The 72,089-nt window shown below is 39.0% G+C and overlaps 3 protein-coding genes across 4 annotated transcripts in view; 1 reads left to right on the plus strand and 2 right to left on the minus strand.

The window, feature by feature from the left end:
* LOC127116597 (uncharacterized) overlaps positions 1 to 1,964 on the minus strand; it is a 3,635-nt gene extending 1,671 nt beyond the window's left edge. The window contains exons 1-2 of the mRNA XM_051047388.1: positions 1,512 to 1,964; positions 1,377 to 1,414 (exon numbers count right to left, since the gene is read on the minus strand). Of these exons, the coding sequence (XP_050903345.1) occupies positions 1,377 to 1,414; positions 1,512 to 1,859 (386 nt within the window). The 5' untranslated portion in view covers positions 1,860 to 1,964. The remainder of the gene's footprint in view (positions 1 to 1,376; positions 1,415 to 1,511) is intronic.
* Positions 1,965 to 15,260: 13,296 nt separating this feature from the next.
* Positions 15,261 to 19,265, minus strand: LOC127116613 (protein CfxQ homolog). 2 transcript variants are annotated; one of them, XM_051047389.1, is made up of 7 exons: positions 18,903 to 19,257; positions 17,643 to 17,753; positions 17,429 to 17,527; positions 16,798 to 16,908; positions 16,405 to 16,708; positions 16,151 to 16,290; positions 15,261 to 16,046 (listed from the first exon to the last, which is right to left on the minus strand). In XM_051047389.1, the coding sequence occupies exons 1-7, from the start codon at positions 19,041 to 19,043 to the stop codon at positions 15,510 to 15,512; spliced, it is 1,443 nt and encodes a 480-aa protein (XP_050903346.1). In that variant the 5' UTR covers positions 19,044 to 19,257; the 3' UTR covers positions 15,261 to 15,509. The 2 variants fall into 2 exon arrangements, with proteins under 2 accessions (XP_050903346.1, XP_050903347.1); XM_051047390.1 differs by lacking the exon at positions 16,798 to 16,908 and having other exon boundaries at positions 18,903 to 19,265.
* Positions 19,266 to 24,110: 4,845 nt separating this feature from the next.
* Positions 24,111 to 26,605, plus strand: LOC127092341 (uncharacterized). The gene is made up of 4 exons (XM_051031196.1): positions 24,111 to 24,117; positions 24,467 to 25,432; positions 25,509 to 26,444; positions 26,559 to 26,605. The coding sequence occupies exons 1-4, from the start codon at positions 24,111 to 24,113 to the stop codon at positions 26,603 to 26,605; spliced, it is 1,956 nt and encodes a 651-aa protein (XP_050887153.1).
* Positions 26,606 to 72,089: the final 45,484 nt, after the last annotated feature.

A 72,089-nucleotide genomic window follows, 5' to 3' on the forward strand; every position in this document is an offset into this window, starting at 1 on the left:
GACCACAACACTACTCAGTGACAATTAACCAAATTTCCTCATTGGCGAGAACCCTCCACCGGTCATGACCATTCGTAGGCAGCCCTTTTCGAGAAATCAGTTCTCTCAATGAAAGCACCAATCTTATGACCTGCATAAGTGTCTAAAAACCATTCTATAAAACTTCAAATGTATAGCTTTGTTCGTTTGAGAACTTAAATCTCCCAACAATTCTCATGATTGATTTCCCATAATTCTTCATAACCCTTCCTCGTAGAATCCCATCAATTGTATCACTTCCTCATCCCCACCCAAATTTCTTCACCACCTAACTACTCTAGCATGTTTGGATTCAAGACTCAATCACATTTTTTAGTCTTTCCAACAAAAGAAATGGATAGCTTATACATGAACTTAGAGCTCTTTCAAATTGAAATATGAAAACACAATGAAAGTGTTAGGAAGAGTTTATCTGAAATTATCTTATGACATAGATATTTGTATTCGTATCTAGAGGAGTTAATAAAAACAGAAAATGTTATGATCATAAGTTGTTAACAACGCATTATCTTAACATTTCTAAAATAATAGATACAATGTATAGAATTTATCTTCATTTTCGCTTGAATAGTTCCGAACCAACTAAGAGCCTATTTGGATTGGGTTACTAGAACCTATCTACTAACATAAACACACTTGTGTGACTCTTTGAGATAGCTTGTGGAAACAACTTACAACATGTCTATAAGTTGTTTTCAGCTGATTTCCATAACCTCGGTTATTGTTCTGGTCGGCCAAGACTGCGCCACTGCGGCTAGGAGGTATTGTTCGCTTTGGGTATGTAAGAACACTCAGGCTTTGTCCTTTAGAAAATGTGTCTCACTGGGTTGAGGTGTATGAGTGTTATAAACTACCCTTAGCCTCGATTCTCAAGCAATGAGGGAATATTTTGGCCAACCTGGAATAGTTGCCCTTGTCGAGGCTAAGGGACATGGTAAGAACTTCAAGTTTTCACATACGGCGTCAATATTCCGGTTGACCTCAAGACTGTGCCACTGTGGCTACGAGATATTGTCCGCGTGCATAAGAACTCTCACGACTTTGTCTTTTAGAAAAGACGCCACGTTGGGTTGAGGTGTATGGGTGTCATATAAACTACCCTTATCCTCGACTCCAAACAATGTGCGACTGTTTTGTCCAGCCCGGAACAGTTATGAAAATAGCTTATAGCTAATATGAAAACAGATTGAAATTAGTTTACCTTTTTGTTATAGAAATAGCTTATATATAAGCACTTAGATTGTATCCAAACAGACCCTAAGACTCTAAGTTGCTGTTGAAAACTATCAAATCCAAAAAGCAATAAGAGGATAAAGTTCAAGATAGACAATACATACTCTTCATCAGCTATATGAATTGTTGAAATCAAATCAACCTACAACAACAGCAAGATAGAGCATCAAGAAACCATTCTAAGTAACTAAATAAAACCCAATTGAGAGAGAACAAAAAAGACACAAACTTTAAGTAACCTGAAGAAAAGGGCGCAAAAGGGACCAAGGGAATTTCCTCTTATAGCTAACAACGGCAGTTTGCAACACACCAGTAGCACCATCAATCCCTTTCTTGAAACGTAGGAAATCCGCCATGGAATTGTTCTTAAGAAACTGTTCCGGCGACCCATTGTCTTGTTGAGTGGATGAAGCAGAAGAAAAAGAGGGTTTGAGTCTGAGAGTTGTATTTGAAAAGGGAGGTTTTGGGAATCCAACAAGAAAGGAAGGGAAAGTTGCGTTTCTGAAGAGAGTGGAATTGGAAGTGGAAGGAGTATCAGAGAGGAATGAAGATGAAGAAGATAGAGTTGAAATTGAATTTAACATCATTGCTTTTGCTCTATGCTCTGCAATCTGATGCAGGTACAATGTGTGTGAGAGAGAGAGGGGTGCTTGTGTGGATAGCCAGAAAAAAAGGGATATTTTTGAAATTCACCACTAGGGAAAACCGATCTTGCAACATCTAGTAACTTACATTTACCGTTATTTTGTACGGACATCTGCATACCGCAAATTTTTTTACAAACAAGTCTATGCAAATTGATGGGATATTCTATCTTTTAAAATTTAATCTAGAGATACATCTCTGTCTCTATGTGTATAATAGATTAATTTGAAGATGTACCTTCATAAATATCTTTAATATTCATTCAAGTTTTTTTATCTATTCAAGTTTCTATCATTTGAGCTCTTTCTGATCCGTTTAAGTTTTTCACCCATGCAAACTTCTCTTTCTCATCCATTTGATTTGGTGAGATTTTCAAAAAATTTACTCTTTTTTTTTGTGTGTGTTTGAATGTGTTTTTAGGTAACATAATTGGTTTAAGCTACAATAGATTGTAGTGAAATCGAAATAGGTAGCTTAAATGGATATGTATTGCCATTTTGTTGGATGTTAAGACAACATGGGGGTATCTGTCATGGCTAAAAATTGTGACTTCATTCGGAGATGCATCTCTGGATTATGTCTGAACTATTTTCGGAGATGTATCTCCAGATTTGTATCTGGTTGATTTTTGGATGAATTTATGACGTGGATTTGTGGTTTTAACACAAGTGTAATGGCTGAAAACAAACATGGAAGAATTGGGCTTTATCGTGTGTCCCAAATCGCGTCTGTACGATGTGAGAGAGTCGCAGCCAGGACCACGAGTCGATGATAACTTGTTTGATGGTTCACAACGTCGAGGTTCGCAACTATCTGGTTCCACTTCTCATAGTTTCCTATCTCATACCTCTACTTCATAGGGCCACGAGCCCCTAGATGACGGAGCAACACCTGAAACCGTTGAAGCCCATGAGGAACTCGTTGTTGATTCCCCTATAGAGAGTTATCCATGAGGCATATTTAACAGCTCCTTACTTCATCTTTATCGAGACCATGCTGCTAGGAATGTCTAAGAATGATAGGCATATTTATTTTCTTTTGTATTACATATGTTTTATACTAATTAAATCGCAATTGATGGTGATATATTTTTTGACATGAGCGTTTATGTTTTAAATGAGTAAAAATCATGGGAGAAAGATATTGGATTTGGAATATCCCGATGCTGATTGGTTTAGAAATGATATTTATTATTCTGGTTTTTTCGGTTTATGTGTTGTTGCGTACATGACCATAAACCATGGCATGCATGCGACATTTGCAGAGAGATGGCATTCAGAGACGTCATCTTTCCACCTTCCTATTGTCGAGATGACCATCACCCTGGATGATGCCTCATGCCTCTTACATCTTCCCATAAGGGGAAATTACGGGATGACGGAAGGCTCGGTTGAGAGGAAGCCAACGAGATGCTGGATACACACTTGGGGGCTGACCTAACTAAGGTCGCAAATGAGGTAGCTGACTCCCGAGGTGTTCATGCTAGATTTAAATTCTTTGAAGAACTCTATAAAGACCACCTGCATATGGTTGTGGATGTCGACAATGATGATATGCAGGTTGAGTACCATTGACAATATGCATTGGGGTGTTACCTCTTGTTCCTGATTGACACATCCATTTTTATGGACAAAAGTGCAACCTATGGCGATGTGGTCTGCCTTAAATACTTCATCGACTATATGAAAATTCATGAGTACAACTGGGGGGCGCCTGTTTGATCTACATGTACTCGAAGTTGGACAAGGGTTGTCTTTAGAAAACAAAGTAGATGACAGGAAGTTGCACGCTGCTTACGGTAATTTACTATTACTAATATTATCATAATTATTATGTTACACTTGTTATTAATATTTTATTGGACTATTTTTAGAGATGGATCATCTCCCACCTTCTTTGCATCATCGGGTGGGAACTTGTGCCTACCTACACTGAGGATCGGCCACATGCTTCCGCCTTTGTGTCGTACATAGGGAATTATGTGATTGAGTCATTTTAGGTGTATCTTGATTGTCATGTAATATATGGCATTGCTTTCTTCCTATACGGCGGTCACCTCCAAACGCGTCCGCTAGACCTCATCTCATTATACTCCGGAAGAATGGCATGTGGGTTAGGTTTGATGTATTAGTATCTATCCGAGTGAGTGATGCACCATTTTGGGTATCTGTAGATTATCCTGAGACACCTCTTCGAGTCCGCTCCTCCCACCGTTCGCCGTAGAGATCTCGGTGGATAATTAAGGATTTCGAGAGTCACTTGGTACTAGAGGAGTATCATAGGGTGCCAACTCATGTACAATGGGCTTATGTTGACGACTACATGACATGGTTTTATAGGATGTCACACCCTATCATGATACCAGACGCTCCTGGAAGACCATCTAGGCTTTCTAATTATGAGATACTAGAGGCTAGGGATGACCACACCCAGGACATGAGTAATATCTCTCAGCATATTATAGATATGATGAGATCGGACGTAGAGGCGGGACTTTTTTAGGAAGGAAAACCCCAATTGCCCCCTCGTAAAAGGCATTATTAGAGAGGCATAGAATGCCTTGCAATACAGGCGGAGAAGCCCAGGGTTAGACATACACAGTAGAATTCAACATCATTTGATTCTATGATCACTTTTTTATTTAGGTCATAACATCTATATGAATTACTATTTGTTGCATACCCAATGAATACACATTCATAAGATGTACAGCGAGTTTGACTCGCTTCAAATCCAGAATTCTGACATAAACTAGACAACTCCACGTTCTAAAGTAAGACAACTTTGGTTAAATTTTACTTAATATCTCATAAGGAGAGATATTATTGTTAAATTTGGGAACACTCTTCAGGACATAGAAAACAGTCAATAAAATATCCTTCCACCAGTGAGATGTAACACCACAATTCAACATAATAGCAACGACTAGTTCAATAAGAGTTTTTTTTTCTGCTTTACTATTCATTTAAGGAGAATATGATGCATTCGTTTCATGTTCAATTCCATGTTGTTTATCGAATTTATAAAATAAACAGGAATCTTATTCGGTTCCCCTATCAATATGAAGTCTCTTAATCTAATTACTAAATTAATTTTCAATTTCATTCACATAATCCTTAAACATATCAATCCCTTTACTTTCATTCTTACTAAATTGATTTTTTAATTTAATTCATAAAAATCTTAAAAGTATAAATTTCACAAAAATATCATTTTTAGTGATTTTGTACAAATATACCCCAATAAACTAACTAAACTCTGCCTTATTCAGAAGAAAACTAGAAACAAGATTCTTTATAATCTCACAAGTATGCATGACATCCTTCAAGATTAAATTCTTTTCATAGGTGGACTTTGTAACACCTCGTTTTTCTAATTTGTTTATTCAATTGAACTTACATACATTTAATTGTTTAAATCAACTTATATATGTTTTTGGATGGTGTTTAGATGGTTAGTATTTGTATATGATGTTTTGGGTTGGTGGAGCATAGTTCTGGTTATTTAACTAAATAATAGAATTAAAAATATTAGTGAATAATGAGGATTATTATTATTAGAATAAAATTATATTCAAAAGGGGTGTTTAGGTAAATAGGGGAATAAGTGAGGGCATGGTGGGAATCATTAATTAATGAGGATTAAGTTTCTAATAAAAAAAAGGAGTTACTAAAAATTGGGGTTAGTACGTAAAAATAGAATTTGAAAAAGAATAGGCTAGGAGAACAAGGGCTTAGGAAGAACCTCCATTATTAGATCTTGCATGTGTTTTTGCTAGAAATCCAAGGTAATTTGGGGATTACTCTAAATATGATGTTTAATGCATGGTTTGGTAGGGGAAAGTCCTTAATCCCATTAGGTTTTTCCCTAATTTATTCTTTTGATGAATGATTGATAAATATGAATTAATTTCTATGATAACATGAATTATATGTTGTATTATACGAATTTCGTGTACTAATTTACAATGAAGATTATGTGTTATTGTTAGTAAAGATGATATGAGAGGTGTTTATATGTGTGTTGTGATTTTGATGGACAGGACATATAAAAAACATGATTAATCGAAGAAAATGCATGTTAATTGATAGATAGATGATGTACTGATGTTAGATATTATTTTCCCTAATATTGTTGATTGATTTGAGGACTGGGAAGGGAAAATCGGAGTTCTTAATTGAAATTCATGGAAAAAAAGCAGTTTCTGACTTCTGGTTCAGGGTGACGGGCATCACCCTGATGCAGACCAGGTCGTCACGACCTTTGAGGCGCTGACGGGCGTCAACTACCTGACGGGTAGACCATTATGGTCCCTAGGCCTAGTTTAATGGACGATCGTCATAGGGATGACGAGTGAGGTGGTGTGGGTGGCTGACGGGTGTCACCCAAGTGATGGGAAACTTGTCATACTGCCAAAATGAGCGTCATTTTCTCAGTTGCATGGAACTGAGTTGTCAGTTCTAAATTTTGAGGTTGTGTTGTGATCATATTACTGTTTGGCAATTGCTTTGAAGTAATTTGGTGTTGTTTATTATTTATTATGGAATTAAGCAATTGTTGTGTGTTGAGAATGATGTTGTGCATAATTGTGGTTAATGCATGGTGACAATTTTGGTGATATTGCTTGTTGTTGAAAATCATGCATCATGGTATACATACTTCGGTCCAGTTTTGGTATGCTCTGGTCCAATGGTGTTGATTTATATGTGAGTAGCTAGTTCCATATGGGAATCGGTGAAGCGTTACTAAATGTGTCAGTAGCGAATTGGTTATGGTTCCGATGAGGGGATCTAGGAGTGAGATGGACTTATGTTGTCCATAATGGTACCGCATGGATGTAAAGTTGCGGTGTTGAGTAAATTGCATTTTGCATATATAATTGAATGATTATGTTGATATTGGTGGTTGAGAATACTTATGTGGTTGATGTGAATGAATTATGTTGGAATGGTGTGAGCGAAGATATATGATTGTTGATAGTTGCTTAGGCTACCCTTGCATACTTTTGCACCATTATATATTTCGAGCATATTTTCACCCCTTTGTTGTTAATGTGGTTATGTGCTCCTTCTTAGGGTACATACGAGCAAGTGAATGAATAGCTACTAGAAGTTGAAGGATGAAGTTGAGGTTATTCTTATTGTCATATTTTATGTAATATTTAGGTTTTATTGCTCTTATATGTAACATTGTTATGTTTTTATTATTTATTTTGATTTTGAGGTTGTTGATGCGAGCATTACACTTGTAACTCATTCTGATATGCATCGTTCATATTGAGGCATTTTGTCATACCCAAGTTTATGCTTAAAAGAAAGTGTTATGAGAGTTAATCACTTGTTGGGTTACTTTATTTGATTTATTTTCCGTTGTGATGAGTCTATGTAAAGGTAAGCGTGTGATGATAGATGTTTAAATTATTATATGTTTTATCTAACTCGTGTTACGAAATAGCTTTGTTTTGTGTTTGCGTGACACCCTGTGTGTATAGTTGTTTCAAATTCAAATTATTTCACGTTGGGGTGTTAGGGTGTTACATAATGGTATCAGAGCAGGTCGGTCAATTCGTCCAGGTTTTTGTAATATTGTTTGTTTCTTAGTATGCGACAAGTGTATGAACATTGTCGATGCATTATTTCTTATAATGTCTATTTCCTGGTGTGTAGAATGGTTGGAAGAAACGACTAAGCGATCGATGATGCTTTGGAGGTGGTGGCTCTGGGGCTGTAGGGTTAGCAGAATCAAGTAGGCGATGTGTTCTGTGGATTGGGAAAATTGTAGAGAATAAATTTTCCGACTTTCAAGGGAAGATTTGATCCAATGGGTGCATAGGCATGGCTCAGAGAGATTGAAAATATTTTTCGAGTAATGGCTTGCACTGAAGTTCAGAAGCTGCGGTTTGATACTCACATGTTGTTATAAGTGGTCGAAGACTGGTGGGATAATGCATGTTAGAGACTAAGGGTTGTTGGTACTGAGACTACTTGGACTGTGTTCAGAGCTTATTTCCTAGAGAAGTACTTTCCTAAGGATATATACAGTAAGAAGGAGATCAAATTCCTCGAGCTCAAGCAGGTGGAATATGACAGTCGTTGAGTATGCTGCTAAGTTCGAAGAACTTGTGAAGTTTTATCTACACTACAATTCTGAGGGTATTGAGGGGTCGAAGTGTATCAAGTTTGAAAGCAGATTGCGTTATGATATCAAGCAAGATATTGGTTATCAAGAGATTCATTGATTTTCTATGTTGGTGAATAAATGTAGGATATATGACGAGGACAATAAAGCATGTTATACTCACTATAAGATTATTAATGAGAGGAAATAGAATAATCAGTATCGCAGAAAACTGTATAGTGCTCCAGCTGACAAAGGGAAGCATATGGTTTCAAATGATAAAAAGCCAAGTGAGTGAGAGACTCTCGATTTTATCAAGTATGGTGAGTCGGGCCACCGTGCTAATGAATTCAAGAATAAAGTTATGAGGTGTTTCAAATGTGGAAAGACAGGTCACTGTATTGTAGATTACAAGAGTGATGGGCCGACTTGTTAAAACTGCAGCAAATAAGGTCATATTAGTACTAATTGTCATAAACCAAATAAGGTTCAATCTGGAGGGAAAGTTTTTGCTTTGACTGGGTCAGAGACTACTAGCTCAGATAGATTTATTCGAGATACGTGTTTTATTAATGGTGTTCCGTTGATTGTTATTACTAATATGGGTGCAACGTGTTTTCTTGTTTCACTTGATTATGCTGAGAAGTTGGGTTTAAAGTCGTATTTTATGGTTGGGAATATGGTTATTGATACCTCGGCTAATGATTCGGTGACAACGTCGTGGGTATGTTTAAATTTTCTATTGAAAATCTATGGCAAGAGTTTTGGGATGGGCCTAGTATGTCTACCATCGAATAAACTCGACGTTATCCTTGGAATGAACTTGTTAGAGTTCAACCGTGTTCATATCAACTGTTTCGATAAGCCATTGTCATTTTTAGATTTTGATGCAAGTGATGAGTTGTTCATGTTCGCCAAGCAAATGGATGAGTTCATGAAGGATGAGGTTGAGGTGTTTATAATATTAGCTTTTATGAAGGCTTAAGACAAAGCTGCAATTGGTAACTTGCCTATGGTGTGCAATTTTCCTGAAGTGTTTACAGATGATATCAGTGATCTTCCACTGCAGCGCAAGTTTGAGTTCTCCATATACTTAATACCTGGTACTAGTCATGTGTCTATGGCTCCTGATAGAATGTTTGCTTCAGAGTTCTGTGAGCTGAGGAAGAAATTGGAAGAGTTGCTTGAGAAGAAGTTTGTTCGGTCGAGTGTTTCACAGTGGGGAGCGTCGGTGTTGCTAGTCAAGAAGAAAAATGATATCATGAGATTGTATGTTGATTATCGACAACTGAGTAAAGTTACAATCAAGAAAAAATATTATTTTCCGAGAATTGATTATTTGAAGGCCCAGTTTGTTGGTACGCGTGTATTCAATAAGATCGATTTGTGTTCGGGTTATCATCATGTTCGTGTGAAGACATAAGATATTCCGAAGATTGTATTCATAACGAGGTATTATCACCATGAGTATTCAGTGATGTTGTTTGGGGTGTCTAATGCACCTGGAGTATTTATGGAGTACATGAATAGAATATTCCATTCGTACTTAGATCAATTTATGGTGTGTTCATTGATGATATTCTGATATATTCCAAGTCTGATGAAAAGCATGTGGAGCACCCGAGAGTTATGTTGTAGACCTTGTAGGAGAAGAACTTATATGCAAAGTTATCAAAGTGTGAGTTCTGGTTACGAGAAGTGAGTTTCCTTGGTCATGTTATTTCTAGTGGTGTATTATTATTGATCCGTCAAAGATAAATGTTATGTTGCAGTGGGAAACTCTGAAGTCGGTTATAGAAACCAGAAGTTTTCTTGGTTTGACTGGTTATTACAGGAGGTTTATTAAAGGATTTTTGAAGTTGGTATTACCTTTAACTCAGTTGACTCGAAAGGGTCAGACTTGTGTTTGTGCATTGTGAGGAGAGTTTTAAAGAACTCAAGAGGAAGTAGACGTCTGTTTCATATTTGATTTTTCCGAATCCACGTGAGTCCTTTATTGTGTATTATGATGCTTCGAAGATGGGCCTGGAAAGTGTGTTGATGCATAATAGTCAGGTTGTTGCTTATGCTTTTAGACAGTTGAAAGTTCATGAGAGGAATTATCCTACGCATGATCTAGAGTTGGCAGTCGTGGTGTTTGTGTTGAAGATGGGGAGGCATGAAATGAGCAAGTGCAGTGTTATCCATAATTGAGTCAGAATACATTGTTATGAGTAGTTGTTGGGCGCAAATTATCTAGATGAAATAGTAACTCGGTGATTACAGTGTTAATCTTGGAGTTGTCCTGATGAATGCAACAATGCTAGCGCCATAAACCTCACCAAAAAACACGTTATTTCACTCTCAGGCCAAACACATTGAGGTTAGGCACACTTTATTTGGCATCATGTTGAAAAGGGGGAATGTGTACTTGAGTTTGTCACCTCATATAATCAAATCGCAAACATTTTTATTAAGCCTTTTCTTAAGGAAAATATCTTTTTTATAAGAATTGAATTAGGAATCTTTAATCAATCATGCATAGATTAATATGCAAATTGTTTCTTCTCCTTCTTCTTCTTCCATTTCTCTAAATGTTTATATGTGATCTATTGTTGTATTATTTTCTTGCCTTTTTAATCACGTCAAATAGGGATAAGTATATTCTTAGGGGGTATAGTATACTCTCTACTCATGGAGGGTTTAATCACTCCAAAATTTACCCGATTGTTTTCTCTTTTACCATCTCCCTGAGAGATTCGTTGTTATCATCGGAAAGGGGGAGAACGTGGATTTATGTGCTTGCAGGTATGGAGCTAATGATCTTGATGTTGTTTATCATTTTAGTGTTTTGATGATGACAACACTGATGCTTGTTGAATTCGGTGGCGATATCTTCCAAATCTTTGATGATGGTGATTAACTTGAAGATATCTCAAGCTTTATCAAGTAGAATATTCAAGGTTCCAGTGAAGTTCTTATATGATCGGTAAATTTGGAAAAGGAACTTAAAAGCTTTAGAGTTGTGAAAGAGAGAAAGTGTGAAAGTTCGTATGGCCGTGTCTATTTGAGTGACCTGAGTTTTGTGAAAGTGTGATAGTAACTTCTAAGATAATAAGGCAACTCACACACACATAAAATATTCTTAAGGCCTCTTTTTATTTGATAAAATTAACTACAAATCTTTTTAAGGCCTAGCTAACTGATTAAGTGAGTGTCTAAGTAATTGAAACATTTTTCTCCACTAAATAATTAATTAGACCTAATTACCTAATTGATTATTTTGCCTTAGTTGAGTCTAAATTCGATTAGAACAATCTTTTAATGATTGGTAAAGAATAAATATCACAACCTTCCATTGTGGCTTGAACAATCGATTATTATGGGTCAATAACTGATTAGGCTAATCATTATTTAGTTAATTCATCCTATGAATTGTTAGTTTTTTAGTCTCATTTTTTCCTATATAAAGGAGACATTTCCTCGATCGTAAACACACAAGAATACAAAGTTTTTCTATTTTTAACATTTTATCACTCTCTTCCTCTCTCTCGTTAAGACATTTTATTGGTAAATTCTAAATATCACAATCATCCATTTGTGGCTTGAACAATAAATTATTATGGGTCAATAATCGATTACGTTAATCGATTATTTAGTTAATTCAGCCTATAGATTATTTAGTCTGACTTTTTCCTATATAAAAGAGGCATTTTCTCATTTGAAAACACATGATAATTCAGATTTATTTATTTTACATTTTATCACTCTCTTCCTCTCTCTTTAATACTTTTCTTTCACAAAGTTGTCATAGTGTCTTGTAAGCGAAAATTATTTATGTCTTTGTCTTAGTGTCTTATGAGTGAAAACTACTTATAAGGACGAGATCACTTGTAAAAGCTCAAGTTATTAGTCAAATTTCTCAAGAAGATCTCTTAAGATAGGAGTTGACCAACGTTCAACTAAACTTATATAAATTTTGATGTGAACTCTCTTACTATATCTCTTTAATTTATGTCATTTACTTTATCGATTTATTTCTTTCCACTACCTTTCTCTCTATTTTTTCAACACCAATACAATTAGAATTTTTTAAATTTTAAGTAAAAAAACTTTTAAATTAATCATAAATTTTAAATATTAGATTCACCCTCCCTCCTAAAAGAAAATAATTTACCACCATGATGCCTTGTAGACCATGTATGCAATAATTTGTTCAATCAATCAACAATATTTCAATAATTCAATTACTCCTTAATCTAGTGCATCTTTTAATTATTGATGTATCTAAACATTACTAAATCTGACATTACTTTAGTTATTCAACAATTAAACCAGTTTTTACATTCACCAACAATAATTCACTACAAAGCATTCTCATGACCCAATATTCTCCATTTCCATTTCGTTAATAGCGCCAAATTCAATTCTTCAATGCATTTTCTTCCCAGCCCTCTGTCATCCTTGTTTTTATACACATTCTCCCAATTCACCCGAGGAATCTTTTACTTCAAATATGTTCCACCCCAAAGAAACCCTTGCCTTATCTTGTCTATTTGTCTCCAAACTGCCATCAGCGCTTTGTAAAACGAAAGAAAAAATAATGGAATGCTGCTCAAAGTTGAATTGATGAGAGTAATTCGTCCTGCATAAGTTAACAACCTACCATTCCAGTTAGCCAGTTTCGATTTGAATTTATCAATAATTGGATTTCATGTCTTTATCCTTTTTGGACTGACTCCAATTGGAATCCCCAGAGATTTGAAGTTAGCACTCTCCATCTAGCACGCCAAAAAGTTTGAGGTTGTTGTCAAGAAATGATGGCTCACATTGATACCAATGAATCTACTCTTGTGAAAATTAACACTCAAACTTGTGATGAGATCGAAACCCCTCATAACCGTTTTGATACACCATAAATTCTTCCATCTTCTACTTCCTATAAAGATAATGTTGTCCGCGAATTGAATGATTTCCACTGTTAGACCTTCCTCCACTCTAAATCCATCAAACTCACCCCTAACTGCTGCCTTTGATATCAGACCAGTGAGACCTTCAACAACTAAAATAAAAAGAAAAGGAGATAAAGGATATCCCTGCCTCAACCATCTACCAACCTTGAAATCCTTCGTAGGGTTACCGTTAATCAAAATAGACATAAAGCTCTTGAAAATACAAGCTTTCATCCACCTCATCCATTTGTTCTAAAGCTCATTCTAATCATCATGGAGCGTAAAAAATTCAAGTTAACACAATCGCATGCCTTCTCAAAGTCTACTTTAAACATGACAGATTCTTTTTTGTTTATAGTGTCCAAATCCACGATTTCTTTAGCAATCAATACCCCATCTAAGAGTTGTCTTCCCAGAACAAACATTGACTGACAATGAGAGATTAGACCACCTAAAACACGTTTCAACCTAGCAGCAAGTAACTTTGTTATGATCTTATACAAACACCCCACAAGACAAATAGGTCTATAATCTTCAAGATTAGAGGGTTGAGTTACTTTAGGAATAAGAGTGAGAAAAGAAGAAGTCACCGCTTTAGTCAAAAAAGCATTTGAATGAAAGTCTTTCACAAACTTGAGAATGTCGTTCTTCAAAATATCCTAACAACCTTTAATGAAAAAGAAATTATACTCGTATAGACCCAAGCTCTTCGAACCATCGCAGCTCCAAACTGCCTATTTGATTTCCCCATCTAAGAAAGCTCTGATTTCCACCAACTCCTTCACTTCTTCCTCTCCACAATCTAGTAACTTATTGTCAATTACATTGATACCGACCACTCTTTCTTCTACTTTCAAGTCGTGCCACCCAAAAACATCTTTACTCCACTCCCTCAGAATACCCTTAAGAATTTTGAACTTCTCTTTAATAATATAATCACTCCTACATATATTACACTATAATTTTTTTTAATTTCAGAAAGAATATAAAACAAATTGGTCCATTATCTTGTATTGTGATAGTTAAAGTGGAATGTTTATAATTTTTAATCTGATGGTATTCTATGAAAGGATTAAAGAACTAAGATATTTATTGTCATTTTGTGAAGAAAGTTCATAGATGAATACTTATGTTATCATTAATATCAATACAAAAATATTATGAATAACAATTTAGGTAGAAGTGTGGATTTTAACAAAATATTATGATGAGAGTTGATTTATATAATTGACTTTAATTGGTGGGATAAAGTTTGAATGTCGTTGATGTATCAACACAAAGAATATTGGGTACTCTTTCTAAATTTTACTCTTTTGTTTTCAAACTTCACATGATTGATATATATCTTGTTCCAATTTGTGAGATGTTATTGAATACATAAAGAACACGACACAAACTAACCTTATTTTTTGACTCAGTTGATTTAAAAAAATGTATTTTTTTACTATCAATATCCAGTTCATTGAACCGATTAATTTGATTTGGGGTCAGTTCTGATATCAAATAGTGTTAATTATCACTGAACCAACTAATGATTATTCACTACATAAATATTATTAATCCGATTCGGAGATCAGTTATGATATAAAGTAATTCCAGTCCGCTTTCAATCAATTATGGGAGATCGAATTGTGATTCTCGCTACCAAATTCAGCATAATCACCACTAAACTTCCATCTTTTTCAAGATATAATTGTTAGCTATATAAATGTTTCATATCCTTGTTAAAATGGACAAAAACTTAAGAGACACTTTAGCCGATTTGATTTAATTATCGGTCTTCTAATCTGTCAAGACTTTAATAATTATTTGTTCTAATCACGTAGAATTGATGTTTTTGTTTTAAGCGTGTTGGTGATGCTTTTGAGCAATAATCTCTTTGTTTTAAGCATGTTTTTTCTTGTTAATGTATCTTATTATTGACTTGCACGCAATGTCCAAGATTAGTAATTCTACTATTTTTGTTGGGGTGACCGGTTTAACTTATCCATTCTTAATTTTTTTATTATTTATTTTTCCCCTTAAACTTTAATTAATTTAAAAGTAACATATAATTAAGTTTATCTTTAATTTTATTGTCTAAAACAATAGTGATTTAGAGGAGTACTAAAATGTTTATTTCCTTTCAACACAAATTTTTATTTTTTTAAAAACTTTTTTTAATCTAGACAATATTTAAACCTCACCAATAAAACTATCATTTCTAAAACCTATTTTTATTCAAAAAAACATATATCCAAAAGCCATTATGTTATCATACATGAGATTTTTTATTTTAAAAAAAAAAAAACTCACTTAACAAACCATAAATGTGAAATAGCTAATTGAAATACTTTAGGACAGACACAAATCAAGAGTTATTACTGCCCTATTAAAATGAATAACCTACAAAGAATACAATGTAAGACCTTCTCAAAGTGCATCAATCGAACCTCCATAACATTATCAATTACACAAAAACCTTCTCATTGATGCAAACTTGCAATGTTTCCAATGGTGAATAACAAATGAATCTCTTCAAAATATCTAATTGCCTAACAATGGTTACTGTGATAATAGGCCAATACCTGCTTCTAAATCTTCCAATGTAATGGTAAGAAGCTCTTCTGTATCTATACAGTCATAACTAAGTCTTAGGTCCAAACTTTCTCTTGCATTAATCAACATGGTATCCACCAAACCGCCGTTCGCTTCCTTACGTTGTTTTTCGGTTGTTTCCGTTTCTATCAACGCTGATATAGCTTCTATTCTGCATTCAGAATGCAACTTAAATCCAAATAGTAAACTATTTTCTGCTAAGTTGTTCATCTTGATGTGAAGGATTGTTGCTAGTTCCTCCGAACTGAAATCGATGAAATGAAAAAACTTGGTCACCCTTCGGCAAAAACCTTCGTTGGAAGCTATTACTCGTTTCATCGGTTCGCTGTACCCTGCAAATATTACTACGATTTTTCCACTGTCCATGACTGACATTATCTCCTCCAGGGCTTCCAATCCGTAGTCCTTATCGTCTGCCTTCTGCATTGGTATCAGTCTATAAGCTTCGTCGACAAAAAGAATTCCCCCTTCTGCTTGTTGGATCTGTATAAAACATCATTATTGAATCAAGATTCAAATCGTAGAAAAAGAATTTGAATGTCTGGTGAAAATGCACGAGAAAAAGAAGTTCAAAGCCAATATCATACCTTCCTCCTGGTTTTCGGACCAGTATGACCAACAAACTCGCCAACTAAATCTGTCCGTTGAACTTCTGTCACTTTATCAGTAGGTAGAATTCCCACCATATGAAGTAATCTTCCAAGGATCCGTGCTACCATAGTTTTACCTATTAAATATGAAAACTTACGGAAAGCACACAATTCATAGAGAATGAACGATGTACTACGATATAACTGTATGAAGAAAAAAAATAACACATGCATGGTATTCAAAATATAACCTGTTCCAGGATTTCCAAGAAAGGCCATATGAGGGGGTCGTCTAGTGCCAACATGCAGACCGAGAGCTCTACGCCTCTCATCCAAAAGCATACCTTTCGCCCACTTCCGTAGTTGTATTTTTAGATCATAAAGGCCTACAATATTTGAAAGCTCCTTTTCAAGTTCATCCATCTTAGCTTTGGTTTCACCGCACGCTTCAATAGCTCGCCTCTTTCTCTGTTCTTCAAGATGCTTGTTTAATAGTTCCCTAAGTTTCTCATTTCCAGGGCCTTGCGAAAGATGATTCAAAGGCGTCATTTCCTCCTGCAATTCATAAGCTTTAATTTAAGCATCTACTGTGATTGACCAAAAAGCCATTTAGCAAAAAGAAAAATAGAGATAAAACTTAATACATTGTCCTTTGCACTGCAATCTGCATTATGTTCAAGCAATGTTTTCACAGTTAAGAATTCTTCTGCTCTTAATGAGTGCCAAACTGCAAGGTGTAAGGGTGTCATACCATTCTGCAAGAGAAAGGTCATAACAAACTTTTCAATGAATTATTACGAAGCATAAAAACAATTCTCGTTTGGTTTTTAACTAGATTATTTGGATTTTCTTATTTTAGCTTATCTACCGGCATACAAACTTGAAAGTTTGTTTGGTAAAGCTTATGGAAATAGCTTAAGATATTTACATAGGTTGTTTTCGGCTTATTTCTACAAACTCTCCAAGATAAATTATGAAAACTGTTTGACTTGATCTTATCTTCTAATATAGAAATAGCTTGTACATATGCAGCTATATAATAAACTCTATAGCACCGACACCTCTTAAAAAAGGTGTGTCTATGACAATGTCAGTGTCCGAAACTAACACGAACACTTGTGATTGGGTTTAATTTATTCATATTTTCAAACTATTACCAGTATCGACGTGTCAGTGTCGGTGTCGTGTTACCAGCATCCGTGCTTCATAGATGATAAAACGTTTATACTATAAGCTCTTAATTAAAGGATAAATGAAGTGAGAGAAAAAAATTACATTTGCTCTTGCTTCTACAAAAGCGCCATGCGCAAGAAGTAACTGTGCTGCTTCACTACACCCGTTCTTTGCTGCCATGTGCAATGGAGTTTCTCCATACTGCAGAAGTGATACAAAGAAAAGTTTTGACAAACACAAACAATAACCAGAACTCTAGACCATATATATTAACATTCTAACAATAAATTTCAATAGAAAAATTGATGGAACCAACCATATTCTTGGCCTCTATCTGAACTCTCTCTGATCCTTGCCACTCAAGAAGAAATTTAACTATCTCAGCCCTATTGTTACCGGCAGAAACGTGAAGAGGTGTTTGTGCCATCTGCATTTAAAACAGGTTTGATCTTCAGCATATAATTCGAATTCAAGATAAACCCTAAAGTAAGAAATCACAATGCAGGTACATAACTACACAGATCTGGATCTGTTGCAGTAAAAAATAACACGCAGTTAGACGCATTAATCGATCCCAGCCATCAATTTGAAATCGGTCACCCAAAATCAAGAACTGTGTCACGCAGTTACTACATGGAATCCAAATCCATAACTACATATGCATGCCAAGCAAAAAAAAATGCCGTTCAATCCCATGAGGGGGAAAAACCGAACAAACGATGAGCAAAGAGAAACCATAAGAATATCCCTTTCCATGAAAAAGTCTAATCAAAGGTTCTTCCCCTAGAAGATCTCTTCAACCAAATACATAAAAATCAATTGCCAACAAGATGTACTCTCTCCTAAGAAATCTCTAGTGTGGCTAACCTGTTCGAAACCGAAGGCACCATGCCTGTCTCACATTTTTCTCGATTAATCTATTAAGCATATTGCATTGAAAAAAAAACACAATTCTAACAAAAATACAATTCTAATCCAAGGGGACCAATTCCACCGTCCACTTGTAGGAGGGCCATTTAAAGCCAGAGCAAAGCTTTTGATGGACTTGGCCCAACATAGGAATTGTTAGCACCTAGCAGGATTAGAACCTAAGACTTTCAGAGGAGCACACTTTCAGAACCCAAGCCTTCCCCAACAGGCCAACTCCTCGGGGTTAGCAATAATCAATCTATCTAGCACAGACACGTCAGATTGAACACCAACATGTGTACTTCATCAAATTACTATTATTATTATTATAAGGGTTTCAATGTGTGAGTGTTGTGTATATGTTTCATAGCTAGCAAGTAATGAAATCAACATAACCTGATCTTTCATAATTCATCACATACATGAACAAACTTACCATTAAATTGAAGAAAAAAATAACCAGATTACACACTGTTGATTACGCCACAAGCTATTACCAAGAAGATCTAAATCAAATTCACATTTTTTAACCAATAAAGATCTAGTATCTTAAAAAGTTCAGAAAAATCATATAAAAAAAGGTACAACAACAACAATAATAACAAAAAAAAGGTGAAATTTTGGAGATGCCGAATTGATAGAAAGGAAGGGAAAATGGAAATCTTACAACAGGGTTTGTCCCATTGAGAAGATTAGGATTCTCACGAAGTAACTTCTGAAGTCCAAGAAGATCACCAGAGAGAGCACAAGTATGGATTGTGGGTGGTTTTGCAGGTCTTGTTGACCTTTGATCTTGAGACCTATTCATTCTGAATTCCTCAAAGATGAAGAAGAAAGAGAAAGAAGAGAGAGAAAAATAGAGTGTTGTTGTTTAATATTTAGAGCTAAATATGCGCCGAATTGTTTGATGGCATACAGAAATTTGCGATTCCGTGTATAACGCGTCCTTAAATCGATCCAAAATCAAATCTTTACATCTTTTCACATCACCCCCTCTTTTTAACACCTAACAACTCATCATCTAATATTAAATACTATTCGTTAAACAATTTTTTTTCCATATTTACTTTGAATTTAGCTAAAATGTTTTAAATCGAAGTAATCGATTATAACGCTTTTATAATCGATTATGATAGTGAAATTTGATCGATAATCGATTATGAAACAAAATTATGGTCGTAACAAAATCAATTATGGTGCGAATCTGATTCTAAAATATTTGTTTTCTTTATCAATTTTTTTTTATAAAAGGAAGATATGTGTTCATTTGAATTCACATAAGAAATTTAAATATTATGTTTCTTCTCAGTCTCACTTACTTGTAAGTTAGTATGTTTGTCTTATAATTGTAAATCAAGATATCGATATTCTCTTATAAACTCGAATCTCATTATAAAGGTTGCAAGTTGGATATAGGATAAAAGCATTGTGTAAAAAGGTTGTGGAATGATCTTGTGATAAAAGTTATTTTGTTAGTGAAACTCTAATGAAGGATTTTTGGGGACTAAAGTAAGCCTCGTGGTTTAAGGTTGAACTAATATAATTTTTTGTGTGTTCTTTCATTTTCATTTTCTTTTTATATTTATGTTATTTACTCTTCCGCGCATATTTTGTGTTTGTTCTCTTTTCTAAAAACCAATTAAGTAAAATCGACTTTTTTCTATAAAATTTTAAAATATATATTTTTATCACAATTTATCCATCTCTTGTGTTTGAAGTTATTTGGGTAACAAGTAGTATTAAAGCCTTAGTTCGGTTTTGTGGGGAGAGTAGAATGTATCTTGTGTTGGATCCTATTATTTAATATGGGAACAAACATCTATTGGTTCACAAGGGGACGCAAGAAGGAGAACAAAGAGGTAATGTATTTGGCTCAAAGATAATTGATATATCATATGAAGTTAATAAAGGTAGAATAATGAATGCGTCATGGGGATGAACGAAATGAAGTGACCCAAATCACAAAATTGGATGTTTGGTAACAAGTGACTGAAGAAGTGTAATTTTAAACTAAAAGGTGAAAGTGTGTTGGAATCCATAAGAAAAATGGGATTTGTACCATAGAGGGAAACAACGTTAAAAGATATATGGAACAACATGGTTGCCACTATCTGATATTTAACCCAAAAAAAAGGAGGAATTAAATGTCCGGGTATAAGCCAAACAACTCCAGGTAGAAATGCGGACTTTCCGCTAGGCGTCCTAAAAGGGTGTATATGGGTATCCAAAGGAAATTGTGTTTCGATGTCAAAGAGATAGTATGTCTCTAGGGTGAACGATTTATGATCGAATGTAGATAGTGGATCATGAAAGATATGACTGGTGCCCTAAGGCAGAAGAAGAAATAATTAGGAGTATGCTTGCCAAGGATTCACATCCTCGTGCCTACGTATTCTCATTGTGCAATAAAAAATCAGAGCAATCGTAGTTTGTGGAACCACGAGAATAGAGAGAGAGAGAGAGAGAGAGAGAGAGAGAGAGAGATAAGAGTGATGAAAAATATGACTTGTACCAACATAATGGTATCAATGGAAACCCACAAATGGATGGAACTTGGAATCAAAGAGCAAGGTAGGCGTTTACCAGTACGTGGACTAGCATGGTTGCCGCTCTAGGGTAAAGCCAAAAACAAAGACTGAATTAAGTGTTTGGGTGCCAGCCAAACAACTCTTTATTCACAAGATGGACTGCCGCTATATCGTCCTAAAAGGGTATAGGCGGGGGCCAAGAGAAAGTATTGTTGTGCACAAGGAACAATATATCACTGGATGGGGAACAAACAGTTCGATATCAAAGAAGGATAGTATCTTGGATCCACGAAGAGATAAACTCTAAATTGAAGAGCAAGGCGGTGTTTAAACCCAAAAAGACTGAATTAAATGTTTAGTGACAAGCCAAACAACTCTCGATTCATGAGGTGGATTGCCGCTATATCTTCCTAAAAGGATGTACAAGGAGTCCAAGGAGAAGTATGGTTAATCTCAAAAAGATGGTATTGATTGAATGAATAAAGAATGAATTCAATAAATAGGGTAGCTCACGAAGAATCTGGGTTCTCCTGCCTACGTATCCTTATAGTGCAATAAGGAAATCAGAGCTTTCGTAGTTTAGCCCACTAGGGCTGAAAATAAGAATGATTAAGGAGGCAAGAGGAGTGATAGAATGATTGAATGAAAGAGTGGAATAGACTTGATAGTTACATGATAAGAATCACACTAAAGTCTAAGAATAAAGTGTTGGTGTAAGCCCTAGAGGTCAATACTTTTGGTACTTGTATCGAATTATTGTTTAATAATAAAAGGTTTTTTCTTTATTATGTTTGTTTAATAAAGTCCCTAGAATAGCTAGTCCGTTTAATGTATTAAGTACGACTTAATCATGAGATTTCATTAAACATAAGGACATTATTCTTAAAGTATCCGTAGTCGAGCTTTGTTGTAAAGTGGGATAACATTAAAGCATTAAGACTATTATGTATATAGACTGATGATCACATCTCATGGATCATGGATAAGGAATTATCAAGTCTTAAACATATGTATGAATATTAAGAGTAATATTTATACTAGATTGACCCGCTATGAGAATACTATATAGAATGTTATGCAAAGTGTCATAAGTTATTCTCATGGTGATAGTGGTGTATACTACCCTTCTACCTGAAACCACACCAGAAATTTAAATATTATATTTCTTCTCCTTTCTTGTAAGTTAGTATGTTTGTGTTATAATTGTAAATCAAGATATCGATCTTCTCTTATAAACTCGAATCTCATTATAAAGGTTGCAAGTTGGACATAGGATAAAAGCATTGTGTAAAAAGATTGTGGAATGATCTTGTGATAAAAGTTATTTTGTTAGTGAAACTCTAATGGAGGATTTTTGGGGACTAAAGTAAGCCTCGTGGTTTAAGGTTGAACTAATATAATTTTTTGTGTGTTCTTTCATTTTCATTTTCATTTTATATTTATGTTATTTACTCTTCCGCGCATATTTTGTGTTTGTTCTCTTTTCTAAAAACCAATTAAGTAAAATCGACTTTTTTCTATAAAATTTTAAAATATATATTTTTATCACAATTTATCCATCTCTTGTGTTTGAAGTTACTTGGGTAACAAGTAGTATTAGAGCCTTAGTTCGGTTTTGTGGGGAGAGTAGAATGTATCTTGTGTTGGATCCTATTATTTAATATGGGAACTCGCGCTTGTGGGTGAGATTGTTGGATACAACTGTGAGTGGTTAAATCTCATATCGCTTATGAATGGGTTGAAAATAGGATTTACAAGAGATGTAACTCGATTATCTAATTCCTTAAGATTTTGGATAGATATGGGGTGTTTTTATCTCTTGTGACCCAAGAGCATAAATGGTGGTTATTGCTTCTACTTCCCTAAACTCCCAACTAAGTGGTATCAGAGTCTACGATTTTCCTGGACTCTCAACTAAATGGTATTAAAGTCTAACTCATATTTAAAGACTAATTGTCTCAGGAGGTAGGATGGCCTCAAACAGTTCACTAAATAAACTGTCACGGTGAATGGTATGCTTATTAAAAAGAGAAAATAAAAAATGTTACTGACATATGGGTTGTTATTAAAAATTGTTCATTTATTCTCACACATTAAATTGACGGTGTCGTGGAAAACAAACCTAGAAATGTATGGCCTAAATAGAATAAATAAAAAATGTAGTATAATTTAAAAGTTAAATTTATCATCACTATTTGATCTTACCTGATCAGGAGGGCCTTCCAAGGTCTTGGTGAATGGGCCGGAGAATGAAATGAGAGGGGGGTGTACCTGCAAGGTGCTCCAATGCTTAAGTCAGAAAAGGTACAGAATGAGGTTATCAGAGTGTGAGTTAGAATACCTGCCCCTTTGCCATGAAAGGGGTATTTATATTGAGCCCCCAGCGCTGGGCCAAGGCTCCTAATGGGCTGGATTAGCTAGGCCCAAGGAGGAGCTGCCAGGGGACGCGTAAGAAGCGTTAAGACCTAGACCAAGGTCTGCCCCCTGGTCCAACTGCCCCTATCCCTAAGGAGACAATATAGGGGAGTTGGGTGACGTGGTGAGTGAGATGCCGTTATGGCTCTGCCCGACACAACTTAGGTGTCCGCGACGTGGGTTGACGATGAGTGGATGGAGATCATATGAGGAGGACCCGCTCGTTGTCCGACACGTATTTAAGGGGCCGGGGAGACGTTCGTCGGGCGGACGGTCGTTCACCTGACGTGTCCTCGTGGTCGTTTGGACACGGTCGTTTGGACGTGGGCTTGGCGAGCATTGGGCCGTGCCGTGCCTAGTGTCATGGCCCAGTCCAGAACAGGAGCCCCCCAAGTCGAGTCTCTGAGCCAGAGAGATGACTTATGTTTCAACTAAGGGTTCCCCGAGACGATGGGGAAGCTTCATCGTTAGACAGGTGAGGTCGTAACAGACCTGTTCATGACCGACCCTTTCTCCGGGAATGTCGGGGATGGAGGTGATCGGTTGGTCCGCACCTTCCTTGTGGTAAACGTGGGTATGACGCGGGGAGGTGGCGTCTTGGTGAGTCGAGGAGACGGATAGGTGCTCGGGTCGTTTCAGTTTCTTATCTTTGATAGACGTGTCTCAGAATTAGTGGGGTCGCTTCGTTTCGTGTGCAAAGACGGCGTAGGCAGGCTAGGCAATGATGACCTAGCGTGTTGGTCCACGTGCCAAGCCCTATAAAAAGGGGTTGAGTAACTTCATTTCCACTTTTTTCGCTCACACGTTCACCGGAGTTCTCCACATTCTCCCTCGTTTGCTCGCTCTACCGTCTGGACCGCCGTCTCCGCCCGTCCTCCTATCTGAACCACCGTCTTCTGCTCGGGCACCACCGTACCCCTTTCAACTTAACTATGACAGGTATGATTTTCCACTGTGACCCACTGTTTTTCCTTGTTGTTTTCTGTCAAACGCATGCTATTTTTGTAGAAATGTGGTTAGGTTTAACTTAGGAACAGTGTAGTGGACTGTAGGTGTATATTAGATGGTAGAAAATAGGGTTGGGATCATACTGTACCGGGCATAAATTTCATATGCCGGGCAATACTTGCATAGGCTGTATGAAGTTTATGCCCGGTCTCCATAGAATGCGCGCGTCACCGAGTTGAGCACGGTTAGTGTCCGTCGCCGCTACGCCCTTTCACTTGACCTGCGGTGGAAGGGTGGATTTGATACGACGTCGAATTCACTCTTTCTGTCTGCGTTTCAGGTGCTACCGGGCGCTTACGACCGAGGAGGGAAGATTCTGGGTCCTCCACCGAAGACGCGACAATCGCTCGTCTCCCTGTCGGGGATGGGAGTGTCCGAGATGGTACCGAACACGCCTCCTCTTCCGGGCAGGTCGACTTCTCATGGGTTGCGGACGAGCCCTTGGAGGAGGAATCAGACTTCTGTGACGAGGCCATCATTGCTTACGCTATGGTCGAGACCATAAGCCGGGAGGATCCACCAAACTGGTATTGCTGCGCCCCCAAGGAAGAAGACCGCATTTGCCATCATTTCCCGGGGAAGCAGTTCACCATGTATGAATTTGCTTTCCGTGAGGCGGGGATTAGACTGCCCTTCAACTCCTTCCAGATGTCGGTCTTCAAGTGGCTCCGGCTGGCGCCGTCCCAACTACATCCTAATGCTCTCGCATTTATGCGGGCATTCGAGTTAGTTTGCCAGTTCCTCGGCATTGGTTGCACCCGGGCTCTCTTCTTCCACGTTTTCCATCTCCAGAGGTCCGGTTCCCGTGGTCGCCACAGTTGGGTTTCTTTCAAGCAGCCCGTGCGTCTGTTCAAGACGTACGAGGATTCTGTTCGCCATTTCAAAAACCGGTGGTACGTGGTGATGCCGATTACCCGGGCTGCCCTTCACTCTCTATACTACTATCAGCGGACACCCAATGGGGAGGAGACGCTGATGTCGAAGATACCGCTGAGGTGGCAGCGTGATCATTTCGATCTCTCCACGGCGCATTACCGAGTCAAGTATGCGATGCTCGGCGAGGAGGATAGGCTCGCGTACAAGAAGCTGGTCGATTACGTGCAGAGCTTCAGCTTGGGGTTCTGGGCGAATCGACAGGGCGTGCCCTACCTGGATGAGGCCGGGGAACTAATCACCGAGGCGCGTTATATCAATACGAAGGCTCTGCTCGAGTGTGATACCGAGGAGGAAGCTCTGGCGTTATTGAGTAGGCAGACTTTGTTTAGCTTTTTATTTCTGTTTATGACTTCGCTCGCTAATGTTGGTGTGTAATTTATTTGCAGGTGCCATGCCCAATGCTCGTGATCGGGTGCTGAAGCTAGCGAATCAGGTCGGCGCTCCTGACCGGGTGCCCAAGAAGAAGAAGAAAACTGTGGCCCGTCCCTTGGAGACTGCTGGCGATGCCGGGGCTAGTCCCTCGCAGGCGGCGAGCGTGATTCCTTCCTCTCCTCCTCGATCTAACCCGATCAACATTCCTGATAGCAGTCCGTCGCCAGCGGCTTCTCCCCTCCATAAACGGAAGCGTCCGGCTGGGGCCCTTACCAGGTCGTCTCCAGGAAGTTCGAATGGACCGGGCAGCTATCTTCTACCTCCCTGCTATGTGGAACGGTCGTTCTTCAAGGCCGAGGAGTCGATTGCTGTGCCTGCGCCTGAGGCCAAGGCTATTCTGGACCAGGATGTTGCTGCCCGGAGGAAAGATCTGGCCAGGGATATTGCTGCTGTCATCCGGGTGATGGAGACGGCCATGGTTTTGACCGACACTTCGGTCTCCACCGCCTCGCTGGAGGATGCCCTTTTGCAGGTTCGGACGGAGAAGGAAAGACTATCTAAAGATCTGTCGGACTACAAAGAAGAGCATCAGCTGCAGGAAGGGCTGAGCCAGAAGCTGGAGGAGGTGGAAAAGGAGAGGGACCAGTTGAAGGCTGTTAAGGCGAGCTTGGAAGAGCAGGTGGTCGACCATCAGAAGCTGACCGAGGACAACGCTGGCCTACGGGCTCAGGTTGAGTCTCTCGAGGGAAAGGTCCGTCCTCTGGCAGATGAGACCGAGGAGGAACGCGCCCTTGGTTCGCGCGGTGAGCTGCTAGGGCATATTCGGACTCTCAACCAAGATCTCGTGGCCTGCTTCAAAGAGGGTTTCGACAATGCTGTCGAGCAGCTCGGGCTTCTGAACCCTGAGTTGGTGACAGTAGGGTCGGCCTATAACTGCTGCGTCCGGGACGGTGAGATTATCTGCCCGTTTGAAGCGGAGGAGGAGCTGGGGGGAGAAGAAGAAGAAGAGGATGAAGAGGTGCTCCGAGCGGAGTCTTAGTTTATTTGTTTTTCTTTGATTTTAGTTATCATGGCCTGCGTGCCTTATGTATTTGGCCTTCGGGCGTTGTAATATGGCCTTCGGGCGTACTTGGCTTCGGCCGCTCTTATCGTTTTTAATGTATGAATATTTACGTTATCATTCATTGTGCTCGTTTGTGTTTGATACTTGTTTGTATGAGTTCGTACTCTGCTCGACTTTGTTAATCTCCTCGGTTTAGGGAACCGACGAAGTGTCGGGCTTTGTGCCCGTGGGTATCGAGGCCCGGGTCCGTTGTTCGAACCCTGGTCCCGAGGCTTGGGCCCTCCCATCGCGAGCTGGGTGCCCTGCCAGTCCTGGTACTTCGACGTTGAGTCTTGGTCAAGATCCCAACCGTCGGGGAGGGTTGTGTTTGTCATGTGACCCCGGATCGTTCCCGGGTCTCGTGGTTCCTCCCTGGGGTTTTGGGGACGAAGAGCGTGGTCGTACCTGCCACGTCTCCCCGTGGTGTATTTAGCTGTAATATTGTCTAAGTTTTTCTGCGTTCCATGGTCGAGCGAGTTGTTCTCCTTGTAGGTTTTCCAGGTAATAGGCCCCGTTGCTCGTTTTGTCGCGGACGCGGTAAGGGCCTTCCCAGTTGGCCGCCAGTTTGCCCTCTCTCGGGTTTTTCTGGTTTCTTCTGAGGACCAGGGTGCCGACCTGGAACTCTCTTTTTATGACTTTCGCGTCATGGCGTAGTGCTATTTTTTGTTTGAGGGTTGTTTCCCTGAGAGCTGCTTCGGAACGTATCTCCTCGACTAGGTCGAGCTCGGCTCTAAGGGTTTCATCGTTCATTTCCTCGTCTAGGGGCTCCTCCGTCCTCCTCGTTGGCGCCCGTATCTCCACCGGGATGACTGCCTCGGTGCCGTAAGTTAGTCGGAACGGGGTTTCCCCGGTGGTAGAATGTGGAGTCGTGTGGTAGGCCCATAGCACGCTATGTAGCTCCTCGACCCATGCCCTCTTTGCCTCACCGAGTCTGCGTTTGAGGCCACGTAAGATTACCCTATTGGCCGCCTCTGCTTGCCCGTTCGTCTGCGGATGCTCGACAGACGTGAAATGCTGTGTGGTGCCCAGGCTGGCGATGAAGTCCTGGAATCCTCCGTCCGTGAATTGTGTCCCGTTGTCTGTGACAAGTGCCTGGGGTATACCGAACCGAGCGAGGATGTTGCGTTTGAAGAACCGGAGAATGTTCTGCGCGGTTATTTTAGCCAGTGCCTCCGCCTCGATCCATTTGGTGAAGTAATCCACCCCGACGATGAGGTATTTATTCTGATATGATCCGGTGACGAAGGGTCCGAGGATGTCCATGCCCCACCACGCGAAGGGCCATGGGGAAGACAGTGATTTGAGGTCGTTCGGGGGTGCGAGGTGCATGTCGGCATGTCGTTGGCATTTGTCACATCTTTTGACGTGCTCTTTCGAATCGTTTTGCATGGTCGGCCAGTAGTAGCCTGCTCGAAGGGCTTTTCGTGCGAGCGATCGTCCGCCGAGGTGTTGAGCGTTAATTCCCCGGTGTATCTCTCCAAGTATGTCGGGGACTTTCTCTTCCTCGACGCATTTGAGTAGTGGGATGGAGAATCCTCTCCGGTAGAGTTTGCCTTCGAGGAGTACGTACGAGCATGCGCGTCGTTTGACAGTGGTCGCCTCTTTCGGGTCAGCCGGGAGTTCGTCTCGTGTGAGGTAATTGTAGATGGGTGTCATCCAACAGCGGGCATCTCCAATAGCGTTGACCTCGAGTGGAGGCGGTAGTTTGTCGATGCTGGGCCGAGGGAGAATTTCTTGGATTACTGATTTATTCCCACCATTTTTCCTCGTGCTGGCTAGTTTCGAGAGAACGTCTGCCCGTGTGTTGTGCTCGCGGGGTATGTGTTGAACTTCCCATTTTTCAAATCTATCAAGTTTTTCTTTGACGAGGGACAAGTACTCGAGGAGGTTGTCGTTCTTGGTTTGGTATTCTCCTCGCACTTGTGAGGCCACGAGCTGGGAGTCGGTGGATATTTTTACCTCTTTTGCTCCCAGGTCCTCGGCTAACCTCAGGCCTGCGAGGAAGGCTTCGTATTCGGCTTGGTTGTTTGATGTTGGGAACGCTAGCGCTAATGATACCTCTATCAGGATCCCTTCCTCATTTTCGAGGATGATCCCGGCCCCGCTGCCTGATGTGCTAGAGGCGCCATCGACGAAGATCGTCCATTTGTGGGCGCTTTCTGCTGGAGTCGGGCAGTGGGTCATCTCCGCGACGAAGTCGGCCAGTGCCTGAGCTTTCAAGGCTTTCCTACTTTCGTATTGTATGTCGAATTCGGAGAGTTCTAGTGACCACTTGAGCATCCTCCCGGCCATATCAGGGCGCCCGAGCAGCTGTTTGATTGGCTGGTCGGTCCTCACCTTTATCGTGTGTGCGAGGAAGTAATATCGTAGTCTCCTCGCTGTGTTGATGAGGGCCAGGGCGACCTTTTCGATTTGCTGATATCGGAGCTCGGGACCTTGGAGTGCTTTACTCGTAAAATAGATGGGCTTTTGTCCTTCGTCGGTTTCTCTTATTAGAACGGCGCTGACGGCCTCGGTTGCCACGGATAGGTATAAGTATAGGGTTTCCTTTTCTGATGGCCGTGATAAGACCGGGGGTTGGGACAGAACCTTCTTTAGATGGAGTAGCGCTTGCTCGCATTCATCGGTCCAGTCGAAGGTAGCCTCTTTGCGAAGGAGTCTGAAGAATGGCAATGCGTGCTGGGCGGACTTGGCGATGAAACGGGAGAGTGAGGCGAGCACTCCATTGAGTGACTGGATCGATTTTTTGGTTTTCGGGGTCGGAAATTCCGAGAATGCCCGGCATTTGTCGGGGTTGGCCTCGACCCCTCTTTCGGTGAGATAGAAACCGAGGAACTTGCCTGCCCGGACTCCGAACGTGCATTTTTCGGGGTTGAACCTCATTTTACACTGTCTCGCCTGCTCGAATACCTTCGCAAGGTGTCGAGCATGGGTTATCTCCTCGTGTGATTTGACGATCATGTCGTCCATGTACACTTCGAGCATGTCCCCTATTTCGTCCTTGAAGACTTTGTTCATCATGCGTTGGTATGTAGCGCCAGCGTTCTTGAGCCCGAACGGCATCACGTTGTAATAGTAATTGCCCGTTGGGGTCATGAACGCTGTGTGTTTCTTGTCTGCGGGCGACATAGGGATCTGGTTGTATCCACTATATGCGTCCATGAAGGACAAGAGTTTAAAACCTGCAGAGTTGTCAACGAGCAAGTCTATATTAGGGAGGGGGAAAGCATCTTTCGGGCAAGCCCTATTAAGATCAGTATAATCAACACACATACGCCATTTTCCATTATTTTTCTTAACGAGGACTACATTAGAGAGCCAGGTTGTGTACTGGGCTTCAGAAATAAAATTTGCCTCTAAGAGGTCTTTTACAGCCCGCTCGGCAGCCTCTGCCTTTTCGGGCGATTGCTTGCGTCTACGCTGTGCTATGGGCTTGGCTGCCCGGTCTAAAGCTAGCTTATGACACGCGATCTCGGGGTCCAGCCCGGGCATTTCTGCGGCATTCCACGCGAAGAGGTCGGAGTTCTCTTTGAGGCATGCTACTAGCTCTTCTCTTGTTTCCTCGGGTAGTCCCTTACCTATCTTCACCGTCCTTTCCGGATCGTCCCCAAGAGGAATGAGTTCGAACTCCCCGTCGGGGATTGGTCGGACCGGGTGTTCGAGAGAGCGTTCCTTGGGGAACCTCCCCTCTTCGGTCTCGTCCAGCCCGATGCGACAGTCGAGGTCGATGGCGTTGACTCCTCGGGCAGGATCCTCGGTCTTGAGTTTTTTGTTGTCGCAGTTGCTCTTCGTGCTGACTACGGCCTGTCCTTTTACTGCGGCGTCGTAGCATCGCCGGGCTGCTTCGATGTCACCATGGATGGTGACCACACGTCCCAATTTGGTGTAGTATTTCATCTTCAGGTGGACGGTGGATGGGACCGCGGTGAGTTCGGCCAGTGTCGGGCGTCCAAAGATGCAATTGTAGAGAGACGGACAGTCTACGACCAGGAATTGGATTTTGACTTCCCTGGCCGTTTCTTGTTCGCCGAAGGTGACGAGGAGCTCAACATATCCCCACGGTCTGGTTGTTGCTCCGTTGAATCCTTGGAGATCTGATCCGACGTAGGGGGCTAAGTTGGTCTTGTCTAGCTTCAGAGTCTTGAAGAGGTGGACGTACATGATATCCACTGAGCTGCCTTGGTCGACCAGGATGCGTCGTACGTCGAATTGGGCCATCTTTGCCCTTATCAATAGTGGGATGCCCGAGTTCGGTGATCCGCCCGGGAGTTCCTCCAGGAAGAAGGATATTGGGTTGGATTTTCCCCGGTATTTTGTCAATGTCGCTTTCTGCTCGGGGGCAGTCAGTAAGAGTTCGTCGAACTTACGTTTGACGGAGAGGGCCGCGGATTCCCCGTTAGTTCCTCCTCCTGATATCACCAGTGTGGCAGGGAAGTTTTCCCAGGGGCTGAGTGCAGTGATCTTGCCCTCGGGCAATGGTTCGGGGAGGAAGAAATCTTCCGGTCGTGACACGCAGAGGGCCACTTGATAGGGAGAGTTGTCAGGGGGTGTGTCTTCCCGGGGTCTCTTCTTCTCTGGCTCGTCGTGTCTGGGAGCTTCGTTCTTCCTCGTATACTGCTTCAGGTGCCCCTATTGGATTAAAATTTCTATCGCATCCTTCAGGTGGACGCAGTCTTCGGTCACGTGCCCGTGACTTCTGTGGAACCGGCAGTACTTTGATTTGTCGGTGTGGGGCTTTGGTGCAGACGGTTTTGGGAACCTGACCCTGCCCTGCTTAAATTCAGAGTTGATACATTCTGCGAGGATGCGCTCCCGAGGAGCTGTCAGTAAGGTGTACTCGCTATATCTGCCCGCGGGGCCTCTTCCTTCCCGGAGCTCGCGAGGTCTTTCTTCTCTTCGTTTGTCTCCGTTGCGACGGGAAATGCTCGTGTCCTCGCGTTTTGAGTGCTCGGTCTCCCCAGCGTTACGTCCGCTGCGGGCATTGTGTGCCACCTGCTTTTCCTCGTATCTGATGTAGGCCTGGGCTTTATGCAGGAGCTCGTTTAAGGTGCGGGGAGGCTCGATCCCTACGGCTCTGCTAAGTTCACTGCCGGGCAAGAGACCTCTCTCGAGGAGATACTTCTTCATGTGCTCGGTGGTATCTACCTCGACAGCTTCCTGGTTGAATCGCTCGATGTATGAGCGCAGTGTTTCATTCTTCTTCTGCACTATGGCTTCAAGGGTCGCCTCAGTCTTGGGGTGACGACGGGAAGCTGTAAAGTGCCTGGTGAACATGGACCTCATGACTCTCCATGACGTAATGGACTCAGGGGCCAAGCTTTTGTACCAAGCCATGGCCCCTTTCCTGAGGGTCGTTGAGAACAGTCGGCATTTGAGGTGCCCGGTTATATCATTGCGGTAGTCGAGCATCGCGTTGACGTTGTCGACGTGATCGTCGGGATCTGTAGTCCCGTCGTACACAGCTAGATTTGGTGGTTTCTCCATGCCTTTGGGGAGCGGGGCTTCCATTATTGCCCGAGATAGGGGGCAATGCAAATCTTCCTCGTCGCTCCTTAAGGGAGACAGTTCGTTGTTGTCGGGGCTGTGTCCGCGCCTTGGTGATGTTCCCGCTCGACCACCGTCACGACGGGCGCGTGCCCTGCTGACGTGGGGTTCTGGAGAGCGACGTCCTCGCTTCTTCGTTGGCTCCGAACGTTGTTGTATCCTACTCACCGGCTGGGGCCGGGCTTCTTGTCGTTCGGCTTCGAGGGCCATGATTCGTTCGTGCTGCTGGTGGAGCATAGAACCGGCCTGATTGAGGGCATTCACCATGGCAATCATTACGGCGTCTCCTTCAACGGGAACGGGAATGGGATGAAATGTCTCTGCCCCTAAATTGTGGGCGTGAGAGGCATCCCCGTTGTTTTGGGGCTCTGGAGACGGGGTGGATGGATGACCGTCCCGAGCGTCCGTTTCATGGGATGGCGGGCCGTCGTCCATATTGTAGTTGTCGAGGGGACGGCTGTGATCGCTATGTTGTTCTCCGGCCATGTTGGAAGGACAGAAATAAATGAGCTTTTGATCCTCGTTTGATGAAGATGGGGATAGCTAGTTCCCACAGACGGCGCCACTGATCTTACCTGATCAGGAGGGCCTTCCAAGGTCTTGGTGAATGGGCCGGAGAATGAAATGAGAGGGGGGTGTACCTGCAAGGTGCTCCAATGCTTAAGTCAGAAAAGGTACAGAATGAGGTTATCAGAGTGTGAGTTAGAATACCTGCCCCTTTGCCATGAAAGGGGTATTTATATTGAGCCCCCAGCGCTGGGCCAAGGCTCCTAATGGGCTGGATTAGCTAGGCCCAAGGAGGAGCTGCCAGGGGACGCGTAAGAAGCGTTAAGACCTAGACCAAGGTCTGCCCCCTGGTCCAACTGCCCCTATCCCTAAGGAGACAATATAGGGGAGTTGGGTGACGTGGTGAGTGAGATGCCGTTATGGCTCTGCCCGACACAACTTAGGTGTCCGCGACGTGGGTTGACGATGAGTGGATGGAGATCATATGAGGAGGACCCGCTCGTTGTCCGACACGTATTTAAGGGGCCGGGGAGACGTTCGTCGGGCGGACGGTCGTTCACCTGACGTGTCCTCGTGGTCGTTTGGACACGGTCGTTTGGACGTGGGCTTGGCGAGCATTGGGCCGTGCCGTGCCTAGTGTCATGGCCCAGTCCAGAACACTATTATTTTAGGAATGAATAATTTTTTATGTGTTTGGTTATAATACTGCTAAAGAAATATTGGACATCCTTAAATTCACCTGTGAAGGAACAACTGAGTTTAAAATGGCTATAATGAACGTATTAACATGTGTGTATGAATCGTTTAAAATGAAACATGAGAAAACTATCCAGGACATGGAAAAACAATTTATTCATATTTTTAATCATTTAAGAACAATGGGAAAAATTCAAAATGAGGATTTAATTAACAAAGTCCTTAGATGCTTAAACTGCAATTGACAGAGAATCTAAATCCACGTCGATGTATGAATCTAAATATTTATCTTCTACGCATACGACTATTTTGTTTGATAAAATGCAAGAACACGAGATTAAACTGAACCTTCTTATTGAAAACAAAGAAGGCAATAAGATAAAGAAAACACTTGAAGTAAAAGTCGTAGATGTCAAAGACAAGAAGCCAGAAGAGAAAAACTATTAATAATAAAGTGATGAATATGAATCTTCTATTTCATAAATTTAAAGAATTTCTAAAGGATATAAAACAATCTTCAAACTTTTAGAACAAAGTAAAGAAATACCATCCTTGAAAGAAATGTCACATAAAGCCAAATTATATGCAAAATCAAGAAAATCTAAAAGATACAAAAATATCATTAAAGTATTCATAAGAAATTCAAAAATTCGATAAATTTAAGTACGACAAGACATCAAAACACATTTAACTGATAATTCGCTTATGAGCAATTTTAGATGGTTGCCTTTTTGAGCTACTTTTTTCATATATAAAGAAGTGTTTAGCTCACTTATAAAGCACATTTTTATGAACAAAGTACTCTCTTATCACATTTATTTTTCTTCTAAAATTAGTTTTATTCATTACACATTGTCTTAGTGCTATAGAGTGAAAATTTTATCTTGAGATTTATGTATTTTTGTTGTTACGCTTAATATATTTATTCAATATCTTAGTTCTCTTGTGCATTTTTGATTGACTTGGTTGCAAGATAAACCTACAAAAGGATTGGTAAGGTTTTTGGACTGAAACTATGTAAAAGCTTAAGTTGTTGATAGTGAAAATTTTAATAGAAAACTTTTGGGGACTATAGTAGACCATGTGATTTAAGGCATAACCATTATAATGTCTGGTGTGATCTCTTTAAGTCTGTCTCTTTTATTTATTTTTCTTAAAATCAATTAACTTAAATTCAATCTTTCGCAATAAATAAAAATTGAAATTCAAATATCGCAGTTCACTTCATCCCTCCTCTTTTGTGTTTTACATCGTTTGTTCAACATTATTGACACAAGGAGGTCAATTTAAGTGCAATATTTCTTCCTTGACAAATCATTGATCTTATTAAAAACCAATAAGCAACTGACAATTTCAAGATCTTCATTAGAATTTAAATATCGTACACTTGTAAAAGCTACATATGAATTATAATGGCTAATATATCACTTGAAAGATCTCCAAGTCAAATGCATCAAAAACTTCTATTATATATTATAACAAACAAAGTGATTAACATATTACAACATATTTGTTCTTTCATGAAATAACCAAACATCTTGAAATTGACTGCCACATTGTGAGAGAGAAATAGGCAGCATGAGTTATGAATCTTTTCTCAGTTTTGTTCAAGTTGAAGATGATAGATATATATCAACCTTCAATTTGTAGGGAATATTGAATTATGATAATGAACAATTCAAGTAGTCAATATAAGTTAGTTAACATGTCTTTGTTAGTTACAATCCTGTTATTGACACTTATCGAAAAGAATATAACACTCAACTTGACTATACCTTAGTACCAGGTGTAAGTCTAAATTTTTTATATTAAATCTTAATAGTTAATAAGATTGAATCAAACCGTCATATTAAATAAAATAAAAATATATATGATCATTTCTTTTTCCTAAAAATTAGGCTATTTATATGATCATTTGATTTATTCTCATTAACACTAAGCTACTGTGAATATGCACTATGTGATTGTAACTTCAAAATCAAGTAATATTTATAACTATTTTTTTAAGAGTGTGTTTGGATACATTATATTAATGAGAGAATGTAATCTTTTGAAGAAATTTAAATTGATTTGGATAAAATTTATTGTTTGGATAAAAAATAAGAAGAAAAGTTAAAATTATAGAAATATATGAAGTATTTTTTTAAATTAAATTTAATGATTTTGAAATGATCATAAATCAAAGAATTTGTGTAAAAATAAGGGTAGTCGAGAACACAATGAGTGTAATAACATGTTCATAACTTGAGGAAATACCGTGTTGGTAAGGATATCTAAAGATTATTTTGTGCGAGTAGAGGTGGGTTGTTGTTTAATCCAATTTAAAGCATCAAATTTGTGAGGAAGGATGCTAGTGATTATTTCAAGATTTCATAACTTAATGTTGATTATCAATTTTGGTATGAAAATTTTTCAATTGATTTTTTATATTTTGACTTGTTTCATAAAATATCTCAGTCATTTGTTGATGAGTATGGGCGATTGCATTCTCAATGTAATGTATGAGCAGTTTTTATAGCATCATCCATTTAGTGAAAGGATTTAAAGTTTAGGAAACATTAATTCAAGAATAAAAACACAAATAATAGATTATGCTAAAGTTAAAATAGATTTATGTTGCAAAAGAAAGAAAACATTAAACAAACTTTTGATCTTTCATGAACAACTTGAGCAAAATCCTACACATTAAATAATTAAAGTTTTCTAAGCTTAATGGATCAATATCACTTTTGGAATAATAAAAATAATACATATTAATTAAATAAAAATTTAATATCAGGATGTTAAATTCAGAGTTCATTTTGATTTCTTACTATAAATAATTTTATATTACTATTTTAACTCTTTAAAACGTATCAGGTTAGTCATTTTATTTAATTAACAACGAATTTAGCGATCAATTTTTAAATTTTTTTGTCGTCAATTATACAAAAAGTACTAAGATAATACGTTTTAAAGTGTTATGAGATAAATATGAACTTTTTAAAATTAAGAGAGTAAAATAAATCTCAATGTTAATATACTAGAAAAATAATAATTAAACCTTAAATAAAATTAGAGATAGTACTAATAATAGTTTTAAAATCAATCAAACTTTTTTGGGACCTGAAATATGTGGATGTTAGATAAGGAGAACAACAAATGTGGACAATTGCTTTAGAGATTATAATGGAAGGTTCATCATTGCGAGCGAGAATAACATGAGATTTTATCCTTTATTCAGTCTTAGAGACTGAAGCGATGCCTTGAAAGAAGTTTTATAGACCGTCATCCAGATGCAAATGAATCATATTATATTTGAGAGTAAATAGTGCAAGTAATTCAGACAAATTATGGTGGTAATACTAAAAATTTATTAGATTTATATTTCAACAAAGTTTATTAAACATCAAACGAACAATTCTTAGACTAGACATATTATTTTTATTTGATTTCTCCTTGTATTAAATAATAATTGATTAATAATATGAGTTGAGTTTGTTTGTCTTAAAGAAAATATAATTAACCAAAATTTCAAAAAGACAAGACCTATTGTATCCGTTTTGATACTTCATGTGAAGTACAAAAAATTAATAAAATAATCTAATATATTTAAATAATTTAAAATAAACTTCATATCTCATCTAGAATGTAATGGAGCACACTTTCTTAAATTCTTTTGGATAGGTATTAAACATTTTCTCTACAAATATATAACTTAGGCGATGATTACAAAAATGATAAATTACTTTGTATTTTTAGAAACTATATTTTCATTTAAAAATAAATAATAAATATTACATTCAATTATATTTTATTCTTAATCTTCTAGTATACAAAAATATAAGGTGAGTGTATGGAATTGAAATTGATAGGTTGGAAACATGCTTATTTCATTTCATGAACTACAAATTATAGTTAGACAATTTTCACGACAAATGTGCATTGTAATGTTGTAACGTTGATAATGAAGTTTTAAACACATTACAAACATTGAAACGGAACGGGCAAAATATGAAACATTGTAGCAAACCTTTGCTTCAATGTAAGCTATTATTCATTTGTCTTCTTCACTGCTACAATGGCCTTCAATGTTCCATGGAAGTGTCTAGATATCTCTCTTCCGCCACCTATCGCAATCATTGTTCCACCCTCTCAACTGATTTTGAAGAAATTCAAAATCATTTGCTCAAGTCCTAAACATTGTTTGCAACATACTGTCTAGCTAACTACCACATCTAGTAATTAAGGGAGATCATCTCCCTGTCATCATCCTGAAGAAGACTTCATGGCAGATCTAGAATCTTGGAAACATAACTTTCACGGTCGTGTCATTTGACCTAAAGGTTTTGTACCCTTGAAGGTTGATTCCTTGCATAACAAACTTCGTACAACATGGAAGGATATTGGTAAATGGGGAGTGACCTCTATTGAGAAAGGCTTTTCTGAGTTCTCATTTTCATGTTTGGAGGATGTTCATAATGTTAGGCCAATAGTCTCGTGGAACCTAAACTCTGGTATTATTAAGCTTCATGCATGAGTGAGAGACTTCAATTCTAATGTTCAAAAGCAAACATCAACTCAAGTGTGAGTGGACATCCATGATCTGACTTTGAGACCTATAATCATTTTTGCAATTGTAAGTAACATTGGCACCATTATCTGCACCGACACTACCACCAACAAGTCAATGTTTAAGAGATCCCTTGGACACTTTACAAGAGTGACGATTGACTTAGATATGAGAACAACCCTAATATTGGATGACTAAGTAGAAAGAAAGAGTTTTGCTTTCTTCTAGACTTGGAGTATGAAAACTTGATCGCCTTATGTGGTAATTGTATGGTTATTGGTCATGATCAAAGCAACTGTAAAGGAGCTAACAATGAGTTTGTAAAAGATGGAGGTACATGAGAAAACACAACACTAGGAGAAATTTTATGTGGCCAAACATACTAAGAATCAAGATAGTGAAAATCCTAACAATTAGACTGATGGTGATGCCAACAAGTCCCATGTTGGTGGCTCTAAAGAGATTATTATAAGGTATGAAGTGGCTCCACCTCCTCACCCTAAACCCTCAGTTGCAACCCCTCTAACTGAATTGGATCATCCCCTTTGGACTCAACCATATGTGAAGCCAATAAGTTTCTTGTGATGGAAGGCACCACCGATGGCAACACCTTATACTCCTCATAATTTGTGGATGCCAACCAATTAGAAGATAAATCAACCTCTCAAGATCCAACCAAGATTGACAATAGAGAGAATGTGCAACATTTTTTGAAATATTCTTGGGCCAATATGGCAGACAATGACTCCAACCATGAATTTGAACATGTGGTTTTGGGAACAAATTTCGTTTGTCCCATATCCCTTAGGTTTTGATGATAACAATGTATTTAAAGAATAATTTGGTATATTAATATTTGTTAAAGTATGCAGAATCATAAACTAAAATTTCATGAATAATCCAAGTATTGGTTCTGACTATGAACATCTTAAGAGAAGCTTAAAGACCATAATCTGATGGATCAGAAGTTGAAGACCATACTCTGAATAAGTGAACTTCTGAAGAGGTCAACGTCTGAAGGTCAGAGTATGAAGAAGTCAGACTCTAAAGATCCGACTTTGAAGAAGTCTGCTTTTGAAGATCAGAACCTAAGTTAGTCAAAGCACAAGGACCAAGATAACTCTGATAGGTCATTTTTAATCTCTGAACCTACTTTGTCATATGAAGACAAAAGATCCTTTTCTTCACAGAGTCAACTGGGATGCAACTGATAATTCCTCTTGCAACAAAGGAATTTGAAACAAGCTTTCAACGATATTAACCATTTGAAGAAACATCTCAACATCTCTATTTAAGCTTCTCAAAGACTCTATTATGTTGGATCTTCAACGACTCTATTTAAGAGCTAAATACTTGAAGGACAAACATATTGATTGACACAAAAAGAGAAGTTACTTTGAAAAACAAAAGCATAAGGTGAACTTACGATTTCTTATCCTTGTATACCTTAGAAATCCTTAAGTCTTAAAAAAGTGTATTTCCATTGTACTTTCTACATCTTTGATTGTATATCAAGTGTATTACCCCAAACAATAATTTATTTGTTAGGTAGATTGTTAGAAGTCTCTTACTAAGTGTTTGAGCATTTGAAGTCTCTTACTTGTGTGCTTGAGCATAGAAGTCTCTTGCTTATGTGCTTGAGAATTAGAAGTCTCTTGCTTGTATGCTTGAGCATAGAAGTCTCTTACTTTGTGTTTGAGCATTGTATGTCTCTGGCTTATGTGCTTGAAACAGTTGTAATCTTGTGTGATTATAGTGAAAATCTCTTGTAAGTTTAAGGGGGCTAGATTACTCTCAAGTTGTGAGAGGGACCAGGATAACTTTGTGTGTCTCTCTTCTTTCATGCATTGCATATATGTTTCCTACCTCTTATTTGTTGGAACAAGATTTGTTCAAACCTCTAAAAGATTTTGATGATAACAAAGTATTTAAAGAGCAATATGGTTTACTAATGGTGATTCTAGTGTGTAGGATCAAAAGACATTAACCTTGATATAAATCAAGTTAATCACTTAGAAGAACCATTAAAGGGAAGCAAAGTTGTTTTGAATATGAAGGATCAGAACCAAGATTTTAGACTCTGATGATTCTACTCAAGTATTTTAGATGCTAAACCCAAGATTACGTGAAATACAAAGATCAACAAAGCTCTTAAAACTAGAATCATTTGAAGCAAGCAGACTCTAATTTAAAGGAATGACTCTGCATCTTTTGAACAAACTTCGTCAGCAATTATGAAGATATTGCTTCAAAGGAATTTGTCTACATCAATTCATCAACTCTGAAAGTGAACATCCATACTAGTTCTGATCAAGACTCTGATGAAGAAAAGCTCATAACATGTGAACCCTAGACTCTGAAGTCTCATTCCATCCAGGTTATAAAGACATACTTTTTCTTCTGATCATGCTTTAACTAATTCTATAAAAATCCTTTGATTCAAGCAAAGTATAAGGATAACAATGACTATGAGCTAGCTTCAACAAACATCTACAAGAAGTCTCCAATCAGAAGTTATCCAAAGAAGATCACATGACAACAGTACACTACTTTATGTCTAATCAGCATAGGCAATGTTTTCAGGATCTTATCTCTCCAAGTGCTCTAAAATCTTTGATGCTTCTCCCAACGTCTTTATGTTAGCTGAGCTTTAGCTCACTCTATTGTACATCAGCTAAAGACCTTCAACGACTACTTGTACCTTTGGTAGTTTCAATCTTCAATGAATCTATTCTCATTATCTATTTAAGAAGAAAATTTAAAACATTCAAAGAGTAACCAAGAATGAATGTGAGTTGAAGAATACATGATTGTGTTCACAAAGACGTGATACCATTTTACAGTATTGGTTGTGAGAGAGACTATGTTTATTCATAAAACACATATCTACGAAACAAAAACTAAATAGAAAATATAACCACAAGGGTTAAGTGTGTGAGATCAGAGTGAAAATGATCAAGGAGATCATTAGAATATAAAGGCACAACAAGAAGGAAATTTATGCAAGGAGAGAAGAAGAATGAACATTTCATTCTTCCATACTCAAGAGCAATCAACTCATATTTTGCTCAAGAGTGTAAACCTTTGTGTATCTTCTTATCTAAGAAGCACTCACATAAATACAAGGTTAATACCAAGCTCTTTTGTTAAGAGAATCTGAAGACTCTAGCCTCTGTGCTCAGAGTAAGTCTCTTTCTGATTAGATTGATCAAACAAGTCTCTTGTTGGGTGCTTGAGCAAACAAGTCTCTTGTTGGGTGCTTAGGAAATTGAAGTTTCATGCTTGCGAGCAGAGTAGGAATTCCTAAATGGTTTGTTCAGACATTGATCTCATGCTTGCGGACAGAGCGGGTAGTCTCGATCAGGGTGATTGAGGATTGAAGTCTCATGCTTGCAGGCATAGCAAGAAGTCTCGACCAGGGTGATTAAGCAATTGAAGTCTCATGCTTGAGGGCAGAGCAGGAAGTCTCCGTCTAGTGTTATTAAGCAATAAGTCTTGAGCTATTGGCTTAAGAAATTGTAATTAGTCTAATTATAGTTAAAAGCTCTTGTGCTTAAAGGGGAATGAACTACTCTTGATTTGAGAGGAACCATGATATATTGTATGTTTATTTATTTACTTATACATTTATATTCCGTTGTGCAAACAAACTCTGAAGTCAGACTCTGATCTGATTCAGCCTCTTACTTGTATTAGAATATGAGCTTGAAACCTTAGGTTCTGAAACAGAGTTGAAGAAAAGGAAGTAAACTTCTCACTGATGTTACTCACACTAGTATCAGACTCTGAACGTGGTTCAAAATCTGATGTTCCAGAATAAGAAGTGAAAAGAAATTTTTAAGCATACACAATTCACCCCCCCTCTTGTGTATTTTTCTCACCTTCAGTTAGTATCAGAGCCCGACTGTGCTTATTTCACTTAATATTGAAACATAAAACATCCGGTGAGAAAAAGCTACTCAAGCAGTGACTCAGCTTTCCTTGAAGTTTCCTCCATCTATTACAAAATGGAAACTACATAAGGTAAATAAAGTTGAGCTAAAGGAGATCAAGAAACTTGTTTCTACTCTAAGTCACTTGTTTTATGAGTATGAAAGGATTTTTAATATGTAAGACTGGCTCGTATGACATGTGTGCTTGTTAAATAAATCAAGAAATCTTTTATGCTTTAAGTCATTTGCTTTGTGAGTATGAAAGTATTTCTTAATCATTAAGAATAACTCATGGGGTAAATGCAATTGCTGCAGGAATCAAGGTTTAATCTTTATCTGCATGTTTAAAAGGAAGACTGATCAGATTTCCAGTTCCTCAAAAATCAAGAAAAAACATAAGAAGCTTCTGTTTGAGAAGATTCTAATGGGGATTCTGATAATGATGAAATGACATTCCTTTTTAAAGAGATTTAAATAGCTGACCAAGAGTATCAAGGGACTCTCTGGTGGAAGCTCTAACTTCAAAGGCTTTTGTTCTAAGAACAAAGAAGATGATCAGAAGATCTGCTACAATTGCAACAAACCTGATCACTTCTGAAATGATTGTCCTAATCTACTTAAAGACAAATCATTTAATAAAAACCTTATGAAGGAAAGTTTCAGAGCAAGTTAAAGAAAAGTCTCATGGAAACATGAGATGAACTTGATGACGAAAAATATTCAGACAGAGAAGCTGAAGAAGCCAAATTTTCACTAATGGATTTTACACTCTCTGATTCTGAGTCTGGGTCAAGTTCTAGCTCTAAATCTGATGAAGAAGATAAGGCATACTCTAACCTATCCTGGTCTGATCTTATTCAAGATTTCACGAGCCTTTTTCAAGATTAGGCAAGGCATATGAAGGTTGTTAATCATCTAATTTGAATTAGAATGAGATAAGAACTTGTACCATGTATGATCCCTTAGGTCAAATACAAATCCCTCATTTTAAAACCCTAGAAAAATGGGTAAATTAATGCATGACCATACTAGACATTATTCCCTATTTTTGGTACCCTAATTCTTTTCATCATATTTTTTTTATTCATACAAAACTAACATCTCTTCTTGAAAATAAATTGAAAACACTTTAAAAATAAGATGTGAATTGTGCGCCCCGAACCTTAAGATATTGAGAAGGAATAAGAGGGTGTATTCCTATCCTTATTCTGAATATTTGGATACAGGACGCATGACCCAGCTGTTCAAAGTATTCACTTTCATTCATAGACTTCAGTGCAATTCAGGTCAAGGCAAACTTTCATAATAAAAGGAAGAAAAAGGAGGATAGTGTAGAATCTCTCTCCTTGAATATTCAGACACTATTGTAAATCTCCCTGTCTGAATATTCGTCTCATAACTAAAATCAATCATAACTGAAGCTAGCAGAAATATACTTGAATGCATCGCATGCTCGAACATACAACAGAGTCGTCATCAAACTTTATTTATTCCCTAAGGAAAGGGAAAACATCGATAAAACCTGGGGAAAAGAGAGACGTTGGGTAAGGAAGTCGGTTATGTAAGGGGAAGGTATTAGCACCCCAAACATCTATGGTACTCCATGGAAACTGTTTTGATTGTTCTCGCTCGAATATGTGTGATATCTAAAGATTACTCACAAAAGAATGGGAAAAGGAAGGAAAATAGATAAAGTGCTCAGTGAGGATTGGGGCCCTCATGCCTACGTATCCTCATAGTGAAATGAGGAATTCAGAGTTCTGTAGTTCAAAGAACTAGTGGTGGGAGATGAAAAGAAGTGTGATCAAAGTATGGTTTAAACCAAAGGATAGTGTTTTGAACTCCAACAAGGGTGAAAACATGAAACCAAGAGTAAGGTGGCTCTTACTAGTACATGGGCTAGCATGGCTGCCGCTATAGGGTAATGTCGAAAATACGAAGAAAAAAGTGTTTGAGGGTATGACCCAAACATCTCTTGGTTCACAAGGGGACGCAAGAAGGAGAACAAAGAGGTAGTGTATTTGGCTCAAAGATAACTGATATATCATATGAAGTTAATAAAGGTAGAATAATGAATGCGTCATGGGGATGAACGGAATGAAGTGACCCAAATCACAGAATTGGATGTTTGGTAACAAGTGACTGAAGAAGTGTAATTTGAAACTGAAAGGTGAAAGTGTATTGGAATCCATAAGAAAAATGGGATTTGTACCATAGAGGGAAACGACATTAAAAGATATGTGGAACAACATGGTTGCCACTATCTGATATTTAACAAAAAAAAGGAGGAATTAAATGTCCGGGTATAAGCCAAACAACTCTAGGTAGAAATGCAAACTTTCCGCTAGGCGTCCTAAAAGGGTGTATATGGGTATCCAAAGGAAATTGTGTTTCGATGTCAAAGAGATAGTATGTCTCTAGGGTGAACGGTTTATGATCGAATGTAGATAGTGGATCATGAAAGATATGACTGGTGCCCTAAGGCGGAAGAAGAAATAATTAGGAGTATGCTCGCTAAGGATTCACATCCTCGTGCCTACGTATTCTCATTGTGCAATGAAAAAATCAGAGCAATCTTAGTTCGTGGAACCACGAGAATAGAGAGAGAGAGAGAGAGAGAGAGAGAGAGAGAGAGATAAGAGTGATGAAAAATATGACTTGTACCAACATAATGGTATCAATGGAAACCCACAAATGGATGGAACTTGGAATCAAAGAGCAAGGTAGGCGTTTACCGGTACGTGGACTAGCATGGTTGCCGCTCTAGGGTAAAGTCAAAAATAAAGACTGAATTAAGTGTTTGGGTGCCAGCCAAACAACTCTTGATTCACAAGATGGACTGCCGCTATATCGTTCTAAAAGGGTATAGGCGGGGCCCAAGAGAAAGTATTGTTGTGCACAAGAAACAACATATCACTGGATGAGGAACAAACAGTTTGATATCAAAGAAGGATAGTATCTTGGATCCACGAAGAGATAGACTCTGAATCTAAGAGCAAGGTGGTGTTTAAACCCAAAAAGATTGAATTAAATGTTTAGTGACAATCCAAACAACTCCCGATTGATGAGGTGGATTGCTGTTATATCTTCCTAAAAGGATGTACAAGGAGTCCAAGGAGAAGTATGGTTGATCTCAAAAATATGGTATTGATTGAATGAATGAATAATGAATTCAATAAATAGGGTAGCTCACGAAGAAATTGGGTTCTCCTGCCTACGCATCCTTATAGTGCAATAAGGAAATCAGAGCTTTCGTAGTTTAGCCCACTAGGGCTGAAAACAAGAATGATTAAGGAGGCAAGAGGAGTGATAGAATGATTGAATGAAAGAGTGGAATATACTTGATAGTTACTTGATAAGAATCACACTAAAGTCTAAGAATAAAGTGTTGGTGTAAGCCCTAGAGGCCAATACTTTTGGTACTTGTATCGAATTATTATTTAATAATAAAAGGTTTTTTCTTTATTATGTTTGTTTAATAAAGTCCCTAGAATAGCTAGTCCGTTTAAGGTATTAAGCGCGACTTAATCATGAGATCTCATTAAACATAAGGACATTATTCTTAAAGTATCTGTAGTCGAGCTTTGTTGTAAAGTGGGATAATATTAAAGCATTAAGACTATTATGTATATAGACCGATGATCACATCTCATGGATCATGGATAAGGAGTTATAAAGTCTTAAACATAGGTATGAATATTAAGAGTAATATTTATACTAGATTGACCCGCTATGAGAATACTATATAGAATGTTATGCAAGGTGTCATAAGTTATTCTCATGGTGATAGTGGTGTATACCACCCTTCTACCTGAAACCACTATGGACCCTAGATGTAGAGTCGAGTGCTTTATTGCTGATCAAACATTGTTCGTAACCGGATGACCATAAAGACACTTGATGGGTACTCCACGAAGCATGCTGAGGGACATGAGTGACCTAGATGGAATTTTCCCATCCTGCGTAACAGGATAAATGTCTAAGGACCCAATATTGAATTGGACAAGGATGACACGGTCTATGCCTTGTTTTCAATATAGACATAAGGGCAAAAGGGCAATTATACATATAAGTATTATCACAAAAGGATTTGTCAGATCACATGACATTTTCGTGTCTTAGGTAGCAGTGATGTGTTGCTAGATACCGCTCACTGTTTATTATGTTAAATACGTGATTTAATATAATTGCTAATGTCGCGAAAGCCTATAGGGTCACACACAAAAAGGATAGATTGATGAGAGATGGAGTAAATAAGGAACTCCGTAAGGTACGGAGCACTTAAGTGAATTGTAGAACATCATAAGGTACGATGTACTTAAATAGAATACGAAATATGGTAAGATACCATGCGGTTAAGTGATTTTGGCATATCATAAGATATGGGCCACATACACTTAAGTGGGCTTTTTAGTTTGCAGCCCACACAAGTGGTTCTATAAGTAGAACCTTTGTGCAGAAGCATTTGTGCAGTTGAAATTTCGTTTCTCTCTCTCTCTCTCTCTCACACACACACACACACACACACACACACACTCAAAGCCTTCATTCGTAGCAGCTAGCACTGAGATTGAAGGAATCTGTTAGTGTGGACTGAGTAGAGGCGTCGTCACCATTCAACATTCGTGATCACTCCTTAGATATACATCAAAGGTTTCAATCGCCACAAGAGGTAACGATTCTATCACTGATCATGCCCATTCGTAAGGATCACTAAAGGAGAAAATTTTAATTTCCGTTGTATTTTGGATCGCTATTCTCCTTCAGTGGTATCAGAGCCACTTACGAAACCATACATATGATAGATGTTTATTTTCTATATTTTCTGTATTAATACGATTAAAAGACAGAATGAATCAAAGAATAAACGAGTAATTAAATTTGGCATCATGTGTGTACGATTTGGATGATTGATGTTGACTATGCTTCGCAATCCAACATTAGTATGGTGAAGCAGCGATACATTGATCGTCCATAGGTTACACAATTGAGATCGATCAAGTTATATATATGATATAAGTAATTCTGATGCAAAATACGGCATATATGATATATTGTTTCTCTTTCGTTCATTCAAACACTTAATGGTTGTTTTCCTTTGAGCGATCAATGGTCATTTGCTTTGGAATCCAACGAAAGTATGGTGAAGCAATGACGTGTTGATCAATCATACTGAATTAACAATCGAGGTGTGTTTGACGGTATGAAATTGGTGCATTAGGGTTCATGACGGTACAAGGGTTGTGCTGTTAAAGAGTTATGCGATTAGGGTTGTGACTGCGCAAGAGTTGTGCTTTAAAGTATCAAGTGTTGATGCGAAAATCGACGTCGATTTCAAATGAATTATTCATTAAAATTGGTTTATTTAATTAACAGAATTTAAATTAATAATAATAATGTGTTTATTATTATTGTCTTGTGGTGATCGGTTATGGTCTTAGTTTTCCTTTATTTTGTTTTGGGATTTTAAAATATGACATGCGTGTCGTGCCTCTCTTTTAATCTCTTAATGTAACTTCTTTTCTCATCTAATTCCCTCGTATGTAAAATGAGTTTCTTTTATGTAATGTAATGTTATGAAGAAAAAGAAGAATACAATATCAAAGGAGGACAACCTTGAAGATCTTGCTTAGAGAAGCTTAGATCGTTATTAGGTTAGCTTAGGTTCTCTCATTGGCTTGGGAGAACAATTGCGCTAGGGGCCATAACTGTTTCATTTTGTATGTATGTTTATGCATGTGAATGTATATTGATGCATGTGAGAGACAATTTATATGATAAATAAGCCAGTGAGATCAGAATAATTGCAAATTCCCTCAAATTAAATATTAAGTTTATGCTTTCCAAGTTTTAGCACTCATCAAAACTAGTATCGAATAATGTAGGTTTCGCCTACGCGAGGTGCATATTCTATATTAGTAAGGTACGATGGGATAATTGTAATATCCAATTGCTAAAACAATGGGTCAAACTTAACTAAACAAATTATAATAAGATTATATATGTTTAGAAGCAATAGTTGGAAATGATCCATATGATGGATTTGAATAAGAAGTTATTCACCCAACTAAAATATTCAAGAGTTATATTAGATATAATTGGAAGGAGTCCCTACCTAAATAACCTAGTTTTATGTAATCCGCCTACGCAGACTTAAAACAAAGTGAAATGTGGATCTCGACCCACTAGAAAATCTTCCAACGAGATTTTCCGAATCAAATGGTGAGGTTCATTTGTTTTGAGTAAAATAGTGGGAGCATATTTAATTAAAGGCCTAATTAAATATGATATTTTAGTGATACTTATATTTTTATTATTTTTCATGTAGACTACCATGACAACAAACACCTCTAACAACATTTTACGATCAATCCTTGATAAAGAAAAATTGTCTTGGACAAATTTTCTGGATTGGCACCGAAATCTGAGGATTGTCCTCGAACATGATAGAAAGCTGTATATCTTGGAGAAACTTGTTCCTGAAGACGAACCTCCTAGTTCTGCACCTAAGACAGAAATAAATGCTTATAAGAAGAATGTCGATGACGCCAATGAAACTGCTTGCCTCATGCTAGCTACCATGAACTCAGAGTTACAAAAGCAACATGAGAACATGGCAGCGTTCGATATGATCAAACACCTGAAGATGCTCTATCAAGAGCAGGCAAGGCATGATAGATTTGAAGTTTCAAAAGCCCTTTTTCAACGCAAGTTAGCTAAGGGAGCCCCTGTAGGTCCCCATGTGCTCAAGATGATTGGGTATGTAGAGAACCTTGAGAGGTTGGTGTCATACCCCAAAATTTGCCCATTAATATTTTAAGACATTTTTCAGGGCACTCCGACTCATTTTTATGACACTGATCTTAAAGGAACGAAGGCCCAGCTCACGAATGGCCCAATCCAGAAAATGGCCCAAACTGGCCTGTTCGCTACACGTTCGCTACACGCTCGCCTAGCGAACGTTCGCTACACGCTCGCCTAGCGAACGTTCGCTACACGCTCGCCTAGCGAAGCTGACAGATAACAGAAAATTCTGGGCTTCACTCTGAGCCCATTAGGTCACAAAAAAGAGCATTATAAATACCAGCACTTCAGTAATGAAAAAAGGAAAAAGAAAAGACGAAAGGAGAACCCTAGCAAGCAAACCCTAGCGCTCACAGACGGAAAACCCTAAAGGAAACCCTGAAGGAAAAGCCGGCGGCAGCAAGGTCACTTCCGCTCAATTCGATCCGATCGGCCAACTCAAGGTTACAATTCGATTACAAACAGGTTGGCATTGCTATTACTACCTTATGTTCTTAATTTGCATATGGTATCATGATTGAATTTATGAAACTATCTTAAGTTTTACATATGAATTTAAGTATGCATGAACACCTAAATGTCTAACCACATAATCTCTGTAATGGATGTTATAAGGTGTGAAGCTTGCTGACATTATGCTGTTATCAAAACCAGAATCCGCAGCCGCTCGCTAGCACATCGCTAAGCGAGCATGCAGCGAGTATTCGCTAAGCCCTCGCTAGGCGAGACAGCGGCGACCGGGACAGTCGCTGATTTTTCTGTTTTGTCCTTTGCTAACCTGTCATGTTTTTATCATAGCCATGCATTGTTTATCTGACCCTAATGCTGTTCTGGTTTCTTTTGCGGTGCAATCCTTGATTGCATCCTGACTTGGTACTCTAACCCGTTTGCTGAATTTTGTAAAGGTTCACCTTTCCCAGGAAAAGATTGTTGTCTAGGTCTTCCACTTTATTTGTGGGATACCCTTGTGGAGTTTCACCCTAAATTACCTAATTAATTTTAATGTATTAATTTTAATGTATTAATTTTAATGTATTAATTTTAATGTGGAGATTCATCCTAATTACCTAATCGATTGTAAAATACGGCCTCTAAATATGTGATCTTGGACCTCTCTTTATTGCCTTACGATATTACGGTATTACGGTCATGTCCCGCGAATGTGGGGATACCCTTAGCAAAGACCCTTCGATTAAATCATCATGTCCCTTTAAAATAAATCATAGTCCCTCGGATGTTGCCTTCGAATATATGATTTTGTCCCTCGATGACCCTTCGGTGTAGCCTACGGTTAAATGATGATCGTCCCTTCGAATGCTAAGGTATCCTTACAACTGTTGCCTTCAATGACCTATCGACGACCCTACAATGACCCTTTTACATCCGAAGGATAAAACTACTTACTTCTCAATAGTAAGGACAGTTTTACCCTCATAAGGATAGGAAATGCCCATAACGACCTTAGGAAGGCATAACTCTCAATTACTGGATCATAACCTAAAACATTTTCCACCCCTCACACTTTGCAAGTCCTAGAAAATCACCACTTGGTATACATTCATACTAGAATCATTACCAAGTTATATCTTTCTAAACTGTTCTTCAAAATCAAACGAGATAAATACTTTGTATACATTCATACGAGAATCATTACAAAGTTAAACTCTCTTTTCGAAACATTTTTGAACAATTCACCAACACTTTTCAGACAAAAATATAAGTGATCCAGCAATTAAGAGCCCATGGATAACCATGGATACAAAGGGTGCTAACACCTTCCCTTTGTATAATGTACCTCCCGAACCCAAAATCTATTGAGGTCTTTCCTGTTCTTTTCCACCTTTCCTTATTGGATAAAAGAAAAGTCGGTGGCGACTCTTGCTATCCGCGACATTGCGATAAAAAGCAAAACACCCCAAGTCAGTTCAGCGTATGACAGAACTGGCGACTCTGCTGGGGACACTTTAAAAAGAGAGGTTACCTTAAAAACAAGATCACTTATTCCAAATTGTCTGATTTACTTTTAAGGGATTGCTTGGGTATTTTTGAGTGAAAGATCCTACACCCGGATCTAGTGTACCTTAGGTAAGTAGCAATAGATCATCGCGACTATCCGGCGTATACTGGAATGGTTAAAATGATGGCTACGGTTAATGTGACACTTTGGATGTCCTGATGTTCCTCATGTTCACTTGAGGAAAAATTTGGCTTCCGCGTGGTGTCATTAAAGCATTAACCAGACCTTTAGAACCCTAATTGACTCATCCTGGCCATTAGAAAGTAGTGAGATAACTGACTTCGGTTCCGACTGGGGTTGGTTGAGACTCGATACTACACTCTTTGAGATTGGACTTTAGGGAAGCTTCGGTCAACCACTTGGTGTTGCACTGAAGTGGACTTGAAGGAAGGTCAATGATTGGAGATCCTTTTAGAACCCGGTTACTATTCTAGGACAGGTTGAACCAACTAAACTTCAGTGGGGAGGGTACTTACCTATGGAACTCATGCAAGCCTTAAAACCTAGGAATGATGGTTGTGTGACTTGTTTGTGCTTGTTATTTATTTAACCTCATAACATCATAACATCATGACATCATAACATTGTACTAACCATTTCAAGGACTTAGGGATTTAACTTTGCTCTGTTTTGTAAGGCTATGGCTCCCAGGAAGACCATCCGGGTCAATTTTGTAGCAATCGCTCCTCAACTCAAGAACTTAGTGTCAGAACTTTCCGATCATGCGCAGTTCATCAAGAAACACGGTTCTCTCCTCAATTTGGTTACCACTGGTTTCAAAGAAGATATGATGAGAGTTTTATTCCAGTTCTTCGACCCTAAACATCATTGCTTCACATTCCCGGATTATCAGTTGGTACCTACACTGGAAGAATTCTCCAGACTGCTTGGGATACCTATCCTTGATCAAATACCTTTCAGTGGTTTAGAAAAGGTTCCGAAGTCTGAAGAAGTTGCCGCAGCTTTACACATGACGAAGTCCGACATTGAAGCTAATTGGGTAACAAGGAGTGGAGTTAAGGGTTTACTTGCCAAATTCCTGACAAATAAGGCCCGAGAATTCTTAAAAGTTATGAATGTCCGTGCTTTCGAAGACATCCTGGCGTTGCTAATCTATGGCTTGGTGTTATTCCCTAATCCAGACCAATTCATAGACATGAATGCTATTAAGATATTTCTCACTCACAACCCTGTACCTACCTTGCTGGAAGACATTTTGCATTCCCTCCACACTCGTACCATGAAGAAGCAAGGGACTCTCATGTGCTGCATACCTTTGTTGTCTAGGTGGTTTATTTCGCACCTTCCTCAATCAGTCTTGAAGAACGAGCAGAATTTGAAATGGTCTCAAAGGATAATGTCGCTCTCCCACCCAGACATCTGTTGGTGTCCTCAGTTCAAGGAAAATGTTACCATCATTGACCGTTGTGGCGAGTTCCCTAATGTACCACTCCTAGGAATAAGAGGAGGTATTACTTATAATCCTGCTTTAGCTCTGCGACAGTTTGGTTGTGCTAGAAGAGATGGTCCACATGAAATGATCATCGAAGGCATCATGTTCGACTATGACAACGATTCCCAAGGCCTCCGTCAAAGATTTGTACGAGCTTGGGGCATGGTGAAGAGAGGTATGTTAGGACAGAAAAATTCTATTCCTATGGAACCTTATCTCAGATGGGTACGCGCCAGAGCTCGTGAACTTGTCATGCCATATCTTGCAATCGGACCTCAGATTGTCGAACCTGAAGCTGAAGGAGGTGCTCCTCAGATCATTCCTTATCCAGATATGCCTACCAATGTTGAGGAACTAAAGAGATCCTGGATCCAGTTGAGAGAAGAAAGGGATACTTTCGAGACTCAGTTCGTCGCAGAAAGGAAGAAAGTGCTAGAACTTACCAGTCAGCTTAATGAGGAACGAAGACTCAATGCGTATCTTCGCCCAAAAAGAAGTCTCCCCTGGGAGACTTGAGCTTTCATTGTATTTTTATTATTATTCCTTTTGTAATGAACATTGATCAAAGAAATCAGCAATAAACATGTCTCTCTTGTTGGTGATTTACGCAAAGTTAAATTCCAAAAGTCCTTGAAAACATTTCATACATTGCATAGCATAACATAACACTGCATAACAGGTATTCTACAAGTTCAATGTTCTCACGGTCTTCATTACAAACAGAAAAATGGATCTCGAACAAACTGTCAAAGATCTCCAGACCCAGAATGCTCAATTCAAGGAGATGATGCTAAGCTTATCCAAGGGGCAGGAGGAACTGAAGGCTCTTTTGCTCGAAAAGAAGAAAGACAAGAAAGCTGTGAGTTTCATTAACCCGAGAAGAAGGCGTAAAGGACAGGCCGCAGGAGTCAAGTTTGGGATCCCGAATGGTCCAGAAGAGGAGACAGAGAATGATTCAGAAGAGGAGAATGTCGATCTCTTCAACCCTGAAGACGATGATGAAGATTATGAAAATGAACAGTACTCTCCAAGAGATGATAAGTACAAGTTGCTGGAAGAACGTATGCTAGCTATGGAGGGTCAGAAGGCGCCCGGTCTGGATTTCGAAAGTTTGGGTCTGGTCTCCGATGTGACCATTCCTCGCAAATTCAAAATCCCCACTTTCACTAAGTACGATGGTGCGTCCTGTCCTCAGATGCATCTGAGAGCTTATGTGAGAAAGATTCAGCCGCATACCACTGACAGGAAGCTATGGATCCATTTCTTCCAAGAGCCTGTCTGGCACACAGTTGGAATGGTATTATCAGCTCGAGAGCTCTGACATCCGCACCTGGACTGATTTAGCAACAGCTTTCTATAAACAGTACCAGTATAACTCTGAACTAGCACCTACCCGGCTACAGTTGCAGAATATGACTATGGGATCTAAAGAAAGCTTTAAAGAATATGCTCAAAAGTGGAGAGATTTGGCTGGCAGAGTCAAACCCCCTATGACTGACAGAGAATTGGTGGACATGTTCATGGGCACACTGACCGGCCCATTCTACAGCCATCTACTGGGAAGTTCTTCATCAGGTTTCACTGAACTTATATTACCAGGTGAACGTGTTGAAAGCGGCATCCGAAATGGAAAGATACAGGCGGCTACCTCTGCAAGCACCAAAAGGTCCTATCAGGGGAGGAACGAATCAAATGCTGTGTACGGTCAAAAGGGTCGTAACAAGAAAAATCGTGACCACGACATTGGAGCAGTTACGATTGCAGCACCACCATCTCAAAACTTCCAGCCCAAACAAGACAGGCCAAGAAGGCAGTTCACCAGGATCAATATGACCTTGGCACAGGCACTGCAGGGAATGCTAAAGGCAAATTTGATCACCCTTAGAGATCCTCCTACAAATCCCAACACTACCTCTTCTCGTTATAATCCCAATGCCAGGTGTGCATATCACTCTGATAGCCCCGGGCATGATACAAACGATTGCTGGTCATTGAAGAATAAGATTCAGGATATGATCGAAGCTGGAGAAATTGAGTTTGAGCCTCCGGAGACTCCTAATGTCATCACTGCTCCTATGCCTAACCATGACAAGACTGTTAATGCTATGGATGACGATTCTCACATTTCCAATGTGGCGGACTTAACATCTCCTCTCCCGATCATAAAGAGGAATTTATTGCAAGATGGTTTATTTCCAGGTTGTGCTGAAGATTGCAATCTCTGCATACTCCGGCCCGAGGACTGTTTGAAATTGAAGAATGGTATTCAACGGCTGATGGACGATCGTACAGTTCTCTTCGAAAGGATTCCTAAGGCGGAAAACCCTATTGAAGAAATATCTGTGATTGCTAGGTCCAAAGTTCCAGTGAAGATTACCGCTACCAGGGCGCCTGTGAAGATTACTGTTGAGCCCAGGGTTGCTCCCCTAATCATCACTGCACCTGGCCCGATCCCGTATTCCTCAAGCAAAGCTATTCCGTGGAATTATGGCGGTGATGTTTACGTCCATGGCGTGAAGCAAGTGGATAATGCTGCTAATACTAGTGGCATTGTTGGGACTAGTAAAATTACTCGAAGCGGAAGGATCTTCTCTCCAGAAATCTCACCTCCTGTCCTTGAAACTCGAGGAAAGAAACCAGTCAATCCTTCTCCGTCAGAGACACCGGTCGAAGTTACTCCCGAAGATGTTGCCAAACAAGAAATGGAAGAAGTGCTGAAAATCATTCGCAAGAGTGATTTTGATGTTGTAGAACAGTTGGGGCATACCCCGTCTAAGATCTCGATGTTATCCTTGCTGTTATCTTCTGAACCTCATGCCAATGCATTGATAAAATTCTTGAAGACCGCTCATGTACCTCAGGAGACATCTGTCGATCAATTCGAACATTATGTTGCTCACTTGGCTGTTGACAATGGCCTGGGCTTTTCCGACGCTGACCTGACACCAGCGGGAAAGAATCACAATAAAGCCCTGCATATCTCCATTGAGTGTAGGGGAATCACTTTGTCTCATGTGTTGATCGATAATGGCTCTTCCTTGAATGTGCTGCCGACAGCCGTGCTGGATAAGCTGGATTGTAAAAGCATTGAACTGAAACCTAGTGACATTGTGGTACGTGCTTACGATGGTGCGAAGAGTGTTGTCCATGGCGAAGTAGTCCTGCCTATCAAGATAGGACCTCAAGTCTTCAACACTACCTTCCATGTAATGAACATTCATCCTGCCTATTCCTGCTTACTGGGACGCCCTTGGATTCATGGGGCAGGCGTTGTAGCCTCGTCTCTCCATCAAAAGTTGAGGTATCCCACAAAGGGCAAAATTGTCACCGTGTGTGGAGAAGAAGAGTACATTGTCAGTAGTGTGCATACCTTCAGATACGTCGAGATGGATGGTGAATTCATTGAGACTCCTTGTCAGTCATTTGAAGTAGTTCCTCCGACCAATCCTGTCCTTAAGCCAACTTCCTGTGTACCCAAGGTTATTCGTGCTCCTCCTGCTATGATTTCTCTGAAGGACGCTCAAGTCGTGGTTGAAGATGGTGGTCGTACTGGCTGGGGTCAATTGATCGACGTACCGTACAAGTCTGACAAATTTGGCCTGGGGTTCAGCTCTGACAAGAGTCAAATTAATGCTGTAGAAGATGCTGACAGCGATTGCGACCTGGATAGCTGGATTTTCCCAACAATTGGTGACGGACTCAATAATTGGAAGGCTGAAGACACTATCCCGATTTCCTTTAGTCAGGAGTAATTGTTATTGTCTATTTTAGTGTTGCAAATTTTTGTTTTTTTTTACAATTGAACTTCTCCAAGCGTTGTGTCTATGCCCGGGGCACAATAGCTAATTTGTTAAGGGTTTTGTCATTTTCATAAGCATATTCATATTCAATAAATCAATGGACTTTTTGCATTCAAATATTGCGCTCTTTGTCTTTTCTGCCATCTTCCAAACAAGCTATGTTTTCTTACACACACTCACGTAACAAATTGCAGATCCATACCCACTCTGGATCATGTTGACAATAGTTCTACTACTGTTCATTATGACTTTGAAAATCCGATCTACCAAGCCGAGGATGGAAGTGTGGAAGATTGTGAAGTACCTGGAGAACTTGCCAGACTGTTACTGCAGGAAGAGAGGACTATACAGCCGCACGAGGAGTCAGTTGAGATTGTAAATCTGGGTACCGAAGTAGACAAGAAAGAAGTCAAAATAGGAGCAGGCTTGGAAAACAGTGTCAAAAGAAGGTTGATTCAGATGTTACATGACTATGTAGAGATTTTTGCTTGGTCTTATGACGACATGCCAGGACTGGATACTGATATAGTAGTACATCGGCTGCCAACGAGGGAAGATTGTCGTCCTGTTAAGCAAAAGGTTCGTCGCATGCGTCCTGAAATGTCTGAGAAAATCAAAGCCGAGGTTATGAAACAATTTGATGCAGGTTTTCTGGCTGTTACTTCTTATCCTCAATGGGTTGCTAATGTGGTACCAGTGCCGAAGAAGGATGGCAAGGTGCGAATGTGTGTAGACTACGGAGATTTGAATAAAGCGAGTCCCAAAGACGACTTTCCACTTCCGCACATTGATGTTCTGGTAGATAACACCGCTCAACACAAGGTATTCTCATTCATGGATGGATTCTCAGGTTATAACCAGATTAAGATGGCGCCTGAGGACATGGAGAAAACTACGTTTGTAACGCAATGGGGCACGTTCTGTTATAAAGTAATGCCATTTGGTTTAAAGAATGCAGGGGCAACGTACCAGCGTGCTATGGTGGTTTTGTTCCATGATATGATCCATCATGAAATAGAAGTGTATGTGGATGACATGATAGCCAGATCTCATACTGAGGGAGAGCATCTCGATCATTTATACAAACTGTTCGAGAGGTTGAAGAAATACAAGTTGAGGTTGAACCCGAACAAATGCACCTTTGGAGTAAGATCCGGCAAACTCTTGGGCTTTATTGTCAGTGGTAAAGGGATTGAGGTTGACCCGGCTAAGGTGAGGGCTATTCAAGAAATGCCAGTTCCCCGTACAGATAAAGAGGTCAGAGGTTTCTTGGGACGTTTGAATTATATTGCCCGATTTATCTCCCACTTGACTGCTACCTGCAAACCCCTCTTCAAACTACTGAGGAAAAATCAAGAGATGAGATGGAATGATGAATGTCAAGAAGCTTTCGACAAAATCAAGGAGTATCTTCAAAAACCTCCCATTCTGATGCCACCAGTTGAAGGAAGACCTTTAATCATGTACTTGACCGTGTTAGAAAATTCAATGGGGTGTGTGTTGGGACAACATGACGAGTCTGGCCGAAAAGAGCATGCCATATACTACCTTAGCAAAAAGTTTACCGACTGTGAAACAAGATACTCACTGCTCGAGAAAACTTACTGTGCTTTGGCCTGGGCTGCTCGCCGACTAAGACAATACATGTTGAATCATACCACTTTATTGATTTCTAAGATGGATCCTATCAAATACATATTTGAGAAACCCGCTCTCTCCGGAAGAATAGCAAGATGGCAGATGATTCTAATAGAGTACGACATCCAGTATACTACCCAGAAAGCAATCAAAGGAAACGTACTAGCCGATCATTTGGCTCATCAAGCAGTGGATGATTACCAATCTATGAATTTTGAGTTCCCAAATAAGGATGTCATGCTTGTTACTGATTATGAAGAACCTGGACCGGATAAAGGACCCGAACTAGGATCCCGATGGACTATGGTTTTCGATGGGTCTTCTAATGCATTGGACAATGGTGTTGGTGTGGTAATCATTTCTCCCGAGGGTTACCATACGCCTTTCACTGCTAGACTATGTTTTCATTGTACCAATAATATGGCTGAGTATGAAGCATGTATTTTGGGACTCAAGGCTGCTATAGACCGGCGGGTCAAGTTTTTGAGTGTGTACGGAGACTCAGCATTAGTAATCAGTCAGATCAAAGGAGAATGGGACACTAAGCATCCGAATCTCATCCCTTACCGAGAACGGGTGATGACATTAATCCCATACTTTGAAGAGATTACATTCGAACATATCCCACGAGAAGAGAATCAGTTGGCAGACGCATTAGCTACCATGTCATCTATGTTCAGAGTCAGATGGGACAATGAAGCTCCCAGGATCACCATTGAGCGACTAGATGAACCGGCATACTGTTATGAACTTAACACTGAGGGAGTACGGGAAAAACCTTGGTTCCACGAAGTAAAAAGATATTTAGAAGCTCAGGAATACCCTGAAGGGGCATCCATCAATGACAAAAAATTCCTGAGGAAGTTCTCCGCTAAGTTCTTTCTGAGTAATGGAGTATTATACAAACGTAACCACGATTCGACTTTGCTTCGCTGTGTGGATAAAAAGGAAGCAGAAAAGATTATGGGAGATATGCACGACGGTATTTTTGGGACTCATTCTAGTGGACATACGATGGCCAAGAAGATTCTGAGATCAGGGTATTATTGGTCTACCATGGAAGCTGATTGCCACCATCACTCCAGAACCTGTCATAAGTGCCAGATATATGCGGATAAAGTACATGCACCTCCTGCTCCATTGAACGTGTTGACCGCACCTTGGCCCTTTGCAATGTGGGGCATTGATATGATTGGGGAGATTAAACCTACTGCTTCTAATGGACATCACTTCATCCTTGTCGCTATTGATTACTTTACAAAGTGGGTAGAGGCCGCCTCATTTGCTTCTGTCACCAAGAATGTGGTGGCACGGTTCATCAAGAATAGTCTTATTTGTCGGTATGGTATCCCTGAAAGGATTATCACCGACAATGGTACTAATTTGAACAACAAGATGATTACTGAACTCTGCACGCAGTTCAACGTAAAACACCATAACTCTTCTCCGTACCGACCAAAGATGAATGGCGCTGTAGAAGCTGCTAATAAGAATATCAAGAAGATCATACAAAAGATGACGGTGACGTACAAAGACTGGCATGAGATGTTACCGTTTGCTCTTCACGGTTATCGCACTTCAGTACGCACTTCGACAGGAGCAACTCCTTTCTCTTTAGTCTACGGAATGGAAGCCGTTTTACCAGTGGAAGTTCAGATTCCCTCTCTAAGAATCATGAAAGAGGCGGGCTTAGATGAAGATGAATGGATTCAGACTCGACTCGATCAGATAAACTTGATTGATGAGAAGAGACTTGCGGCTGTTTGTCATGGACAGATATATCAGAAACGCGTGACCCAGGCATTTAACAAAAGAGTCAAGAGACAGGTGTATCAAATTGGCGACTTGGTGGTAAAGCGCATCACTCTACCACAAGGTGATCCCAGAGGCAAATGGATTCCCACGTACGAAGGACCGTTTGTAGTTAAGAAGATATTCTCTGGTGGAGCCATGATACTAGCTACAATGGACGGCGAAGACTTCCCGCATCCCGTGAACGCAGACATAGTCAAAAAATACTACGCATAAAAGAGACCCGCTAGGTCGACGTATCTAGGCAAAAGTAAGGGCATCCCGGCGAACCAAAAGGGTTCGGGCAAAATTTAGGGATAAACATAAAAAAATGTACACCCGGCAAGTCGAAAACCTGAAAAGGCGGCTTGGGCAAAAAGGGGTATCCTGGTGGATTGAAAACCTGAAAAGGTGGTCCAGGCAAAAATTAAGGATCAAAGCGTATGACTATGTCCCGTTCTCAGACAGCTTCATCCAAGTTCAAAGGACTGAACAAGCTAATCACTTCTATCCGACAGCAGGAGATGAGAGGCTTGAAGACATAATGGCAGTAGTGGAATTAAAGTCAATAGGACGTTTTCGGCATAGCTTTCTCTTTGTTTTCTTGACAATTTCCTCTTACTAGGATTTTTGTCTCCTTGTACACAAATTGCCTGTTTATAGGCCCTCTTTCGAAATCAATATAATTTTAGTTTCAAAAAAAAATGCTCTTGTTTTACTTTCTCTGTTTTGTTTGCATAAACGTCCATTGATTTAATTCGAATTAATATATGCATTTGGATATGATCGATGTTTACCAAAAATGCGTGCATAAAACAGAAATAGCGATTACTACTAGGCTTCAGGATCGAGGAGAAGGCCTAATCATGCTTTCCAATGAATCCGTTGCTAATCCTATTCCCCAGCAAAGCCAGTCATTCCCAGAAGAGAGTGGCATTACTAGACAAATGGGTCATCTCTTCCACCCCCAGCCGGGCTTCTGTTGAACATTTCTACCATCAGACAAAAATCAAGCATCTCCGGCTAAGAAAGGGTCATCGATACCAGTACCTCCCAACCAGAAGATTGAGATTTATTTTCCCCAGTAGAGTCCCCTGGAAGAACTTTTCCGATGCATAATTCATTCATTACATCATTTCACAACATACGCATGCATACATTGTTCGCATTTAGTTTCAGAAGCATAAAACATCTCATGCATCATGACATGGCATGAAGCTAACTTTATTTTTCAGGCTAATTATCCTCCTGATACAGTCAAAATGAAGATCCATTCAGACGGACATCTTTATCGATTACATTCAAGATTCAAATACATTCATTCTGATAAGCACTCTGATATCCTCCTAATGGTGGCATCTTTAAGCCCACCCCAGATATTCATTGCAAATACAGCATCTACAAATACGATCAGATACAGTCTAACGTACGGTTCATTCTGATTCAGCCCAACATATAACTCCTTCCACTCAGATACGATCTAACGGACGATCCATTCTGATCTTCAACTACTCCAACACGGTCTAATGTACGACCCAGTTGGACCTTCATTTCTCAGGTACTGCCTAGCATACGGTCCATCCTGATTCATCTCAACATATGACTCCTTCAACTCAGATGCGATCTAATGTACGATCCATTCCGACCTTCAACAACTCCAATACGGTCCAGCATACGACCCATTTGGACCTTCAAGGCCTCGGGTGCTACCTAGCGTACGGTACCTTCTGAAGTGTAGTCTGGCGTATGACTACCCCTTTATTATCAGATGCAGCCTAACGGATGGCTCGTTCTGCTACTCAGAGACGGTCTAGCTTACGACCCGCTTGGAGGTTCATCCCCTCAAATGCTACCTAGCGTACGGTACATTCTGAAGTGTAGTCTGGCGTATGACTACCCCCTTCATCATCAGGTACAGCCTAACGGACGGCTCAGTCTACAACTCAGATACGATCTAGCATACGATCCATTCTGATCCTTCACCCCCAGTAACGATACAGCCTAACGGACGGCTCGTTCCGCAACTCAGATACGATCTAGCTTACGATCCATTCTGATCCTTTATCCCCAGCGGCGTATGACCCATTCTAACTCCCCAGTGAAGTCGACGGCCTAATGAATGACTCACTATACGGTCTGGCGTATGACCCAGTGACACCCATGACTTCAGATATCTTCTAACGTACGACGCACTCTGAAGCTCTCATCATCAAACTTCCTAGATGGCATCTTTAAGCCCATCTCCATCAAGACTAACTAATTGACAAGTGCAAATTTTTGGGGCGTTCTAAGTGTTCAATAATCTTCCACCTCCAGACCACGAATGGCGTACATACCATTCTGACTCTCTCGGTTCAAGAATATTGAACAGGGGCAGCTGTCATACCCCAAAATTTGCCCATTAATATTTTAAGACATTTTTCAGGGCACTCCGACTCATTTTTATGACACTGATCTTAAAGGAACGAAGGCCCAGCTCACGAATGGCCCAATCCAGAAAATGGCCCAAACTGGCCTGTTCGCTACACGTTCGCTACACGCTCGCCTAGCGAACGTTCGCTACACGCTCGCCTAGCGAACGTTCGCTACACGCTCGCCTAACGAAGCTGACAGATAACAGAAAATTATGGGCTTCACTCTGAGCCCATTAGGTCAAAAAAAAGAGCATTATAAATACCAGCACTTCAGTAATGAAAAAAGGAAAAAGAAAAGACGAAAGGAGAACCCTAGCAAGCAAACCCTAGCGCTCACAGACGGAAAACCCTAAAGGAAACCCTGAAGGAAAAGCCGGCGGCAGCAAGGTCACTTCCGCTCAATTCGATCCGATCGGCCAACTCAAGGTTACAATTCGATTACAAACAGGTTGGCATTGCTATTACTACCTTATGTTCTTAATTTGCATATGGTATCATGATTGAATTTATGAAACTATCTTAAGTTTTACATATGAATTTAAGTATGCATGAACACCTGAATGTCTAACCAGATAATCTCTGTAATGGATGCTATAAGGTGTGAAGCTTGCTGACATTATGCTGTTATCAAAACCAGAATCCGCAGCCGCTCGCTAGCACATCGCTAAGCGAGCATGCAGCGAGTATTCGCTAAGCCCTCGCTAGGCGAGGCAGCGGCGACCGGGACAGTCGCTGATTTTTCTGTTTTGTCCTTTGCTAACCTGTCATGTTTTAATCATAGCCATGCATTGTTTATCTGACCCTACTGCTGTTCTGGTTTCTTTTGCGGTGCAATCCTTGATTGCATCCTGACTTGGTACTCTAACCCGTTTGCTAAATTTTGTAAAGGTTCACCTTTCCCAGGAAAAGATTGTTGTCTAGGTCTTCCACTTTATTTGTGGGATACCCTTGTGGAGTTTCACCCTAAATTACCTAATTAATTTTAATGTATTAATTTTAATGTATTAATTTTAATGTATTAATTTTAATGTGGAGATTCATCCTAATTACCTAATCGATTGTAAAATACGGCCTCTAAATATGTGATCTTGGACCTCTCTTTATTGCCTTACGATATTACGGTATTACGGTCATGTCCCGCGAATGTGGGGATACCCTTAGCAAAGACCCTTCGATTAAATCATCATGTCCCTTTAAAATAAATCATAGTCCCTCGGATGTTGCCTTCGAATATATGATTTTGTCCCTCGATGACCCTTCGGTGTAGCCTACGGTTAAATGATGATCGTCCCTTCGAATGCTAAGGTATCCTTACAACTGTTGCCTTCAATGACCTATCGACGACCCTACAATGACCCTTTTACATCCGAAGGATAAAACTACTTACTTCTCAATAGTAAGGACAGTTTTACCCTCATAAGGATAGGAAATGCCCATAACGACCTTAGGAAGGCATAACTCTCAATTACTGGATCATAACCTAAAACATTTTCCACCCCTCACACTTTGCAAGTCCTAGAAAATCACCACTTGGTATACATTCATACTAGAATCATTACCAAGTTATATCTTTCTAAACTGTTCTTCAAAATCAAACGAGATAAATACTTTGTATACATTCATACGAGAATCATTACAAAGTTAAACTCTCTTTTCGAAACATTTTTGAACAATTCACCAACACTTTTCAGACAAAAATATAAGTGATCCAGCAATTAAGAGCCCATGGATAACCATGGATACAAAGGGTGCTAACACCTTCCCTTTGTATAATGTACCTCCCGAACCCAAAATCTATTGAGGTTTTTTCTGTTCTTTTCCACCTTTCCTTATTGGATAAAAGAAAAGTCGGTGGCGACTCTTGCTATCTGCGACATTGCGATAAAAAGCAAAACACCCCAAGTCAGTTCAGCGTATGACAGTTGGGTTTTCCCCTTGGAAAGGAACTTGCGACTGATTTGATCTTGCAATCGTTGCCAGATAGATTCAGTCAATTTGTCCTTAATTTCAATATGAATGATATGGACAAATCTCTTCCTGAACTACTAGCCATGTTAAAAACTGCTGAGCAGAATCTGAAGTCAAAAGGGAAGTCCATCTTGATGATCGGAAATGGAAAGAGACAGAACAAAAGACCCACCAAGCAGGGTAATAAAGGGAAAGGCACGGAAGTTGTCAAACTCAAACCCACTGCTCCTGCTTTGAAGCCTAGTGGAGGCATAGCAAAGGAAGGCACCTACTTCCATTAAGGTAAGACCGGACACTGGAAGAGAAATTTCCCAAAGTACCTGGAAGATAAGAAGAATGGAGTAGAGACTTCAACTTCAGGTATTTTTGTTATTAAAATTAATTTATCTACTTCTGCGTCGTGGGTATTAGATACTGGATGCGGTTCTCACATTTGTACCAATGTGTAGGGGCTAAAAAGGAGTAGAGATTTGGCAAAAGGTGAAGTTGACCTACGAGTTGGCAATGGAGCAAAGGTTGTTGCTTTAGTCGTAGGAACTTATGTATTGACTTTACATAATGGTTTAATAATTCAGTTAGAGAACTGTTATTATGTACCTGCAATTAGCATGAATATTATTTCCGTTTCTTGTTTGGACAAGTTTGGTTTTTCATTTATAATAAAGAACAATTGTTGCTCAATTTATTTGAATGATATATTCTATGCTACTGCACAAATAAACAATGGACTATATGTCCTTGATCTTGAAATGCCTATTTATAACATTAATACTAAAAAGGATGAAACCTAATTAGTTAAATCCAACTTACCTTTGGCATTGTCGATTATGCCACATAAATGAGAAACGCATTTCCAAACTCCATAAAGATGGACTCTTGGAATATTTTGATTATGAATCATATGAGACATGCAGATCTTGTTTTGTTGGAAAGATGACAAAGTCTCCATTCACAGGAAAAGATGAAAGAGCTAATGATCTTTTGGCCCTCATACATACTGATGTATGTGGACCATTGAACATACTAGCCAAAGGAGGTTTTCAGTACTTCATCATATTTACTGATGGTTCCAGTAGTTATGGTTATGTGTATTTGATGAAACACAAATCAGAGTCCTTCAAAAAGTTCAAGGAATTCAAGAATGAAGTACAAAACCAAATAGGTAAGAATATTAAAACTCTTCGATCAAATCGAGGTGGTGAATATTTAAGCCTAGAGTTTGATGACCATCTGAAAGAGTGTGGGATCCTATCCCAACTTACTCCTCCTGGAACACCCCAATGGAACGGTGTATCTGAGAGAAGAAATCGAACCTTGTTAGACATGGTCCGATCCATGATGAGTCACGTCGATCTTCCAAACTCCTTTTGGGGACATGCACTATTGACAACAACTTACACACTTAACTGTGTTCCATCTAAAAAGATTGAGAAGACACCATATGAGATATGGAGTGGTAAGAAACCACATATGTCTTACATGAAGATTTGGGGTTGCGAAATTTATGTGAAATGACAAATTTTAACTAAGTTTGAGCCCAAATTTGACAAATTCTTATTTGTGGAGTATCCTAAAGAATCAAGAGGGTATTACTTCTACAATCCTTCTGAGGGCAAAGTGTTTGTCGCTCGAATTGGAGTTTTCCTAGAAAAGGATTTTATTTTCAAAGGAATCAGTGGGAGGAAAGTAGAGCTTGAAGAAGTTCAAGAATCACAAAGCATTGATACACCTATGGAGGAATTAGAGCAGGAAACACAAGTAGTTGTGGAAGAGAAACCTGCTCAAGTAGAACAAGACCAGTGTAGGTCAAGCAGGACACGTCACCTGCCTAAGAGATATGAATATCTCATAACTGATTAAGGTGATGTATTACTCATGGATCAAGATGATCATGTGACCTACCAAGAGGCCATAAATGGTCCCGAGTCTGAGAAGTGGCTAGAAGCCATGAAACCTGAAATGGATTCCATGTACACAAACCAGGTTTAGACCTTGGTAGAGCCTCATATAGGAGTTAACCCTATAGGATGAAAGTGGGTCTTCAAAAAGAAGACTGACATGGATGGTAAGGTAGATACCTATAAGGCAAGACTGGTTGCAAAATGATATAAACAAATTCATGGGGTTCACTATGATGAAACCTTTTCACCAGTTGCAATGCTTAAATTTGTTTGGATTTTACTTGCTATCGCTGCATATCACGATTATAAAATATGGTAGATGGATGTCAAAACTGCTTTCCTTAATGGGAATCTTCTTGAGGATGTGTACATGACACAACCTGAAGGATTTGACATACCAGAAGAAGCCCAAAAGATATGTAAGTTACAAAGATCAATCTATGAATTGAAGCAAGCTTCCAGAAGCTGGAATCTTCATTTTGTTGAAACAGTAAAATAATATGGATTCATCAAGAATGAAGATGAGCCTTGTGTCTACAAGAAGGTTAGCGGGAGCATGATCGTCTTCCTGGTATTATATGTAGATGACATATTACTCATTGGAAACGATGTCCCTACCCTGCAACAAGTAAATTCTTGGTTGGGGAAATGCTTTTCTATGAAGGACCTAGGTGAAGCAACCTATATATTAGGAATCAGGATCTATAGAGATAGATCACAAAAAATGATTGGCCTAAGTCAAAGTACATACATAGACAAAGTGCTGAGACGCTTTAATATGCATGATTCCAAGAAAGGATTCATACCTATGCAACATGACATGTGTCTATCAAAAACACAATCCCCTTCAACTAAGGAGGAAAGGGATCGCATGAATAAGATTCCATATGCATCTGCAATAGGATCTATCATGTATGCCATGTTATGTACTCGACCAGATGTCTCGTATACTTTAAATGCAACGAGTAGGTACCAATTTGATCCCGGTGATGCTCATTAGGTAGCTGTCAAGAATATCCTTAAGTATTTGAGAAGGACTAAGGACTCATTATTGATATATGAAGGTCAGGAAGAGCTTGCAGTAATTGGATACACCGATGTTAGCTTCCAGACAGATAAGGATGACTTTAGATCGCAATCTGGTTATGTGTTTTGCTTAAACGGTGGCGTTGTAAGTTGGAAAAGTTCAAAGCAAGATACAGTTGTCGATTATACAACCGAGGCCGAGTATATTGCTTCCTCAAGTGCAACAAAGGAAGTTGTTTGGATCAAAAAGTTCATTAGTGAACTTGGCATAGTTCCTAGCATTGTGGATCCCATTGATCTCTATTGTGATAACAATGGTGATATCGCATAAGCTAAGGTGCCTAGATCTCACCAACGATCCAAACACATACTTAGGCGTTATCACCTCATTCGATAGATAATAGATAGAGGAGATGTGAAAATATGCAGAGTACCTACACTTGCCAATATTGCTGACCCACTGACAAGGCCTCTTGCGCAACAGAAACATGATGACCATACTAGATCTATGGGCATTAGGGGTATGCTTGATTGGCTCTACTGCTAGTGGGAGATTTTTGGTGTAAGCCCTAGAGGACAATACTTTTGGTACTTGTATCGAATTATTTATTAATAATAAAAGACTTTTTCTTTATTATGTTTGTTTAATAAAGTCCCTAGAATAGCTAGTCCGTTTAATGTATCAAGTGTGACTTAATCATGAGATCCTATTAAATATAAGGACATTATTCTTAAAGTATCTCTAGTCGAGCTTTGTTGTAAAGTGGGATAACATTAAAGCATTAAAACTATTATGTATATAGACTGATGATCACATCTCATGGATCATGGATAAGAAGTTATCAAGTCATAAACATAGGTATGAATATTAAGAGTAATATTTATACTGGGTTGACCCGCTATGAAAAACCTATATAGAATGTTATGCAAAGTGTCATAAGTTATTCTCATGGTGATAATGGTGTATACCACCCTTCGACCTGAAACCACTATGGACCCTAGATGTAGAGTCAAGTGCCTTATTGCTGATCAAACGTTGTCCGTAATTGGATGACCATAAAGACAGTTGATGGATACTCCACGAAGCATGCTGAGGGACATGAGTGACCTAGATGGAATTTGCCCATCCTGCGTAATAGGATAAATGTCTAAGGGCCCAATATTGAACTGGACAAGGATGACACGGTCTATGCCTTGTGTTCAATATAGACATAAGGGCAAAGGGGTAATTATACACATAAGTATTATCACAAAAGGATTTGTCAGATCACATGACATTTTCGTGTCTTGGGTAGCAGTGATGTGTTGCTAGATATCGCTCACTATTTATTATGTTAAATACGTGATTTAATATAATTGCTAATGTTGCGAAAACCTATAGGGTCACACACAAAAGGACAGATTGATGAGAGATATAGTAAATAAGGAACACCGTAAGGTACTGCATACTTAAGTGAATTGTAGAACATCGTAAGGTACAGTGTAATTAAGTAGAATACGAAATATGGTAAGATACCACGTGCTTAAGTTATTTTGGCATATCATAAGATATGGGCCACATACACTTAAGTGGGCTTTTTAGATTGCAGCCCACACAAGTGGTTCTATAAATAGAACCCTTGTGCAGAAGCATTTGTGCAGTTGAAATTTCGTTTCTCTCTCTCTCTCTCTCTCTCTCTCTCTCTCTCTCTCTCCCTCTTTCTCTCTCACTCACTCAAAGCCTTCATTCGTAGAAGTTAGCACTGAGATTGAAGGAATTCGTTCGTATGGACTGAGTAGAGGCGTTATCACCATTCAACGTTCGTGATCACTTCTTAGATCTGCACCAAAGGTTTCAATCGCCACAAGAGGTAACAATTTTATCACTTATCACGCTTATTCGTAAGGATCACTAAAGGAGAAAATTTTAATTTCCGCTGCATTTTGGATCGCTATTCTCCTTCATAAAAGTGGATACGATAAGCAACGGGCCAAACGTCCCGTACCCAAAGATATCCAAAATGAGTGTAGGAAAGCTCCAGTCTGATTCTTTCTTTACCATTTAAGGTTCGTGGCATGTAATTCTCATCCTGACTTTCAAGTTACTAGAGGAAAATCTTTGTTGTTGTTTGTTGTAATTGTGAAGATAGAGACTTGACAGTTGATTGACGAGGATCACACTAAAGTCTATGAATAAGTGTGAGTGCTTTGAATAGCTATGGCTTACGCCCCGTACGCAAAGTCGCTCTAGATAAGGATAAGAGAAATTCCATCTCATCATTCCCTACCGCTTAAGGCTCATGGCATGTGATACTTCTTATAACTGACAAGTTGTTGGAGTAGAGTCTTCTTTGTAACTCTTTGTGTTGATGTTGTTTTATGTGAAGAAGACTTGGTAATTTATTTGATTCGCATTATACTAAAGTCTATGAATAAGGGAGAACTCTTTGAATAGCTACAGCCTACGCCCTGTATGCAAAGTCGCTATAGACAAGGATAGGAGAAACTCCGTCTCACCATTCCTTATTACTTAAGGCTCATATCGTATAATTTGAGTCGTATTTACCAAGTGTTGATATTTGATTTATCTTATATAACTCGCTGCTTGGTATGACTGATGATGCCCTGATTTAAGATCTGACTTAAGGCTTCGAGCTCCACAACTTAGAGAAAAAAGTCTTATTAAGTGACCAAGAGTCTTTTGGTCACTCAAATTAGACTGTGGGATTATACAATATCAAATGATTTAGTTGATCAAAATTACTTTTGATCAACTTGAATCGAGGGCTAGAATTAGATTGAAAATATATGGTTAACCTAACATAAAGGTTAATCGATTAATCAAAAGGTTCACAAATCCTAAACCAAGGGATCATGTATTTCAAGATTATAAACCCTAAGTACTAAGATTAATGACATAATTAGGAATCAAGATCTAGTTGAAATTAAACAAACCTTATTATCTAATCTAAACATGAGATACTAATGTACTAAAAAGAATATTAATAAAAAACATGAAATATTAGAATATTAATAAAAAAATGAGAATTAGAATATTAATTAAAAAAATTGAAATATTAAAATCTTAGTAAAATGAGGTACTAGAATATTGGTAAAAAATGAGAATTAGAATATTACAAAAATTACTTTCATGGTTTCTAGAGTTTTTATCATTTTATTATGAAACAAAAAGTGATATTCTAGTAATAAAAGTGTTGATGGAAGTAATAAAAGAGTAACATTAAGCCAGCATAATATTTATGTAATAGTATCACTATAAAGCTAATAATAAGTATCAATATATAATATCAAAGAATATGTATCTAATTTCTAACACTAGAAATAAGCATAGTGAAACAAAAGAGGATATGTTGTACAACAATGTGAAATAGCAGTGCACATGTATCACCAAATTATCCTAAATTGAAAAGTCAACCTACTCAAGATTTAACATGTGGTTAATAAGACTTACACAATATTTAAAAAGGGGATAATAGAATAAAATGAATTATGTTAGCATGTGAGAAAAATATATAGCAGTATGGAAAAGCACATAGCAATAGAAAAAGAAAGAAAATACTAACTTTGAACAAATTTATGATAACGGTTAACAGAACCGAATTCGACGAGTTAATATATCGTTGAAATCAAAATTTTGTAAAGAAATCAAATACGTATTTTAAATTGTGAAATAAACTACGGATTATATACCAAAAAAGTAGCAAAAGTGGATGAAAGATCGATTACATAATATGTTGATTCGGCTAAATTGTACATCGGAACGAAAAAATATTTATATATTCATGATCAATGTGAAAAAACGATTCAAATGGTATACTCACATATTATTAATAGTTAAGAATTTAAAAATCACTATTTTCAAGTTTATGTGTCTTATGCCAAAATAAGTGATTATTTAATAAGCAACATTCAAAATAGTAGCTAAAATTGATCAACAAGTAAAAATCCAATATTTCAAGACAAAGGTGTGGAAGAGATAAAGGATTACCGACGGAGCGTAGATTTTCCCCGGTTAGTGTTGAAAATCGAAGCGCCGAAAAGAAACCCGGAAAATTTCAAGAATAAGCTTCATTAATCCAATTAACTTCCAAGCTTTGGTAATTATTCTTGATGATGAATGAATGTAGAAGATAATGTAGAAATTGTTGATGAATGATTTTTTGATGATAATGCTTGTATTGATGATTGATAATTGTGGATGATGATGTAGAAATTGTTGATGGCTAAGTTTCACCATTTTAGAACTTCAATGTGAAGTTCTAAATGGTGATGGAGATGAACTTTGGTGAGGGAGAAGATGAATATTGAGAGAGAAATTGATAAGAAAAAATGGTGAAAAAATAATGATTAATTGCGAATTTTCTAAGTTAGGTTAGTCAACCCCCCAAATGTGAAAAATAATATGTTTATATAGAATTAGTATGTGAATGATCACACTTGGATTGTCATCCAAGTAATTGGTTTATTAACGGTTAGGAGTTAATTTAATTCTTAGTTGCGGATCACCAATTTCAACCATAGGATTAAATATCAATAGTGACTAGGATTGAATGAAAAAAATGGAAGTTGAGATTTGTGTCTGTTTGGAAGTTTTGTGTTAGTTTGAAAGTTATGGTAGTTAAGGGTAATTAGGTAAATGAATGACTTGTGGAGAAATAGGTAGTTAAAGACCAATGGTGTTCGAGTTTAGCAAAAGTACCAAGTTAGGATGTAAGGTAAAGAGTCACTAGTAATTGAACTTGAATTTTCATGCATTTGCCTTGACTTTTCTACCACTTTTGGCTTGAATTTTGAGTAGCTTAAGCCATGCATTTTAGTACTTTTGAGAAGTGATATTTTCCACTAACTTAATGAAATTTCCCTTTATTCCAACTTTTACCTTTCCTTTGAATCCAAGCAAACCTCTGAATTAATTGATGATCGTTTCAATCTCTCCTGATAACCACGTGTCTCAAATAAAGAGATGACCCCCTCCGCAAGTAATACGGGAAATAAACCCGAATAATTACCAAATAATATCCACCTATAAAATCCACTTAAAATGATTAAATTCATTATCACTGAACCTTTGGCATAAATTTGTTATCATATGCAAATGTCGATGAATGCATGATCAAATAAAAACAAAGTATGCAAATGAACAAAACCATAAGCTAAGCTAATTGAATAAAAAAAGTAGGGTAATTTTAGGGTATGACAATAACCAATATAAAAAAAAATCCATAATCATTCTCTCTTGGTTCTAATACAACTCCTCTTGGTTTTTACACCCAAACTCTTTCCTTCTCTCATTTGCCTTGTTATTATCATGGTTTAGGCAAACTCTTATTCTTTTTCCCGTTTGCCTTGTTAATCCCATAGTTTAGGTAAACTCTTATTTTTCTTAGCATTTGCCTTGTTAATCCCCTGATTTAAACAAAATCTTATTCTTCTTTCCATTTGCCTTGTTA

The sequence above is a fragment of the Lathyrus oleraceus genome, chromosome 1, assembly GCF_024323335.1.
Source record: "Lathyrus oleraceus cultivar Zhongwan6 chromosome 1, CAAS_Psat_ZW6_1.0, whole genome shotgun sequence".
NCBI classification, from domain to species: domain Eukaryota; kingdom Viridiplantae; phylum Streptophyta; class Magnoliopsida; order Fabales; family Fabaceae; genus Lathyrus; species Lathyrus oleraceus.

Bases quoted from the DNA above. Each gene is read 5' to 3' on its own strand.
- LOC127092341 (XM_051031196.1), top strand. The intron at 25,433-25,508 runs GTAGGCAGACTT...ATTTATTTGCAG, and splicing joins GGAAGCTCTGGCGTTATTGA to GTGCCATGCCCAATGCTCGT. The intron at 26,445-26,558 runs GTGAGATTATCT...CTTTGATTTTAG, and splicing joins TAACTGCTGCGTCCGGGACG to TTATCATGGCCTGCGTGCCT.
- LOC127116613 (XM_051047389.1), bottom strand. From the start codon at position 19,043: ATGAATAGGTCTCAAGATCAAAGGTCAACAAGACCTGCAAAACCACCC. The intron at 16,909-17,428 runs GTAATTTTTTTC...TTTCTCTTGCAG, and splicing joins TTGTAGAAGCAAGAGCAAAT to AATGGTATGACACCCTTACA. The intron at 16,047-16,150 runs GTATGATATTGG...TGTTTTATACAG, and splicing joins GTCCGAAAACCAGGAGGAAG to ATCCAACAAGCAGAAGGGGG.